This window comes from Rhinoderma darwinii, chromosome 8, assembly GCF_050947455.1.
Source record: "Rhinoderma darwinii isolate aRhiDar2 chromosome 8, aRhiDar2.hap1, whole genome shotgun sequence".
In the NCBI taxonomy this organism is placed as follows: domain Eukaryota; kingdom Metazoa; phylum Chordata; class Amphibia; order Anura; family Rhinodermatidae; genus Rhinoderma; species Rhinoderma darwinii.
In genome coordinates this window covers 42026258-42098346 of record NC_134694.1, presented here as the reverse complement: position 1 = coordinate 42098346, position 72089 = coordinate 42026258, and the positions used below count along the sequence as shown (strand labels likewise).

The window sequence follows — 72089 nt, the reverse complement described above, 5'->3', positions numbered from 1 at the left end:
CGTCTTTCTTTTTAACGAAGAAGAGGCCGGTCCCAGCCGGGGAGGAAGACTTTCGTATGAAACCCCTCTCCAAATTCTCCTTGATATAGGCTGACATGGATTGAGTTTCTGGCAAGGAGAAAGGATATACCCGTCCACGGGGAAGAGGAGCATTTGAAACCAGTTCAATGGGGCAGTCATAAGTCCCGTGTGGGGGCAGCGTCTCAGCCTCCCTCTTGCTGAAGACATCCGCAAACTGAGCGAAATGAGGGAATAATCCTGCCATTGACTGAGGCAGAGGAGGCTGGACAGGATGGATCTGCAACAGACAGCGATTGAGACATTTGGAGCCCCATTGGAGAACCTCTCAGGAATTCCAGTCCAGGGCTGGGGCATGTAGTCGAAGCCATGGCAGGCCCAACAGAACAGGATTGACAGCTTCGGGCAAAACTAGAAACAAAATTAGTTCCGTATGAAGGGCTCCAACTTGGAGCTTGAGTTGCTTGGTCTCAGATACAATCGGATCGGGCAGACGCAGTCCATTCACCGAGGTAACAGCTAAAGGTGTCTCCAGAGGAACTGGGGGCATCTGGAGATGATCCACTAGGTCTTGCTGGATGAAGTTTGCCGCGGACCCAGAGTCCAAATAGGCAGAAACCCGGTGCATCTTCTCGCCGGACACTATGGTAACAGGAATGGCCAGCTTGAAATTGAATCTTTTATTTAGTACCGTTCCGCCTAGGGTTGCCTCTCCAACCCATCCTAGGCACTGGGGTCTCTCTGGCCTCTGGGGACACAAACACACAACATGGCCTCCGAGGCCGCAATAAAGACAAAGTCCTGAAGCGCATCTGCGTTGTCTCTCCTGGGCTGACAATTTGGTGGGACGACTGAAGAGGACAGTAGGGATTGCTGGAAAATAGAAGCCAGCCTAGAAAATCCTCTCTCCCGGGGATCCTCTTGGGATCGCTCCCGGATCCTCATGTTAACCCGGGTGGCAAGTAGGATGAGATCGTCCAGGGTAGGTGGCAGATCGCAAGCAGCCAGCTCGTCTTTAATCCCAGAAGACAGTCCCTGCCAGAATGTGGCCACCAATGCCTCGTTGTTCCAGGTTAGTTCAGCAGCCTGAGTACGAACTGAATGGCATACTCGCCCACAAAGAGGTCTCCATGGTGTAGGGTCAGCAGGGATGCAGCAGCAGAAGAAACTCTCCCAGGTTCTTCAAATATCGAACGGAAAGTCCATAAAAAACACTACAAGTCACGAGTCTCAGGTCCTTGATGTTCCCAAAGAGGATTTGCCCATGCCAGGGCTTTGCCAGTAAGGAGAGAGATTATGAAGGCGATCCTAGCGTCATCAGAGGAGAAGGCCCAGGCATGTAGTCTGAAGTGGATCTGGCACTGATCTGATTCTGAAATCCCCTGCAGGACCTTGTGTCCCCATCATAACGGGGAGGTAGCGGCAGGAAGCATAGGGGTTCAGCAATGGCACTGACAGGAGGTGTAGCAGGAGGAACAGCAGGAATAGGTGCGGTGACAACTGTAGCTTGAGCAACCAGTCGATGTGCAATGGCATTCACCGAGAGAAGGAGTTGGTCTTGCCGTGACTGAAGGTCTTGCATCTCTGCCAGCATGGCTTGTGTTGTCAAGGTCTCGGGTTCACCAGCGAGGTCCATAGACAGAGCGTACTGTCACGATCTAGAGGTATGTGAACCCACGAGGCCGCTACGCTGTAGCAGAGAAGCAGCTGACCAAGTCACAGTCTATGCAAATGTCTATACGAGTTCGTAGCACCAGGGTACCTGAAATAGTCCAGATGATGGCAGGGGCTCTGTCACAGATGTTAGTAGGTGCAAGAGGTTGCGCCAGACGTGGCGGGTGACAACGGTTACAGTAGGTTGCGCCAGACGTGGCGAATGACCATGGGTGCAGTAGGTTGCGCCAGACGTGCCGGATGACAGAAGGCGCAGCAGGACACAACTCCAAACACTAACAGGCTCAGAAACAATGACACAGCACAGGATACAGGACACAGGTAGCAGGGCATGGGTAACAACGGGAACAGGTTAATACTAAGGGACCATTTGCAAGACTGACATGGGAATACTAACAACGCTCAGGTAATGAGCAAAGGGGCAGGGCCCTACTTAAAGTCCAGGGTGATCATGGGCTAATTGATGATGATGATTACCATGTGCGCACTCTGGCCCTTTAAGGCCGGGCACGAGCGTCCGAGCGCACCCTACGGGACACAGCGGACCGGAGCGGAGGTGAGCGCTGGCAGCTCCTGGGGAGGAGTTTCTGGCCAGAGCTCACAGATCTATGGCTGTGGCCACTGGGGGTGAGTAATCCCTGCGGTCCATGGCAATGGACGCTACACCATATATGGACAGTGTTCTCAGGGTCTTCCACAGAGCCGGAGTCCCGGAAAGAGCGCTAGTATAGTCTCTGCTCTGGGACTCTGTGCAATCCCCTAACCCCAACACCGGAGTCCTTGTCAGAGCATTACTAGCAACGAGCTACTGGCTCCTGACATCACATAATTTCTTCTGATAGTCTCCGTTCAGCTGCTAGGGGGACAAAATGACGCGCATGCGCTGTGATAGCGCAGGAGTGGGCATGCGTGGTAAACACTGCTAGTCTTGAAACCATGCATGCTCAGAGACTAGCAGTGTTTAGCACGCATGCTCAGAGACTAGCAGTGTTTCTCTCCCCTAGCAGCAGACCGAAAACTATCAGAAGAAAGAGAGTATCCGATCCACCACTTCCCTCAGTGCACAGTGACGTCAGGAATGACGTCCACTTACATTGAGCCAGCCGGAAAATTGAACTCAGGTCATGGACGGGCTAGCGCCGTAAGTATGGATTTTGCTACCGTAGACGCATCACGTGACCGGCGCTGGAATCGGGTGTTAGTAGATGAAATCAAAATGTAAGTATATTACAAAATACATTATTTTTATGTGTGCAGTGAAATAGAAATTAGTTAATTGGTTCCGGAAAACCCCTTTAATTTACCCATTAGGCGTCTATGAGGGACAGTGTTAAATGCCTTTACAAAGTCCAAAAACACTAATTCCACAGCGGCACCTCTGTCTAGGCTTCTATTCACCTCTTCATAAAAGCAGATCATGTTGGTTTGACAACTTCTGTCCTTAGTAAAACCGTGCTGGCTGTCACTTGTGATGCTATTTTTTGTCACATACTCCTGTATATAATCCCTCAATAGCCCCTCCAATTTTTTTCCCACGATTGATGTTCCGATTACTGGTCTATAATTACCCGGGGGACACCTAGAGCCCTATTTGAAAATAGGCACCACATTTGCCCTGCGCCAGTCCCTTGGCACTATACCAGTCACTAGAGAATCACTAAATATTATGAAGAGGGGGACAGAAATAACTGAACTAAGTTATTTAAGAACTCTAGGGTGTAACCCATCTGGTCCCAGATCCTGATGCACATTTATTTTATGTAACTTAGCTTGGACCATATCTACATTCAGCCAATTAACTATATTAATCAATGTATTAACAGCACTGGCACCGGCTACATCAGCTGCTCTTCCTTCTGTTGTATATACAGAACTAAAGTACCCATTTAGTAACTCTGCCTTCTATTGATCCCCTGTGACCAACTCCCCATTACCTCTATTTAGGGGTCCTACATGTTCAGACCTTGGTTTTTTTGCATTTATATACTTGGGATTTGTTTTACTATCCTTGGCCACCTGCCTTTCATTGTGTATTTTTGCTGATTTTATTACATTTTTGCTGATTTTATTAAGCTCTTTGTAATTTACAAAGGCTACAGCTGTACCCTCAGATTTGTATTTTTCAAATGCCCTTTTTTTTTTGTCGTGTATTGCCCTTTTTACAGAAGGTGTAAGCCATGTGGGGTTTAATTTTAGTCGTTTATACTTGTTACCTATAGGAATACATTTTGCACTATAATTATACAAAGTGGATTTTGAGATCTCCCATTTATAATTTGTACAATTATTTGACATTAGTTCTTCCCAGTCTATATCCTGAATTGCAGCCCTCATCCTGGGGAAATTGGCCTTCCTAAAATGAAGTGTTTTTGCCCACCCAGTCTGTGTTTGTTTTTTTACAGTATAGGTAAAATTTAACTATATTGTGATCACTGTTACCGAGGTTTTCACGAACATTGACATTCTCAACAAGCTCTGCATTATTAGAAATGACCAGATCCAACAGAGCTTCTAGTCAGGTCTTCTACAATATGGCCCATAAAATTTTCCTGCAACAGGTTGAGTAAATTTCTCCCCTTCGCAGTTGAAGCCGAACCATGACCCCAATTAATATCCCGGTGATTAAAATCTCCCATTATCACTACAGTACCCCCCTGTGCTGCCCACTCCATCTGTTTAAATAGCTGACTCTCCATCTCCTCAGTTATATTGGGGGGTCCATAGATTACATCAAAAGTATTATTTTTAGTGTTTACCTCCCTTTATAATTCTACCCACAAGGTTTCAACCCCCTCACAATCTTCACCCTCTAATGTCTCTTTCACACTCGCCTTCATATCACTTCTCACATATAGACATACTCTGTCTTTCCGAAACAGTGTAAAACCCTGTAGATTTACAGCCCAGTCATGTGAAGAGTATAGCCACATTTCAGCAACACCAACTATATCTATATTTTCCTCCAGTACCAAGGCCTCCAGCTCCCCCATTTTGCTTGCTAGACTTCTGGCATTTGTAAACATACACTTAACTTGCATTTCAAATTGTCACGTTCGGTATCAGAAATTTGATATTTGACATTATTTGGGCATTTTTATTTTCATTGTAGTTTTGTAACAAAAGGATCTCCTTATCCTGTTGTCTAGTCCTCTCCCCACAGCCTATTCCTCCCCCCACCAATATAGTCTGACCCCTCTCTAACCTGACTACCCCTTTATTTTCTACATTGACCTCCCTCCTCAGCCCTAGTTTAAATACTCCGCCACCCCAGCTAGAATTCTCTCCCCCAGCACAGCGGACCCCCTTCCATTTAGGTGCAAGTCATCTGCAGAATACAGTTTGTACCCCAATGAAAAGTCAGCTCAGTGCTCCAGGAACCCAAAGCCTTCTCCCCTACACCAAGACTTAAGCAATGCATTTAACTCCCTGAGCTCCCACTGCCTTTCATGTGATGCGCATGGCACAGGCAGTATTCCAGAGAATACAACCTTGGAGGTCCTTCCCTTAAGCTTGTAGCCTAGTTCTTTAAAATTATTCTTAAGTCTCTTCCACCTACCATGTATTTCTATCGTTGGTTCCCACATGGACCACGACAGCTGGATCATCACCAGCTCCTCCCAGTAATTTATCAACCTGTTCCACCACATGCTGAACCCTTGCACCAGGGAGACAGCAAACCATTCGGTCGAGGCGGTTTTGTTGACAAATTCTTCTGTCCGTCTTCCTGATTATAGAATCCCCTACAACTATCAATTGTCTTGTCTTACCTGCATTACCATCCCGCCGACTATTAGCTGGGCTGTTCTCCCGGCTGTTAGGGAGATCAGTATCCACTAGGGCTGCCATTTCTGAGACTGACACCCTCGCATCATCACCCAATTTGGCAATTTTGCTTGGATTATCAGAAACAGGATTGGCCTTCCTTTTCTTGGACCCCTTTCTACTGCCCCTAACTACATTAAGCCAGCTACTTGCCTGATCCTGCTGACCCATGTCTTCACCCTCCAGATCTACCCCACTAACTGCATGTTTCATCAGAAGCATGCTCTGCTCAAGATTGTCTATCATCTTCAGTGTTGCATTCTGCTCCTCCAGATCTCTAATGCGAGCTTGCAGGTGACCAACATGCTCACATCTGCCACAGAGGTATTCATCCTTGAACTCCGGCTCTGGTTGTGCATACATATGGCAAACTGTGCACTGAAGAAAACCTCCAATCTTGCTATACATTAACCCAGTTACAAAAAAACTGTGAACAATTTAAAACGTAAAAGAAGAGTACTTATAGGGTCTTTAACTCCTCCTTTTAACTCCAGTTTTATAATTCCACTTATATCACAAGCCACTTAATTCAGCTAGCTCAGACTGAGTTCTGCAGGCTAATTTACAGTGAAGGAAATAAGTATTTGATCCCTTGCTGATTTTGTAAGTTTGCCCACTGTCAAAGACATGAACAGTCTAGAATTTTTAGGCTAGGTTAATTTTACCAGTGAGAGATAGATTATCTAAAAAAAAAAAACAGAAAACCACATTGTCAAAATTATATATATTTATTTGCATTGTGCACAGAGAAATAAGTATTTGATCCCCTACCAACCATTAAGAGTTCAGCCTCCTCCAGACCAGTTACACGCTCCAAATCAACTTGGTGCCTGCATTAAAGACAGCCGTCTTAAATGGTCACCTGTATAAAAGACTCCTGTCCACAGACTCAATTAATCAGTCTGACTCTAACCTCTACAACATGGGCAAGACCAAAGAGCTTTCTAAGGATGTCAGGGACAAGATCATAGACCTGCACAAGGCTGGAATGGGCTACAAAACCATAAGTAAGACGCTGGGTGAGAAGGAGAGAACTGTTGGTGCAATAGTAAGAAAATGGAAGACATACAAAATGACTGTCAATCGACATCGATCTGGGGCTCCATGCAAAATCTCACCTCGTGGGGTATCCTTGATCCTGAGGAAGGTGAGAGCTCAGCCGAAAACTACACGGGGGGAACTTGTTAATGATCTCAAAGCAACTGGGGCCACAGTCACCAAGAAAACCATTGGTAACACATTATGCTGTAATGGATTAAAATCCTGCAGTGCCCGCAAGGTCCCCCTGCTCAAGAAGGCACATGTACAGGCCCGTCTGAAATTTGCAAATGAACATCTGGATGATTCTGAGAGTGATTGGGAGAAGGTGCTGTGGTCAGATGAGACTAAAACTTAGCTCTTTGGCATTAACTGAACTCGCCATGTTTGGAGGAAGAGAAATGCTGCCTATGACCAAAAGAACACCGTCCCCACTGTCAAGCATGGAGGTGGAAACATTATGTTTTGGGGGTGTTTCTCTGCTAAGGGCACAGGACTACTTCACTGCATCAATGGGAGAATGGCTGGAGCCATGTACCGTCAAATCCCGAGTGACAACCTCCTTCCCTCCACCAGGACATTAAAAATGGCTCGTGGCTGGGTCTTCCAGCACGACAATGACCCGAAACATACAGCCAAGGCAACAAAGAAGTGGCTCAAAAAGAAGCACATTAAGGTCATGGAGTGGCCTAGCCAGTCTCCAGACCTTAATCCCATCGAAAACTTATGGAGGGAGCTGAAGATCCGAGTTGCCAAGCGACAGCCTCGAAATCTTAATGATTTACAGAGGATCTGCAAAGAGGAGTGGCTCAAAATTCCATCTAACATGTGTGCAAACCTCATCATCAACTACAAAAAACGTCTGACTGCTGTGCTTGCCAACAAGGGTTTTGCCACCAAGTAGTAAGTCTTATTTGCCAAAGGGATCAAATACTTATTTCTCTGTGCACAATGCAAATAAATATATATAATTTTGACTATGTGATTTTCTGTTTTTTTCTTAATATTATCTATCTCTCACTGGTAAAATTAACCTAGCCTAAAAATTCTAGACTGTTCATGTCTTTGACAGTGGGCAAACTTACAAAATCAGCAAGGGATCAAATACTTATTTCCTTCACTGTATATCACCTGAGAGCAATTAACCCCACCCCTTGTCAGCTAGGGGGGCTCTATGGTGCTGTATAGCTGTATGGTGCTATATACAGGAGGTGCTCTATGGCATTATCTACGGGGGGATGTATGGCGCTATCTACAGGGGGCTGTATTGTGCTATATACAGGGGGGCTGTATGGTGTTATATATAGGGGGGCTGTATGGTGCTATATACAAGGGGGCTGTATGTTGCTATATACAGGGGGGCTGTGTGGCGCTATATACAGGGAGGCTGTATGGCACTATATACAGGGAGGGTGGCTGTATGGCGCTATCTACAGGGGGTCTGTATGGTGCTATATACTGGGGGGCTGTATAGCGCTATATACAGGGGGGCTGTATGGTGCTATATAAAGGGGGCTGTATGGCGCTATCTACAGGGGGCTGTATGGTGCTATATACAGGGGGCAGTATGGCGTTATCTATAGGGGGCTGTATGGTGCTATATACAGGGGAGCTGTATTGTACTATATACAGGGGGCCTGTATAATGCTATATACAGGGGGTTCTATGTAGCTATATGCAGGGGGCTGTATGGCACTATATGCAGGGAGAGGCTGTATGGTGCTATCTACAGGGTGATGTATGGTGCTATATACAGGGGGGCTGTATGGCGTTATCTATAGGGGGACTGCATGGTGCTATATACAGGGGGCTGTATGTCATTATTTACAGGGGGGCTGTATGTTGCTAAATACAGGGGAGCTGTATGTTGCTATATACAGGGGGCTGTATGGCGCTATATACAGGCGGCTGTATGGTGCTATATACAGGGAGGGTAGCTGTATGGTGCTATATACAGGGGGCCTATATGGTGCTATATACAGGGGGCTGTATGGTGCTATATACAGGGGGTCTGTATGGTGCTATATACAGGGGGGCTGTATGGTGCTATATACAGGGGGCGGTATGGTGCTATGTACAGGGGGCTGTATGGTGCTATGTACAGGGGGGCTGTATGGTGCTATATACATGGGGCTGTATGGTGCTATATACAGGGGGGCTGTATGGTGCTATATACAGGGGGCTGTCCGGTGCTATATACAGGGGGACTGTACGGCACTATATACAAGGAAGGGGCTGTATGGCACTATCCACAGTGGGGGGGGGCTGTACGGTGCTATATACAGGGGGCCGTAAGACGCTATCTACAGGTGGCTGTATAGCGCTATATACAGGGGGGCTGTATGACGCTATCTACAGGGGGGCTGTATGGCGCTATCTACAGGGGGGCTATATGGCACTTTATACAGGGAGGGGGCTGTATGGCTTTATCGACTGGAGGACTGTATGATGCTATCTACAGGGGGGCTGTATGGTGCTATCTACAGGGGGCGATGTGTGACGGAATCTACTGGTAGGCACTATTTACAACGGGGGGGGGGGGGGGGGGGGTTGTGTGGCACCCAGAGGAAGGGGGACCCAGTCAAAAGTTTGCTATGGGGCCCAGTCTTTCCTAATTACGCCCTGATTCTATGCTTTTTCAGAAAAAAAAAGTTGATTTTAATTTTCACTGCCTAATTCCACTAAATTCGGCAAGAAAACCTGTGTGGTCAAAATGCTAACTATACCCCTAGATAAATTCCTTGAGAGGTGTTGTTTCCAAAATGGGGTCACTTTTGAGGGGTTTCCCCTGTTTTGGTCTCTCCAGGGTGTTGCAAACGCGACATGGCACCGAAAACCAATCCAGCAAAATCCGTGCTCCAAAATCCAAATGGCACTCCTTCCCTTCTGAGCCCTGCTGTGGGTCCAAAGAGCAGTTTATTACCACATATGGGATATTGCTGTAATCAGGAGACTTTGCTTTACAAATGTTGGGGTGATTTTCTTCATTATTCCTCGTAAATATTACAAATTTCTATGTTTTTTCATTTTTACAGACTAATACCAATATATTTAGCGAAAAAACCTGTGCGATCAAAATGCTAACTATACACCTAGATAAATTCCTTGAGGGGTGTAGTTTCCAAAATGGGGTAACTTTTGGGGTGTTTCCACTGTTTTGGCACCACAAGACCTCTTCAAACCTGACAAGTTGCCTAAAATATATTCTAAAAAAAAGGAGGCCCAAAATTCACTGGGTGCTCCTTTGCTTATGAGGCCAGTGTTTCAGTCCATTAGCACACTAGGGCCACATTTCAGATATTTCTAAAAACTGCAGAATCTGGATAATAAAATATTGAGTTGCATTTCTCTGGTAAAACCTTCTGTGTTACAAAAAAAAAAATTATTAGTAATGAATTTTGCCAAAAAAAATAACATTTGTAAATTTCACCTCTACGTTGCTTTAATTCCTGTGAAACGCCTAAAGGGTTAAAACACTTTGTGAATGCTGATTCGAATACCTTGAGGGGTGCAATTTTCAAAATGGGGTGATTTATGGGGATTTTCTAATATATAAGGCCCTCAAAGCCACTTCAGAACTGAACTGGTCCCTGAAAAAATAGCCTTTTGAAATTTTCTTTCAAATATGAGAAATTGCTGCTAAAGTTCTAAGCCTTGTAACGTCCTAGAAAAATAAAAGGACGTTCAAAAAACGATGCAGACATAAAGTAGACATATGGGAAATGTTAGTTACTAACTATTTTGTGTGGTATTACTATCTGTTTTACAAGCAGATATGTTTACATTTTGAAAAATGGAAATTTTTGCAAATTTTCTCAAAATTTTGGTGTTTTTCAGAAATAAATTCCACATTTATCCACCAAATTTTTTTCACTAACATAAAGGACAACATGTCACGAGTAAACAATTTCAGAATCGCTTGAATAGGTAAAAGCATTGCGAAGTTATTACCACATAAAGTAACACAAGTCAAATTTGAAAAAATTTTGAAGGCCAAAACAGGCTGGGTCCTGAAGGAGTTAAGATTATGTGTCGCTTTTTTTCTTAATGTTTCTGTTTAATCGAAAACGGATGTAAAAAGAATATTAAAATTATCTTTTCTCTATCCTCCCAGTTCAGTACTATCCCTGTAATCAAATGCAAGTAGGCACTTATCCTAAAAATTCAGTTTACAAAATATCTTTATTAAAACAATAATGCATGAAAAAGTTGCATTTTGTGCACAAAATATATATTCAGTTTATTTAAGCTAGCAATATTAATTTGATTTAAAATGCTCATAGAATAACGTATTGCCCTAAAATTTCACATGTTGATCAATTTCCATAATTAATATAAAACAGTGTCTTTAGAATTGACTTTGTTTAATAAATGAAATATCTAGAGTAGTTCTGTAACACTCTTTTACATGTTATTTCTTACACCATAAAATAGCAAAGATTTCCAAAGCGACAATTACAGTAAATGTTTTACATATTTCATATCTATTAACCCATTTAGGCCTCATGCACACTACCGTTGGTCTTTTGCAGGTCGTAAACAACGGATCCGTGGTCGATTAGTTGCAGTCCGTGTGTTATTAGTGAGTCCGCCGCATCCATTCCGTACGTTCCAGAGATTTTCACGTTGCGGGCGAAAATGAGCTCCAAACACAAACAGCAATAGTACCTGCTCTAAATTTTGTGGCTCTGTCCCACGTCCCGCACACAGATCAATGGAAACCACGGTCGTGTGGATAGAGCCATTAGAAGTGAATGAGTCCGTGTGCTATCCGTTGAACTGTCGTGTGCATGGGTCCTTTTGGTGACTTCTGTCTGTTTATTGAGTGCCTGAGAACGGTTTATCCCCAATCCAGTAAATAAGTTTCCTTTCACATTACATTTATAAGGCTATGTCAAAACGTTGATTTATATATCAGCAAATGTATACTGTGATGTACCCATAGGTGTCAAAGGGCCAAATGTATAACAGAAGAGTGTGATTTATATACGCTGTATGCCATACAGTTGCACACGATTATAAAAATAATATGAATTTGCAGTATGGCCATAAACATGGTGTAAAAGGGTCCTTAAACGGGTTGTTTTTCAAAGTACATATAAAACATATCAATTAAAGTCAATTAAATTTCTCATAATAGGCTTGAGTGTGGAGCCAGCCCCTGCTTTATAAACATAATTGTAATGTTTTTAAAGAAAAAAAAATATAGTGTATGTGTGTGCAATATACAGGGTGGGCCATTTATATGGATACACCTAAATAAAATGGGAATGGTTGGTGATATTAACTTCCTGTTTGTGGCATATTAGTATATGGGAGGGGGGAAACTTTTCAAGCTGGGTGTTGACCATGGTGGCCATTTTGAAGTCGGCCATTTCGTATCCAACTTTAGTTTTTTCAATGGGAAGAGGGTCATGTGACACATCAAACTTATCGAGAATTTCACAAGAAAAACAATGGTGTGCTTGGCTTTAACGTTACTTTATTCTTTCATGAGTTATTTACAAGTTTCTGACCACTTATAAAATGTGTTCAAAGTGCTGCCCATTGTGTTGGATTGTCAATACAACCCTCTTCTCCCACTCTTCACACACTGATAGCAACACCGCAGAAGAAATGCTAGCACAGGCTTCCAGTATCCGTAGTTTCAGTTGCTGCACATCTCGTATCTTCACTGCATAGACAATTGCCTTCAGATGACCCCAAAGATAAGAGTCTAAGGGGGTCAGATCGGGAGACCTAGGGGGCCATTCAACTGGCCCACGATGACCAATCCACTTTCCAGGAATCTGTTCATCTAGGAATGCTCAGACCTGACACCCTGACAAATGCTGTGAAGATACGAGATGTGCAGCAACTGAAACTACGGATACTGGAAGCCTGTGCTAGCATTTCTTCTGCAGTGTTGCTATCAGTGTGTGAAGAGTGGGAGAAGAGGGTTGCATTGACAATCCCACACAATGGGCAGCACTTTGAACACATTTTATAAGTGGTCAGAAACTTGTAAATAACTCATGAAAGAATAAAGTAACGTTAAAACCAAGCACACCATTGTTTTTCTTGTGAAATTCTCGATAAGTTTGATGTGTCACATGACCCTCTTCCCATTGAAAAAACTAAAGTTAGATACAAAATGGCAGACTTCAAAATGGCCGCCATGGTCAACACCCAGCTTGAAAAGTTTCCCCCCTCCCATATACTAATGTGCCACAAACAGGAAGTTAATATCACCAACCATTCCCATTTTATTTAGGTGTATCCATATAAATGGCCCACCCTGTATATATATAATGTCTACAAAAGCATTGCAAACGTCATTATACTAGCGATGTGGTCTTGACTTTAATTGATCATTTCATTTTAGCCTCCTATCAATCATAAACAGGCATCATCCCCAAGATGTGTTCAGTAGAGCGCAATTCAATTCAATTTTACTTCTACATAGTAATGTTCTCTGATCATAAAAATACGTAGAATTGAATATCTTTAGCAATGCAATATTTGTGTAAGCACAGTTTATATATTTTTCCTGTTCTTTATTAATAGGATAAATTTGCTTGGTTGCTTAGCTAGTCCCCAAGAGATGAAGTACATGTAAAACAGCCATATGCTGAAACCATGAGGTAATTAGTAATGTGTTGGATGTTCATGTCCCTGTGGGCACAATTATCTATCTACTAGGGAATTTAAACTGCACCAAAACCTGTATATGTGGAACAACTCAGAGATTTGATTTTAAGAAATCCAAAAGTTTTGTTCTTTGAAAATGCAATACAAAAACAGCCCAATTGAGCTGTAATTTTTTGGTAAGCATAGTAAATTTTCAGAGTAGCTTGTAGAATAAATACATTTTTATGAAAGACTTTTGCTAAAAATCTTTCCTTAGGGATCACTCTTTCCTTACATGTCATCTGAGGAGATCTCACCACCTTGAAGGTCTTTTAATTTCCCCTCTAAGAGCGTAAGCCTTTGTTTGAGGTTCTGCTGTGCATCACTATATTCTCTAAGCAAACGGGCAAATCGAGTGTGCAGCAGATCCAAATTGGACTCTAGAAGCTCTAGTTTCTCTTCTGAAGATTTACCTTTCATTGCATGTTTCTCTTTTGTTTCATCAAGTAGACCCTCTTTTACAAGTATTTCTCTTCCTCTCTCCTCGAGAATCTTCTTAGCATCTGGATATTCTACCAAAGCCTCCATCAGATCATCCTTTGATAGGCAGAAAAGGTCAGAGTAACCAAGGCTACGAATGTTGGCTGTCCGACGGTTGCCCATCTTGCTCCCCTCAATATTTAGAATACTAATCTCACCAAAACAACTTCCTGACGTTAGAATAGCATATTGAGTAATTCCATCTTCCCCAACAACAGCAAGTTTTCCTTCCTTGATTATGTACATTTCCCGGCCAATGTCCCCTTTCCGACAGATGTAATCTCCTGGGCTGAAAACCTGGGGGCGCAGTTTGAGAACTAACTCCACTAGAAGACCAGCCTCACAATTTTGAAAGATACGTACCTAAAATATAATCATAATACCTGGATCAGAGATGAAAGAGAAATGACATAAATAACTTACAACAAACTAACGGGCACTATAATATGTTCATATGGGAAGAAATATACCATATAAAAGATAAGGAAAGAAATATACCAATTAACAATGTTGCAGTCTCATATAAAGCATTAAGTATTAAAAAACAACTATAAAGATGGAGATTTTAGCAGCAACTGACCTTCTTTAATGTCTCAAGGTGAACATTTATGGCGATTTCAGCCCTTAATTTGTCAGGCAGATTTCTCAGCACTTCTCTTTCATCTACTGTCTTTTTGTTCGTCCAAAGATAGTCAAACCACCGGATGACTTTGACTTCCAAAACTTTGCTTACCTTTCTAAATTGCATATAGTGTTTGATAGCATCTATTTTAGCCTGGAATTCAGCCCTGGTTGCATTCATGTTAGAGATCATAGAACCAACATTTCCAACAATAGTAGCAAAGATTAAAACACCAACCAGAAAATCAAAGATGACAAAAAGGTATTCTGTGTCTGTGACTGGGGGAGGGGTTTCTCCAATTGTAGTGAGTGTTAAAGTAGACCAGTACAAGCAGTAGACATATTCACGAGTAAGATAACCGTAAGTGGGATCAGTAACATTAGGGTAAACCCATGTGTCAACACCAAAACCTATTGCCTTTGATATAGCGTAATATATGCAAGCATTCCAATGAATAATGAGTAGAATGTAAAGTACTAGATTGAATATTCGGAATATATTTGGGTAACTAGTTCGAGTCTCAGTTTGGTCAAAACATTCAAACATGCGTGGGAAATGTAGTAGCCGATTAAAGCGTAGCTCTGGGCGGTGAATCCCCAGTGCAAGGTAACCCAAGTCCGTGGGAAGTATAGAGATGACATCTAATTTAAACTGCAAGGTTCGGATGTAACTGTCACTGAGCATCTTGGGATCCCGGACAAGTAGTCCTTGCTCCAAGAATCCTAGAAATAGGAGAAATAGAGTTCAGAGCTGTGATGTTTGTTAATTTTTTTTAATGTCCTTTTGAGTAGTTTTCATTCGGTCATTGGAAAAGTGCAAAAGCCAACATGGACAGATGTTGAATTGTTAATGTTAGCACAGTCCAGGTGTCAAACATTGTCAAGTGTACATTTAGAACACCTGTATAGAGCAACATGAGTACTATGGGCAAAGGAGTGCAGTAGACTCACAAGACCTTCCTACCTTTATTTCTCCCCCACCTCTTGCAGTTTTGTCGGTCATCTCCCTCTGCGTGTTTTTCCTTCCCGGTTTGCCCCAATCCTGTGACCTGATTTAGTTCTGATATGTTAATGTTTCAAATAGCTTTTCCCCATTATTTGGTTTATTAGTTAAACTCATTTGACTATAAACATCTTGAGCCATATTCCCAGTGGGAACTCACCTGTTCCATCTTTGTTTGACCCTGTACTCTGGTAATACCAAAGATAAAGAGGAAATATAGACCCTATTTTTTTTCTCTTATGAATGTTTTTGATTGTTAACAAATCTAGTTATTATAAAATCCAGTAAAAAAATATTGAAAACATAGCTTACCTGTACGAAATCGAATGATTATGTCAATGATGTATATGATGTCAGAGACATAATCTAATGTGAGCCACACTATAATATAGCTGATTTGAAGGTCATTGAAGCATGCCCTAAAATAAAGAACAGGGATTAATTCTTAGTGGATAATTCCACCTTAAAAAAAACAGAGACTCTGGTTAAAATGTGAAAATTTGTGACATTTTGTAATTTAGATAGTTTCAATAAAGTGAAATATTAGCAGTGAAATCATTGCATGTATATAGCTTGAGGTTAGTTTATTAACTTTCAAAATCCTGTTTGTTTTCTGGAGGTCTGACCAGGGACACATTACCCATAAGGTACAGAAAGTAGGCACATGCCTATAGATGGTACTGCTTGAAGGGGGCAGGCAGAGATTGTCAGAGAGCACACAGCGGCTGTCATTATGTGTGTTTATTCTGTCATTGTGTAAGTCCCCATAAACAATATCATAGTATCATAGTTTGTAAGGTTGAAAAAAAAACATGTGTCCATCCAGCTTAGCCTATTATTCTGAAATGTTGATCCCCTTCATGCCGCCAAAACAGCTCTGACCTGACGAGATATGGACTCCACAAGACCTCTGACGGTGCCCTCTGGTATCTGGCACCAAAATATTAGCAGCAGATCCTTTACGTCCTGTAAGTTGCGAGGTGGGACCTCCATATATTGGACTTGTTTTTCCAGAACTTTCCACAGATGCTTGATCGGCAACAGCGATTAGGGAATATCTTTGCCATGAAGAGGTGTACTTGGCCTGTAACATTGTTAAGGTAGGTGGTACATATCAAAGTAACATTCACATGAATGGCAGGACCCAAGGTTACCCAGCAGAACATTGTCCAAAGCATCACTGCCTCCACCAGGTTTCCGTCCTCCCATAGTGCATCCTGGTGCCATCTGTTTGACTGTCCCCGTAATGTAAAAGAAAACGTGATTCATCAGATCAGGTCACCTTCTTTCATTGCTCCATAGTACAGTCCTGATGCTCATGTGCCCATTGTAGGTGCTTTTGTTGGTGGACAGGGGTCAGCATGGGTACTCTGAACCTGTCCGCTGTGACCCATAGGCAGAAAGCTGTGAAGCACTGTGTATTCTGGCAACCTTCTATCATACCCAGCAGTAACTTTTTAAGGAATTTGTGCTACACTAGAACTTCTGTGGAATCCAACCGAATGGGCGAGCCTTCACTCCCCACATGTATCAATAAACCTTGGCTGCCCATGAAACTGAGGACTGAAGCTGCAGGAAAAATCTTGCAGCTACATTTTATGGGACATGGCTTTCATTTATATCTTAGAGCCAGAGAAAAGTCAGAAATGATTTCACATAGCTCTTATAATAACCACTACATACAAAATGATAATGACCCGATAATGCCAGATCCTGTCTTTCAGCCAGTGTTTTTTTTTCTTTTTTGGTACTGGCAATAAAGCCTTTTGTGTGAAAAAATACAACGGGCTCTAGAAAAGTCTGCCCCCTAATATGCCATCACTCTGCCACCTTTATGCCACCACTCTGTTCCCTGTATGCCATCACTGTCACCTGTATGCCACCAATCTGTCCCATGAGTATTCCATCACTGTCCCTGTATGCTATCACTGTCCCTTGGGTATGCCACCACTCTGTTGCCTGTATGGCATCACTGTCTCCTGTGTGTCACCACTCTACACTCTGTATGCCCATTGTGCAAAAAAATACAATGGGCTCTATAAATCTCCTGTTGGTCAGTTCTTTAATTTTTCATGAAACATTAAAATACAAAATGCTCCTTCCTATATACATTATACTGACTGTATCCACACACTGACCTTTAGACAGGGATAGACCCTCCTACTCAATACCCTTTTACTGGTGCAACATAACCCGCTCCACACCCACACTAGGAAAATCCACTACTCAATACGCCTCTTCCTGTAGCATAGGAGTAGATGAGGAAGAGGGCTATTGAGTAATGGACTCCCCCAGCGTGGTTAGAAAGCAAGTTGCCTTACACCTCCTTCTTTAAAAAACTGGGTCATTGGCAACATGGCTTGCCTTATATATATGAGTATGATGATTATTATTGTTTACAAATCAGCCATCAGTGGTGGAAGATTTCTTTGTATAAAATGTTCTTTTTAAAGATTTTTTTCAGAACTGAGAGGCAATTTTCCTTGCTCTGGTCCATGGATATTTGTATCTTTTACATCATAAAAGTGTTGCACTCTTGACTATGCAACATAGAGTTCTCCATGTTGATATATTGATCCATTTATACTAAAACAATAGGGCCCATAACCTGGCGTAGATGCCATCTGTGCTCCCATCGATGCAAATGCAAAACAACTATTAATTGACCATATATTATGAATAAAGTTTTCAAAATGTCCATGCTGATATTTCATAAGTTGTTCAATTATTGTAGAAATGCGAATGTGATCTAATTTTACTACTTCTTTGGAGCAAGAAGGTCCTGAAAAGTGTTTAGCATTACAAAATTCACAAATTTGGTTAAGAGTGCCACATGAATGTCTTGCAACAGCATTTTTATCATGTATGTTGTTTAAGGCCTTATAGCGTGTAGCATTTAGTCTAGCTCAGAGAGCCCTAACATTTCTAGTCTCTATTATTGCGGTTTTGACGCATTAGAATGCTTTCTTCCGGCTGTTCTTGATGTCTATTTCTGAGTTGTCTTTGTGCCTTTCAATTGCTGAGATATGCCCCTTTTTCGGGGGTCATGTTTTGTGCTTCTGCAATTTTAACATTACACATGCGCTGAGATTCAGCTTCAATTTGTTGTGGTCTTATTTCATTATGACGATCACCCAAAAGCTGAAGCTCAGCATTTCTATAATCTGTAGTTTGATGTTGCCACCCTTTTCTACCATAATTGGTTTTGCTGCGTTTAGCATTAGACATGGCATTGTTTATAAGTAGAGTAATGTTGTCGTCTGAAGTGCGTTCACCCCCCCGCCCACACACACACTATCTGACCTTTGGCATTCAGTTAACAGGGTTACATGACATCCATGGGCTAAATGAATAGGAATAGTGGTGAAATTATTGTTTATTATTGCAACAGCTCATGTACTTGTATTACAAACACTCTATGTGATGTTGTCATGCCCATAGCAACCAATCAGAGCTCAGCGTTCCTTTAATTAAACTGCTACAAACATACGCTAAACATGTCCATAGGACTCCATTAGCACAAAAAAGTCAAAAGAGTGTATTTTTGTCTTCCATCGGAATTCCTTTTATTTGGAGGATAGAATAACGTAGTAGACTACGCTATTCGCTCCTGAGGGATCCCGCAAAAAAAACATACACTGGGAAGTATACTTCTTTAACATGAGAGTCTATGTGTGACGGATGCTACTGTATGGCATTCGTCAAAGGTATACATTTAGTCCCTGGGCAGAGCATAACGTAGCACACAGCATGGGGATTCTGGCCCTGGGACAGTAATGTCAGGGGTTTTCAAATACGGAGTTCCCAGACAAAGCATCGGGCACAATCTGGATGGAGAATCCGTGACTGGAGATGCCCCTGACGCCTCTGTCTTTATATGGACAGTCATGTCAGGGGCTTTCAACTATGGAGTCCCCGCCCAGAGCACCAGAAGCGTTCTGGCGGGGACTCCAAGAATGGAGGAGCCCCTAACATTACTGTCCATATATGAACCGTGACATCAGGGGCTTCTCCAGGAGTGGAATCCCCAGCCAGAGCATTGCTGATGCTCTGTCCAGGTATTCCAGCATCTCATTGCACCTAATATCACTGTCAAAGCTCCTAACGTCAACAGGAATGGAATCTCCAGGCGGGGCGTTGCTGTTGCTCTGGTCATGGATTGCGGGATCTTAAAGCTTCTAACGTCACTGTCCATATATGGACAGTGACGTGAAGGACTTTACTAAGACAGGAGTCCCTGGCCAGAGTACTTGCGATGCTCTGGCCCAGGACTTCGTAGTTGAAAGCCCCCAATATCACCGTCCACATGGCCGCTATCAGGGCAGTACTAGGGGTACTAGTGTAAGGGGCCCAGCCAAACCTAATTGAAAGGGGGCCAGGCAACTGCCGCCACTTGCCTTTGGTAGAAAAAAACAGGCCCCTGTAATGGGGGCCCAGTGGTCAAACACCGCCCGATCGCGAGCACCCGTGAGCTACCGCACGCACCTGCGAACGCCTGCGCGCACCCGCGGATGGGCGCGTACCCGCGGATGGGTGCGCGCAACCACGGACGCCCGCGCGTTCCCACGAACGCATGCTCACATTGACGCACACACGACTCACCTGGGCCTCCTCCTCCACTCCTCCAGAGCGTAGCTTAGTAAGGAGAGGTGGAGGAGTCAAGTTGTAGCGCGGCGGCAGGCGTTCTCCGATCCCCGCCATTTTCTGGAGCCTGGAGGTGAAGGTCTGGACCTGGAAGACTGGACCTGGAAGACATCGCCTGACAACGAGGACTGGAGTGGGAGCCAGCAGCTCTTCTGACACAGTAAGTAAAGTGTCTGAAAGTGCTGATTAAGTATGGCCCTGTTCACAGGGAGTATTTTGCAGGCAGAAAAAATCTGCCTCAAACATTCATTAAAGAATTTTGAGGCAGATTTTGACCTGCCCACACTATCTTGCTGCGTCTTTTGCCAGCGGCGATTGAGGACAGAGTGAACACTGCGGATTTTATGCAACACATTTCATTGCAGAAAATCCGCAGCGTATAACAGTAGCAGCAGAGTGGATGAGATTTCAACAAATCCCTTCCACCCGTTGCAAAAGAAATTGACCTGCAGTGTGGTTTTTAAGCCGCAGCATGTCAATTTATTCTGCGGAATCGCTGCTCCTCTGTAGAGGAAATCCAGCGGTTCTGCCGCAAAAATCACAAATGAGAAAAAAAAGGTATTTTTTATTTTAAATTTATAAAAAAAGTTTATACTTACCCCGGCCGTAGTCTAGGCGACGCAATCCTCTATTTGTAGCGCAGCCCGGCCTCCTGTCATGACATTTCATCCCATGTGACTGCTGCAGTGGTCACATGGTCTACAGCGTCATCCCAGGAGGACGGGCTACGTTCAGAAGAGAGAGAAGCGTCGCCTACACTACGGCCGGGTTAAGTATAAACTTTATTTTTCCTTGCAGGATTTCCGCAGCGGACATGCCTCACGAAACCTGCACCCCTATTTAGTGCGGTTTTGCTGGCGTTATTCCCTGCGGCTACCGGGGCGGATAAGCTGTGTAGTTTTACTCAGTGTAGCCGCCTAGTGTGTTCCTACCCTTATGATATCTCTCCTGAAGCTGCTGCCTGTCCCTAAATAGGTCCAGTAAAATGAGTAATTATTTTTATTTTGTGAACCATCTTAAAAAAATACAAAACTTTTGTTTTAGGCCTTGTTCACAGCTGCGTTGGAGGCTCCATTGCAGATCTGACCAAAAATACCGGATAAAATAGTGCAGCATGCTGCCCTATTGTTTTAGTTAAAACCACGGACACCCCAACGGAAATCCGACAAAACCCATTAAAGTCAATGGGTTTAGTTGGCGGCACGTGTTGTCCGTTGTGCAAAGGAACAGGCGCTTCTTATTTTTCCGTTGTACTGCTCTGACGGAGAATAACGTAAAGCTGAACGCAGGTGTGAACCCAGCCTTACATTTTGGGCATTTTGCGTAAAATAAAACTTGCACTCCCATGCAGGCGGAGCTTGTACTGAGCGGCGGTCAAGCATGTACTCTGCTGTTTCCGTCATTCCCATACACTTTGAATGAAATGGAAGCGTGCAATGTCCCAATGTCCTCAATGTCCCCCTCACTGCGGGGGGTGCAGTGAGGAGGATCTGGGGGTTTGGGACCCTGGTTCTTTTGAGCACAAAAAAAAAGAATTAGGCTATGTTCACACGGAGTATTTTGGGGGAGGAATATCTGCCTCAAAATTCCGTTTGGAACTTTGAGGCAGATATTCCTCTCCCTGCACGCCGATTTTCGCGCCGATTTTCGCGCCGTTTTTCGCCCGCGGCCATTGAGCGCCGCGGGCATAAAACAGCGCGAAATACGCTTTCTCTGCATCCCATTGAAGTCAATAGGAGGTCAGAGGCGGAAGCGCCTGAAGATAGGGCATGTCGCTTCTTTTTCCCGCGAGGCAGTTTTACTGCTCGCGGGAAAAAGACGCCAACGCCTCCCATTGAAATCAATGGGAGGCGTTCTCGGGCCGTTTTTGCAGAGTTTTGTGACGCGGTTTCCGCGGCAAAAAACTCGGCAAAATACTCCGTGTGAACATAGCCTTAAACTGTAAGCTTATTGTTAACCCACCTGCTGGCCTCACTTTCTTGCTTCCCACTCCATTCTCTCGTTCTGGTCCCAGTTGTCCGGGATCCAAGATGGCTGCTACTGTCTCAGACTTGCATGTGGAGAGCATTGTCTGCAAGTCTGAGACATTCCCCCACCTCCTTCACTGCTCTCAGAAGGACAAGCACCGATGATGTCAGCGCTGTGTCCATCTCTTCTGACACTTTTCCTGCTGTGTTCTTGACAGGGGTTCCGGCTGCAGCAACATCCTCACTGACAGCGCGTCAGTGGAGGACGGAGGAAGACGGCGCCAGGGTTGGCATGAATCAACTTCTCTATGTAAGTTTTGTATCTCCCATTGTATGCTTGTAACAGCCTTATATGTTTTATTGTCTGTGTTTTTTTTTACAGGTTTCAGTATCTTGGACTACGTAAGATCGTTGTAGGATCAAATTTTTACCAATAAAATGGTCAAAGCGGGCTGTAGGGGGGCAGTTTATTTCAATGAAGTATTCTTTATACATTTTTCCACTATATAACAGAACTAGTAATCGAGGTGGCTGACTGACACCTCTCCATTACAATCGCTAGGGCTTGGCGTCAGTCAGAGGTGTGCTATGTCCACTTTTAGCTGACACCAACCCCTCCAATCTTTTACCCCAGTACCCAACGCACCAGGGGTACTGGGAAGAGCCGAGGACTATCAGGAGCGGCCCATCTAATGTGATGGGTGGCCCCTGGGACGGCCGCAGGCTGGTGTTTTTAGGATGGGAAGGAACCGATAGCCATGGACCTTCCCATCCTGAGAATTTCAGACGGTGGTGGTTGGTTTTTCTTGGCTGGATAGAGAAATAGGAGGACCCCACATGTTTTTTTGTTTAATCATTTACTTATTTTTTTTGTAAGAAAGGCATTACACTATGCCATAAATGCAAATATATATATTAAAAAAAAACATGAAGAAAATCAATAGCTGCAGTCTGATTATCCGAATGGGAAGGTCCATGGCTATTGGTCCCCTCCCATCCACAGACACCAGCCTACGGCTGCCCATTACGTTGGTTGGGCCACTCCTGATGGTTCTCGCCTCTACCCAGTACCACTGGTGCATTGAGTACTGAGGTAATTGGAGGGATTAGTGTCAGCCAAAGGTGGACATAGCACACCTCTGACTGACACCAAGCCCAAGCGATTGTAATGGAGAGGTGTCAGTCAGACACCTCGATTACTAGTTCTGTTATACAGTGGAAAAATTAATAGAAAATACTTCATTGAAATAAACTGCCCCCGCTACAGCCCGCTTTGACCATTTTATTGGTAAAAATTCAATCCCACGACAATCCAATGTAGTCCAAGACACGGAAACGCTTAAAAAAAATCCCACAGACAATAAAACATATAAGACCGTTACAAGCATACAATGTGATATACTTACAAACAGAAGCTGATTCATGACAACCCTGGTGCTGTCTTCCTTTGTCCTCCACTGACGCACTGTCAGTGAGGATGTTGCTGCAGCCGGAACCCCTGTCAAAGACCCAGCAGGAGAAGTGTCAGAAGAGATGGACACAGCGCTGACATCATCGGTGCTTGTCCTTCTGAGAGCAGTGAAGGAGGTGGGGGCATGTCTCAGACTTGCAGGTAATGTTTTCTATATGCAAGTCTGAGACAGCACCAGCCATCTTGGATTCTGGAAAACGGTGACCGGAATAAGGAAGCAGAGCCAGAAGCAAGTAACGGAGGCCAGCAGGTAGGTTAAAAATAATTTTGCAGTTTTTAATTTCTTTGTTTTTTTAGACTGAATGGTTGCTTTTTAACCAGTAAGCAGCAGCTCCAATGTGCGTCTAGCTGCGGTGTATTTAAGTTGCTCAGCAATCTCATGCTGCAATCTAGCACATCTTGATGTCACGCTCAACATCATAAGCGTTAACCCTAACGTTTAAAACTCTTTAGAACTAATGACGAAGCTCTTTACAATGTTTATATATATATATTTATTTTTTCTTTCACTTTTTATTTACTTTCAATTTTTATTATTGCTAAAGGTCCAAAGCGATGAAAAGCAATCCCAGTGACACCAACTGCTGTGTCTGGATAGGGCAGAGGGAGCGGCTCAGCTTCAGTGTGTGGTAAGCACTTGTGAGCCTGATACCCCCCTGCTGAAGAGAAGAGAAGACTGCAAAGGTAAGTGTAAAATGAATAAATGGGTTACATATAGAACTAGAATAATATTTACACACAGGGGTGTAACTACATTGTGCTGGGCCGCATGCCACATTTTTGAATAGCCGCGTCCACTTTAAACCCTTAATGACCAGCCTATTTTAAACTTTAATGACGTAAAGTTATTTTTTACGTTTTTCCATCGTCACATTCCAAGAGCTATAACTTTTTTATTTTTGCATCGACATAGCTGTATAAGGTCTTGTTTTTTTGCGGGAATAGTTGTATTTTTTAATAGCACCATTTTGGGGTACATATTATTTATTGAATAACTTTTATTAACCTTTTTTGGGGGGGAGGGGATAGAAAAAACCCTGAAATTTTGCCACTCTTTTTTGCGTCCTAAATCTACGCCGTTTACTGTGTGGTATAAATAACACAATAACTTTATTCAGCGGGTTGTTACGATTGCAACGATACCAAATTTGTATCGATTTTGTATGTTTTACAACTTTTACACAGTAAAAACACTTTTTTTTCAAAATTATTTGTTTTTGTGTCTTAATATTTGAAGAGCCATAACTTTTTTATTGTTCCGCCGATGCAGTTGAATGAAGGGGCTTTTGTTTTGTGGGACGACTTGTAGTTTTTATTGGTACCATTTAGGAGTAGATGTGACTTTTTGATCACTTTTTATCACATTTTTTTTAAGTCAGGATTCATAGAAAACAGCAATCTTTCCATTGTTCTTTTATTTTATTTTTTATGGCGTTCGCTTTGCGCGTAAAATAATGTAATAGCTTTATAGTTGGGGTCGTTACTGACGCAGCGATACCAAATATGTGTAACTTTTTTGCTTTATTTTGTTTTTTTAATAGTAGAGCTGTTTGTATGGGGGAAAAGTGGGTTTTTCATTTTTTTTTTCACATTTTTTTTATTAACTTTATTCAACTTTTTTTTACCTTTTTACAGGTCACACTAGGAGACTTTAATATGCGATCCTCCAATCGCTGCTATTATAATAAACTGCAATACTTTTGTATTGCAGTGTATTACTGCCTGTCCGTTTAAAACGGGCAGGCATCTGCTAGGACATGCCTCTGGCATAGCCTAGCAGGCATTCACTACATTCAGACCAGGGGCCTTTATTAGGCCCCCGGCTGCCATTGGAGACACAGACACTTGGCAAAACCACTCAGATGCGGCACTCGCTATTGAGCGCCGCACCTGAGGGGTTAAACGGGTGAGATCGATACTAATATCGATCTCACACGTTCGAGTAGTGATGCCCCCAGCCCTAAGCGACATCTGGTAGCTGAGAGAAGAGAGATTTAACGACTCCCTGCTTTGTTTATTTATTCTGATGCAGCGCCATAAAAAGGCTTATGCATCAGAATAAAGCCCATTAGTGGCCGCCGTGAAAAGGCGTATTGGCGGTCACTAACGGGTTAAGCATGGACCCCAGAACCGACACAAAAATGTAAACAAATGTACTCCCCACTACTCACTCCTCTTGCCTTCATGGCCTGGTACACAAGGCCCACTGCCACATCCGGCCGGGCATCATTAGTAAATTATACAAGACACAGCATACACCGTCCTAACGCTTCGTTAAATACGAGGATCCGGTTTTAAGTGGGGCACGCCCATTCCAGGTCGACCCCCCCCCTGTGACCGCAATTGTTGTGCCACTGTATTAACAACCTTTTTCTCCCTTTGCTCTTATGCATCTATTTTGGATCATAGATGGGGTTTTAAGATTATACCAAAACAAATCCTGTATCTTCTATTTTGTTTATGTGAACCTGTCGGCCTGTTAATGTTGCCCTAACTGCTGGCAGTATGATATAGTGACAGGTGCACTGATTAAACTAAACTATGTGTTACTCTAAAGTGCCGCGACATATAAGAGAAGTCATAGCTTTAGCACTGGCTTGTGTCCATTGTTAGGCCAGCATGAGTGTGCTAAAAGGTTCCTTTTAAAGGGGTTTTCCAGGCCCTAAAAATTGATGGCCTATCCTCAGGATAGGCCATCAATAGCTTTAGGGTCAGTCCGAGCGCTGCTTCCCCTTCATTTCTACTCGCTCACTGTGAATCATCGACACGGATGTAGCGGCGATTCACAGTATTGCAGCCCTCTCCCAATGAAGTGAATGTGAGAAGGCTGCAATACTCTGAATTGCACTACATCTGTGTCGACGATTCTCAGAGAGCAAGTAGAAATGAAGGGAAAGCAGTGCTCGTACAAGTCCTGCACTCTCTTCAAAACAGCTGAATGGTGGGGGTCCCGGTAGTTGGACCCCGACCTATCAGCTATTGATGGCCTATCCTGATATTTCTAAATGATATTCATTATTACGGCCTAATTCCAATAAATTTTGCAAAAGACCAGTGGGGTCTAAATGCTTACTATACCCCTAGATAGATTCCTAAAGGGGTGTAGTTTCCTAAAAGGGGTAATTTTTGGGGGTTTCCTACTATTTTGGTCCCGCAGGCACTTTACAAACATGACATGTCACCCGAAAAACCATTCCAGTTAAATTTGAGCACCAAATGGTGATCCTTCACTTTTGACCCCTGCCGTGTGTCCAAAAAGCAGTTTATGACCACTTATGGCATATTGCTGTAATCAGGAGAAATTGTTTTTCAAATGTTGGGGTGCTTTTTCTCCTTTATGCCTTGTAAAAATTGAAAATTTTATTAGAAAAAATGTTGATTTTCATTATCACGGCCTAATTCCACTAAAGTCAGCAAAAAACCTGTGGGGTCAGAATGCTGACTATACCCCTCGATAAATTTCTTGAAGGGTGTAGTTTCCCAAATGGGGTCACTTTTGGGGGGTTTCCACTGATTTGGTCCCTCAGGGGCTTTGCTAATACGACATGGCACCCGAAAATCATTGCAGCAAAACTTGAGCTCAAAAAGCCAAATGGTGCTCTTTCCTTTCTAAGCCCTGCCTTGTGTCCAAACAGCAGTTTATCACCACATATGGGGTATTGCTGTAATCGGAAGAAATTGCTTTTCAAATGCTGGGGAGTTTTTCTCCTTTATGTCTTGTACAAATTGAAAATTTCTACGTTTTTTTGGAAAAAATTTAGACTTTCATTTTCACGGCTTCATTCCACTAAATTCAGCAATAAAACTGTGGGGTCAAAATGCTCACTATACCACTTGATAAATTCCTTGAGGGGTGTAGTTTGCCAAATAGTGTATTTTTTGGGGTGTTTCCACTGTTTTGGTATCAACAGACCACTTCAACTGGACATGGTGCCTAAAATATATTAGAATAAAAAGAAGGCCCCAAAATCCTCTAGGTGCTCCTTTGCTTCGGAGGTCTGTGTTTCAGTGAATTAGGGCCATATGTGGAATATTTCTAAAAACTGCAGAATGGGGGCAATAAATATTGAGCTGCGTTTCCCTGGTAAAACCTTCTGTGTTACAGAAAAAAAAGGATTAAGAATGAATTTCTGCAAAAAAAAAAATTTAATTTGTAGATTTCATCCCTACTTTGCTGTAATTCTTGTGAAAAGCTTTCTAAATGCTGTTTTAAATACTTTGAGGGGTTCTGTTTTTTAAATGGAGCAATTTATGGGGATTTGCATTGTATGGGCGCCTTAACTGGTTCCCGACCGCTGGCTGTATTTTTACGGCCAGCGGTCAGGGTCCTTAAAACCCGAGCCATAGACTTTTTACGGCTCGGGTTTTAACTTGCTGCCCGCGCGATCGGACAGCTGAAAGTCGGGTCTCCGGCTGTCAGTGACTGCCGGGGACCCTGAGGGGACTGGTCACATGATCGCCGGGTGCCGTTACTGACAGACTGCTGCTGGGTCTTACTAGACCCAGCACAGCCCAGTTAGTGACAATCGTCACTATGAGAGGGCTGATTTCCCCTGTAACTGGGGCTGCTGTGCAGCCCCAGTTACAGTGGAAAAACATGGTGTAAAAGAATGAAAAAAAATATATAAAGTTCCCCAAAGGTCTTTTTTGACCTTTTGAGGGACAGACCATAGTAATAAAAAAATAGTAAAGTAAAGTGCAAAAAACAATTAAATAATAAATACACATAAAATACCCACCCCAAAAAAAAACGTTCCCCCCGCCAATCATTGTTGTAACGCTAGTGCTGACCCAATTACCCTAATATAGACATGTAATATATTACAATTTACGGTAAACAATGATGATTACAAATAAAAGGTCTATTTTAGGGTAAAACTATGTTATTACCCAAAAAAAATAGCTGAAACGTAAAAAAGCTTATTTTTCTACTATTATTTTCAAACCTTATGAATAAAAATTCTAAAATAGCAAAAAAGGTGTGTATAAAAACAATAAAAAAAGAAACCTGCATTGTCTACGGAAAAAAACGTCGCAAAAATCACGTAGTTAGCCCAACAAATAAACAAGTTATAGCCATTTAACTAACACGTGCTAAAAATGGCTAAACGGTGTCTGGTCCTGAAGGCTTAAAATAGCCCGGTCCTGAACTGGTTAAAACCACTTCACAACTGAACTCATCCCTGTAAATATAGCTTTTTGAAATTTTCTTGAAAATGTGATAAATTTCTGCTAAAGTTCTAAGCCTTGTAACGTCCTAGAAAAATAAAAGGATGTTCAAAAAATTATGCCAATCTAAAGTAGACATATGGGAAATGTTAATTAGCATTTATTTTGTGTGGTATTACCATCTGTCTTATAAGCAGATACATTTAAATTTAGAAAAATGCAAATATTTGCACTTTTTCGCAAAATTTTGGTGTTTTTCACAATAAAATACTAAATGTATCGAAAAAAATGTACTACTAACTTAACCCCTTCCCGACATTTGCCGTATAGGTACGTCATGGAAAGCATTGACTTCCCGCATCTTGACGTACCCATACGCCGAATGTTTGGGACCGGCTCAGAAGCTGCCTTCATCACCGGATCTCAGCTGTATCTTACAGCTGACATCCGGCTATAACGGCGGGGACCGAAATTAGCTTAGATCCCCGCCATTAACCCCTTAAGTGCAGCGCTCAAACGCGATCGCTGCACTTAAGGTGTTTGCAGCTCATCGGAACCCCAGCAATGAAATTGCCGGGGTTCCGGTGGCTGCAATGGCAACCGGAGGCCTAATACTGGCCTTCCGGTCTGCCTAGCACCGAAGCCGGTCAAGATCCGCCCGGCGGCGGAGCCTGATCGGCTTCCGTAGCTGCCGGAAAGATGGCGCCGGGTCAGGAGCTGATCCGGCGTCATCAGCGGTGGAAGTCAGCTGTATGTTACAGCTGACATCCACCTGTAACTAAAACAGGAAATAAAAAGAGACACGGCGCCACATGGTGCAAAGTAAAAGTAAGATAGGGCAGGGGAGCAAACTTTGTTAGGAATAAGCTCACCTAGCCCAAAGGACACCAATGAGTGTCAAAAGAGTAGTAGGGCTGCTGCTGCCAGGTCCAAATCACATCAAACGAAGTTTGTTGTCCAGAAGATAATTTTAAAACATAAAAAAATAGGACCATCGGCGCTGCACGAATGAAGAGAAACTGGCGACTGCTGTTATGGCAACAGGAGACACAATGGTCTCCTGCTCTGCCATTACGGAAGCCGATTTAGGCCTCGCCGGGAGGCGAAGCCTAATCGGCTTGCTGTCAGTGAATGACTGACAGATCTAATACATTGCACTACATAGGTAGTGCAATGTATTAGAAAAAAAATAATCTGACCGTTGGACCTTCAAGTCCCCTAGTGGGACTTGAGAAAAAGTGTAAAAAAAGTATAAAAAAGTGTAAAAAAATGTGCAAAAAATAAAAGTTTGAAAACAATAAAAGTTTCAAGTAATCAAATAAAACACAATCCCCCTTTTACTCTTATCAAGTCCTTTATTATTGAAAAATAATAATAAACCATATGTATTTGGTATCGCCACGACCGTAATGACCAGAGGTATCAAAATATTATATTATTTATTGCACGCGGTGAACAGCGTAAAAAGAAAACGTAAAAAACGTTACCAGAGTTTCTGTTTTTTGGTCACTTTGCCCTACAAATATTAGAATAAAAAGTGATCAAAAAGTCACACGTATCGAAAAATGGTGCCTATAAAAACTATAGCTCGTCCTGCAAAAAACAAGCCCTCATACAGCTCCGTCGACAAAAAAATTAAAAAGTTATGGTTCTCATAACTTGGCGACAGAAAAAATACATTCTTTTTACAAAAGTAATTTTATTGTGCAAAAAGTTGTAAAACATGAAAAAGTTCTATAAATTTGGTATCGCCAGAATCGTACTGACCAGCAGAATAAAGTTAACATGTAATTTATAACGCATGGTGAACGCTGTATAAAAAAACCGAAAAAAGCTGTGCCAGAATTGCGTTTTTTGTTTACCTGGCATCCCAAAAAATAGGATTTTGGTGATCAAAAAGTTGCATGTACCCCAAAATGGTACCAATAATAACTACAGCTCGTCCCGCAACAAACCAGCCCTCATACCACTACGTCTATGAAAAATAAAATTAGTTATGGCTCCAATAAGTCAGGAAATAAAAAAATATGCAGTTGTGCCCAAGGGGAACATTTCTTCTGTTTGAAGAGGCGATTTATCAAGGACCTAAAATTAGAGAACCAGGAAAGGGAGTGCCCAAACATATCCGCTGGAAGCGACGGTACCCGTATTATACCAGGACAACACTTCCCAGCAAAATTCCCCAAACTGCAAAGGTGCGGAGTGTGGACCAAAAGGGGGATAAGAAATGACACCATTTATCAGTGCGACACCGGCCTGTGGAGAAAGGATTGTGTCACAGCGTAACACACATCTATGGATCATTTTATTGTTTTTTTTTACCCCATTATTATACCACCTGACTATGCCCCTTATATACTCCGCCCGGCTTACATATGCCCTATATTATAAACGGAAACACCAGTAAGACTTCAAACAAAACTACTACCAAGCAAAATCCACGCTCCAAAAGCCAAATGGCATTTCCTCCCATCTGAACCCTACAGCGTCCCCAAACAGCAGTTTCCTTCCACATATATGGCACCGTCATACCCGGGAGAACCCTTTTAGCAATTTTTGGGGTGTGTGTCTCCAGTGGCATAAGCTGGGCACGACATATTTGCCACTGAATGGCATATCTAGGGAAAAATATAAATTTTGAATTTGCACCATCCACAGCGCATTCATTTATGGAAAAGACCTGTGGGGTGAAAATGCTCACTACACCCCTTAATAAATGCCTTGAGGGGTGCAGTTTCCAAATAGGGTCACTTCTCAGGAGTTTATTTTTATTATTTCACATCAGAGCCTCTGCAGTTGTGAACCAATACTTTGTAAATCGCCAAATTAGGCCTCAATTTTACATGGTACGCTTTCACTCCTGAGCCTGGTCGACTGTCCAGGCAAGAGATTAGGGCCTCATGTAGGGTGTTTCTAAAACCAGTAAACCCAGCATAATAATTAGAGAGCTGTCTTGTTATGGTGGCACAAGCCGGGCACCACATATTGGCATATCTACGGAAAAAAATCCCATTTTCACTCTGCAACATCGAGTGCACACCAATTTCTGCCAATCACCTGCAGGGTTAAAATGCTTACTACACCCCTAGGTAAATGCATTGAGGGGTGTAGTTTCCAAAATTGGGTCACTTCTGGGGGGTTTCCACTGTTTTGGGCCCACAGGCGCCCAGAAACCAATCCAGCAACATCTGCACTCCAAATGGCGGTCCTTCCCTTCTGAGCCCTGCCGTGTGCCCAAACAGCAGTTTATGACCACATATGGGGTATTGCCGTACTCGAGAGAAATTGCTTTACAAATGTTGGGTTCTTTTTTTTCCTTTATTTGTTGCGAAAATGAAAAAATTTGAGCTAAAGCTACGTCTTATTGAAGAAAAAGGATTGTTTTTATTTTCACTGCCCAATTCTAATAAATTCTATGAAACATCTGTTGGGTCAAAATGCTCACTACACCCCTAGATGAATTCCTCAAGAGGTGTAGTTTCCTAAATGGTGTCACTTTTTGGGCGTTTTCATTGTTTTGTCCCCTCAGGGGCTTTGCAAATGTAACATGGCCTCCACAAACCATTCCTGCTTAATGTGATCTCCAAAAGCCAAATAGCGCTCTTTCCCTTCTAAGCCACGCCGTGTCTCCAAACAGCCGTTTATTACCACATGTGGGGCATTGTTTTACTCGGGAGAATTAGCTTTACAAATTTTGTGGTGCTTTTTCTCCTTCAGTCCTTGTGGAAATGAGAAAAAATAAGCTAAACCTACATTTTCTTTGAAAAAATTTAGATTTTTATTTTCAGGGCCTACTTCCAATAATTTCTGCAAAAAAACTGTGTGGTCAAATCGCTCACTATACCCCTAGATAATTTCCTCAATGGGTGTAGTTTCCAAAATGGGGTCACTTGTGGGGGTTTCCACTGTTTTGTCTCCTCAGGGACTTCGTAAATGTGACATGGCCTCCGCAAACCATTCCTGCTATACTTGAGCTCCAAAAGCCAAATAGCGCTCTTTCCCTTCTCAGCCTCGCCGTGTCTCCAAACAGCCGTTTATTACCACATGTGGGGTATTGTTTTACTCGGGAGAAATTGCTTTACAAATTTTATGGTGCTTTTTCTCCTTCAGTCTTTGTGGAAATGAGAAAAAATTTGCTAAACCTACATTTTCTTTGAAAAAATTTAGATTGTAATTTTCAGGGCCTACTTCCAATAATTTTTGCAAAAAACCTGTGGGGTCAAAACACTCACTATACCCTTAGATAATTTCCTCAATGGGTGTAGTTTCCGAAATGGGGTTACTTGTGGGGGGTTTCCACTGTTTTGTCCCCTCAGGGGCTTTATAAATGTGACATGGCCTCAGCAAACCATTCCTGCTAAATTTGAGCTCCAAAAGCCAAATAGCGCTCTTTCCCTTCTAAGCCCTGCCGTGTCTCCAAACAACCGTTTATTACCACATGTGTGGTATTGTTTTACTCGGGAGAAATTGCTTTACAAATTTTATGGTGCTTTTTTTCCTTTAGTCCTTGTGGAAATGAGAAAAAAAATCATTAAACCTACATTTTCTTTGAAAAAATGTCAATTTTCATTTTCACGGCCTACTTCCAATAATTTCTGTAAAAAACCTGTGCGGTCAAAATGCTCACTATACCCCTAGATAATTTCCTTGAGGTGTGTAGTTTCCCAGATGGGGTCACTTTTGGGGGATTTTGACTGTTTTGGCACCGCAAGAGCCCTTCAAACCTGACATGATGCCTAAAATTTATTCGAACAAAAATAAGGCCCCAAAATCCACTAGGTGTTCCTTTGCTTCTGAGGCCGGTGCTTCAGTCCAGTAGCACGCTAGGGCCACATGTGGGATATTTCCTAAAACTGCAGAAACTGGGCAACAAATATTGATTTGGTTTTCTCTGGTAAAATCTTCTGTGTTATAAAAAAAATTGTATTAAAAATTTATTTCTGCAAAAAAAGATGAAATTTGTACATTTCACCTCTACTTTGCTTTAATTCCTGTGAAATGTATAAAGGGTTAAGACATTTTCTAAATGCTGTTTTGAATACTTTGAGGGATGAAGTTTTTAAAATGGGGTGACTTTTTGGGGGTTTCTAATATATAAGGCCCTCAAAGCCACTTCACAACTGAACTGGCCCCTGTAAAAATGGCCTTTTGAAATTTTCTTGAAAATGTGAGAAATTGCTGCTAAAGTTCTAAGCCTTGTGATGTCATAGAAAAATAAAAGGATGTTCAAAAAACGATACCAATCTAAAGTAGACATATGGGTGATGTTAATTAGCAACAATTTTGTGTGGTATAACTTACAACTTACAATCTTACAAGCAGATACATTTAATTTTTGCAATTTTTCGCTAAATTTTGGTGTTTTTCACAATTAAATACTGAACATATCGAGCAAATTTTGCCAGTAACTTAAAGTCCAATGTGTCACGAGAAAACAATCTCAGAATCGCTTGGATAGGTGAAAGCATACCGGAGTTATTACCACATAAAGTGAAACATGTCAGATTTGAAAAATGAGGCTCGGTCAGGAAGGTCAAAAGTGGCTAAAGAGGGAAGGGGTTAAAGTACAATGTGTCACGAGACAACCATCTCAGAATCGCTTGGATAGGTATAAGCATTTCAGAGTTATTACCACATAAAGTGACACATGTCAGATTTGAAAAATGGTGCTGCATCCTGAACGTGCCATCTAGTCCATGTCCTTAAGGGGTTAAAGGGCTAGTTTAACCAAGACAACCCCCTTTCATTAAGCAACTCTTTGTATGATACCTAATTGACAGTGGTCCAGCAGTTACACCAATGAATATCTGTTGTAACTGGGGAAACTGCATGTTTCTCAAAATGTAGTATTACAGATGTAGCACTCTTTATCTTGACTCTTAACGCATTAAATACACAGTGGCAAGAAACTTTAACTTGACTTTTTCAATGGCTTTTGTTGTGCGATATCACACTACAGCAAGGTATCAGAGTCAAGTTAAACTGTGCTACATCTGTACATATTTTGTGCTCATGAACATAGTTTACAAATAAATTGAGCCTTGATTTCCTTACATTTTTCTCTCATCAAAGTGTCCAATCTAAGCAGCAATCACTGCAGTGCAAACATGGGGCATTTTGTCGCTCTACCCGTCAAAAGTTTTAGCTCCGATTGCAGCCCACTTCTCTTAAAGCAATTCCCAAGACAGGAGGTATGTTTTGGACCTTAATCTTGTTGTAGTGTGAAATCACAACCAATAAGACGGATGCCTATAGGGATGGCATGGTGCACCAGTATGTTGTGGTAGAACTTGGAGTACAGGATTCCTTAGATTTTTAGTAAGTCACCAACTGGACCACCTCCGAAACATCCCCAGATCATAATGGAACTTCCTCCATTCTTGACTGTGAGCGGAATGCAAGCAGGAAGAATGCACTCCCCTGTCGCATGACAAACGAACTTTCGCCTTTTGCATCCAAACACCTCAAACTTTGATTAGTCTGTGAAAATAACCTTCTTCCACTGACTAGTGGTCCAACCCCTGTACTTTTTAGTCCAATATAGCCTCTTATTTATATCATGGACCTAAGCAATGGTTTTTATGCTGCTACACATCCAGTGGCATAGCTAAAGGCTCATGGGCCCCGATGAAAAAGTGCTTATTGGGCCCCACCCCCCACAAACTTCTCATGGCTGACAGCCCGCAGCTTTCAGTTGCATCGCTGGGTCTCCTAAGTGACCCAACAATGCAGCACTAGCAGCCAGGGACGTCACTGGGGTCTTAGGCTAGATTCACAAGAGCAAATTACGTCCGTAATGGACGGAATGTATTTCGGCCGCAAGTCCCGGACCGAACACAGTGCAGGGAGCCGGGCTCCTAGCATCATAGTTATGTAGGATGCTAGGAGTCCCTGCCTCTCCGTTGAACTACTGTCCCGTACTCAAAACATGATTACAGTACGGGACAGTTGTCCGGCAGCGAGGCAGGGACTCCTAGCATCGTACATAACTATGATGCTAGGAGCCCGGCTCCCTGCACTGTGTTCGGTCCGGGACTTGCGGCCGAAATGCGTTCCGTCCATTACGGACGTAATGTGCTCGTGTGAATCCAGCCTTAAAATGCCAGGGGAAATAGCCCCAATACATATGCCCCCCCCCAAGAAGATGTGTGTGTATATGTGTGTGTGAATACGTGTGCATAGGAGACAGCATATCTAAAGCACTACGACCCTATAAACTATGGATAGGATTAGATACAGTGGCTCAGTAGACAGTATCACACATAATAGGATTAGATACAGGGCCCAGCTCGCTGACATTGCGACTCCAGCGCAGTACCCAGGAAAGGTAAGAATAATAGTTGTTTTGCTTCTTTATGTGTTACTATTTATTTTTCTGTGTTTGTGTTATTTTACAGGTTTGGTCGTTGGACTACGTCGGATTCAAGGACTACTTCAATGACAGCGTTTTTTTATTCTCAATAAAATGGTTAATGAGGGTTGTGTTGTTTTTTTTATTTCAATAAAATATTTTTTCTATGTCCTTGTATTTTTTTCAACTTTATTATTACCACCTTAGTAATAGCTGCTGGCTGATTGACAGCGTCCATTACTAAGGCGGGGCTTAATGTTATGCCGTTGCAGAGGCTAACACTAGCCCTCATTATTACCCCGGTACCCACCGCCACCAGGGGTCCTGGGAAGAGCCGGGTACGAACCAGTACCCGACCATCTGTAGTGATGGTCGGGCACTGGGGTGGCCGCAGGCTGGTAGTATTGGGCTGGGGAAGGCCAAAAACAGTGGCCCTTCCCATCCTGGTAAAGCTAGCCTGCTGCTGCTGTGTTGTGTCTGGCTGGTTATGAAAATTGGGGGGCATCGTTCTTTCCAATTATTATTATTTAAAATGAAAAAAAAAGACATGGGTTTTTCATAGCCAGCCAGATACAATAAAACCGCAGCAGGCAAGCATTACCGGTGGGGGGGGGGGGGGGGGGCACTGTTTCTGGCCTTTCCCAGCCTAATAATACCAGCCCGTGGCCGCCAAAGTATCCGACCATCACTACAGGTGTTCAAGTACTGGATCGTACACGGCTTTTCCCGGCACCCCTGGTGGCTGTGGGTACCAGGTTAATAATGAGGGTTAGTGTTAGCCTCTGCACCGGCTAACACTAAGGGTATGTGCACACACACTAATTACGTCCGTAATTGACGGACGTATTTCGGCCGCAAGTACCGGACCGAACACACTGCAGGGAGCCGGGCTCCTAGCATCATACTTATGTACGATGCTAGGAGTCCCTGCTACTCCGTGGAACTGCTGTCCCGTACTGAAAACATGATTACAGTACGGGACAGTTGTCCTGCAGAGAGGCAGGGACTCCTAGCATCGTACATAAGTATGATGCTAGGAGCCCGGCTCCCTGCACTGTGTTCGGTCCGGGACTTGCGGCCGAAATACGTCCGTCAATTACGGACGTAATTAGTGTGTGTGCACATACCCTTAGCCTCGTCTTAGTAATGGACACTGTCAATCAGTCAGCGGCCATTACTAAGGCGGTAGTAATAAAGTTTAAAAAAACACAAAGACAGAAAAAATATTTTATTGAAATAAAAAAAACCCACACAACCCTCATTAACCATTTTATTGATAAAAAAAAGCCGTCATCGAAGTAGTCCTCGAATCCGACATAGTCCAGCATCCGAAACTGTAAAAAAACCACAAACAAATAAGATTACTGTCTGCTTGGGCCCTGTATCTAAGCATCTTACATAACCACATGGTAAGCTTAGATACAGGGCCCATGTTTGATACTGTCTGTTGAACCCTGTATCTAAGCCTACCACAAGGTAGGCTTAGATACAGGGTCCAGCAGACAGTAATCTTATACAGTATAAGATTACTGTTTGCTGGAGCCTTGGTAGGCTTAGATACAGGGTCCAACAGACAGTATCACATATGGACCCTTTATCTAAGCTTACCATGTGTTTATGTAAGATGCTTAGATACAGGGCCCCAGCAGACCGTAATCTTATACAGTATAAGATTACGGTCTGCTGGGGACCTGTATGTAAGCCTACCGTGTGGTAGGCTTATATACAGGGCCCATCAGACAGGATCACACCTGGCCCCTACCATGTGATTGGCTTAGATACAGGGGCCAGCAGACAGCATCATACAATCTGTGATCCTGTCTCATGGGTCCTCTAAGCCTGCTACATCGTAGGCTTAAAGGGGTTGTGCAGTCCCTAAATATTGATGTCCTATCCTCAGGATAGGCCATCAATAGCTGATGGGTCGGGGTCCGACTCCCAGGACCCCCGCCAATCAGCTGTTTTGAGGGGGTCGCAGCGCTCGTACGAGATCTCCTTCCCCTTCATTTCCCTCACTTGCTCACACTGTGAGTCGCCGACACGGATTCACAGTGTGAGCAAGTCACCGGAATGAAGGGGAAGCAGCTCTCGTATGAGCGCTGCGGCCCCCTCAAAACAGCTGATTGGCGGGGTCCCGGGAATCGGACCCCGATCTATCAGCTTTAGCAGACTCGGATATTAATCTTACCCTGTTCTTCAGCCGCGTCAGCGGAGGTCCTGACTCTATCCAGGGTTGGGATGTTGTGCGTGGCGCATAGCGTTTTGACGTCATGCACTGCGCACAGAGCTGTGACGTCAGGACCTCCACTGCGCTCCGGATCCAAGCGGGTAAGTACTGTCAATTACTATAGTAACAGGGGCCCGCAGCCCGAGTTACTAAAGTAAGCTTTTATTGATGTGAGGGGGGGGCCAGCGGGCCCCCTGGCTTCAGGGCCCGGTCGCAATTGCGACCACTGCGACCTCTATAGCTACGTCACTGTACACATCCCTTTAAGCCACTGGCTACAAAGCGACATTTGACATGCTTTTCTTCCTCGTTTACATTTAAAAAAAGCACGTGTATGATAAACTGTTTTGAATCTGTCCCTTTTGGAACACACTCTGATAAATTTGTCCTCATGTTTTGTGGTCACTCGAGGTCCAGGTCATGGTTGATCACTTACTCTCTTGTTTTCGGCGTATCTCATGAGGGTGCACTGCACGCCAACAAGAGAAACCTTCTCCAGGCGAACAATTTCCCGCAGACTATGCCCTGAATTTCTCAAATGGCAGGGCACGGCTATGGCAGATCGCTTTCGAATGATGACTCCTTCCTCGGCGCTATCAACGAGACCACTTTACTTGTTTTCGCAAGTTTATATAGTATTCCAATACAAGGCAAACACTGGAGTACTTTCACTGTATACGGTGGGGATTTATAAACCTGTGTAAACGGGAAACTGTCTTTGTTGCCCATAGTAACCAATCACAGCAACCAATGAAAGCCGTGCTGTGATTGGTTGGTATGGGCAACATAGACAGTTTCTTTTTAACACCAGTTTCATAGCTCAGTTTCTTCGGTTTTTAAGAATATTTATATAAATACAATGCATGCAAGTGCTGAAAGTGTTTAAAACCATAGATAGACTAATTTATGTGCAAAACACATGTATCAGGTTTATCCTTTACACAGAAATCAACGAATCTGGGAATGTAGTGACATTTTTGTGCAGTAGTGTTTATAACTTTATGGGTCATATGCGCAGTGCTTATTCTTATGGGACAACTTCTTTAAAGTCTATGTAAACCTTTGTAAGGCAAATTTTGGGAGGTTGTACCAACCATATTGGAGAATTAACCACAGATCTTCTCTGGATATAGGCTTCTGTCCCCTCATGTAATCCCAGACAGACTCAATGATGTTGAGATCAGGACTCTGTGGGTGCCAATAACATCACTTAGGGAGTGTTCACATCAGCATTGGCTTTCCGTTCTGGGGTTCCGTCGGAGGTTTCCGTCGTGTGAACCCCACAACGGAAAGTCAAACTGAAACCACAGCTTCCGTTTCCCTCACCATTGATATCAATGGTGATGGAAACATTGCTAATGGTTTCCGTTCGTCACCATTCGGGCAGGTTTCCGTTTTAATGACGGAATCAATAGCGCAGTCGGGAGCCAAGTGGACACCAAAATGTCGCGCCACAACCTCCATGGTATGCAACAAAATGGAATATATCCGAGATCGCGAGGGGCCGATAAACAAAAAATCGTCTAGATAATGCAGCACGGAAGACCAGCCAGCCTCCTGCTTCACCACCCATTCAAGAAACGTGCTGAATGCTTCAAAGTACGTACAGGATATTGAATACCCCATTGGCAAACAACAATCAAAAAAATACTGTATTTCCCAATAAATGCCTAACAATCGAAAACTGTCAGGATGAACCGGCAACAGCCAAAATTCTGCTTCAATATCTGTGTTAGCCAACAGGGCACATCGTCCAAATTTGCGCACCCATGTAACCGTGGAATCAAAAGACGTGTAAGGCCTTATTCGCAAGAGCATGTCCATTTTGCACACTTAAAAAACGCAATGTTTTGCGAGCGTTGCAGTTCCATGTGACATCCGTGTACGCCACGCGTCTGTGTCTTTTACGCGCGTATATCATCCGTATGTCAAACGTTTTTTACGTTAGCAAAAAAAAACTGAGGGAAGTGTTTTTCTTTTTCTCATAATTTCTTTAGCAACTGTTGCGTGAATCACGGATATGTGCGTCCGTGTGCTGTCCGTGATATTTTTGCACCCATGCACCCATTGACTTGATGCGCAAAAAACGTACAAGTATAGGACATGCAGTGAGTTTCACGCAGCGGACACACGCTGCGTGAAAAACACTGAATGTCTGAATGGCCCCATTAAATTGCATAGGTCTGTGTGACGTGCGTTTTTTTAACGCGCGTAACACGGATGTGAAATACGCTCGTGTGAATAAGGTGGTATAAAGGAAGACTTACCTGACAACTGGTAAAAACCAGTTATACAGCACAGGTAATGAAATTACAAGGAGCCAACGGTAGTACCATATCCCAGAAGGGTCGACAACAAGCCTCTCAGATATCTTTAACCTTGTGACAGAAAAGGAAATTATTTTTCATAAGCTTTGTTATACAATAGGGCAAATTGCATAACATTTTTTTTTTACAGATCTATTAATGTGACATAAGGGTAAATAAGCAATGTCTATCATTTTGTACCAGGGATATAAAGAATCTAACAGTAATGACAACAATGTAGTATGGATGAAGGCAACACTACTGTTCCCAGGTGTCTACTGCTGAGGAAAACATGTTGGTTTTTAACATGTCTGATCCTGGGTTTGTGTCTTAAATAGATGAGGTCAGGGCCTACATTTTCATGGGATTCCATCTAAAAAGAAAAAGATACACAGCGCCTCATTGTGCAGAACTTCCCATCTAAACATTAAAGACAGGTTTTGATGTACTAGCTTTTTACAGTTGTGCTGACACAGGCACAACACTGGTGTGGGCTTTGACAACATAGGAGTCAGCTACAGCTTATCTTGACCGATTGGCATTAAAACTCCACCGCTCAACATAGCAGAAAATTTGAGGAGAAACACAGAGCTGAAGACATCAAAGCTAGGCCTTAGGCCTCATTTACACGAGCGTGTGCGTTTTGTGAACGCAAAAAACGCAGCGTATTTGGGTTCATCCACTTGTGGCCCAACGAACCTCCAAAGGGCACTTTCATACACTATATGAGAACTTACGGCGTCACCCAGAGAAATTTTGTGCGTTTTGCCGCAGGTCTGTGTCCACCTTTGATCTGCTGCTTGCGCAGATTCGAACTGGAATCACCTACCAGAATAAAAACATGCGACGCTGCATTTCCCCTGAGGAACGACTGCTTGTGACCTTGAGGTATGTGTGCAGCTGCAATTAGTTCTTAGAGGACGCTGTATGTTTTATAAGTCCGCCATAACATGTGTTCTTTATTGTTTCTGTTTTATCTTGCATTTCGATTTCTGGCCACAGGCAATAGTTACCATTCGTTACATTTTGAATTTCTTTTGGGAGTGACCACCATTTCCTTCATTGTGACATCCACCTGTGTTGTGCTGTGGCAGCGATTAAAGACCACGGTCATGCCTCAGCCCACGACAGAAGAGTGGCTGCAAATTTCTGACGCATTTCTTCATGCAACTCAATTTCCGAATTGTATTGGTGCCCTAGACGGCAAGCACAGTCGTGTGAAGAAGCCCCCACGCAGTGGCTCCCGATACTATAAACACAAACAGTTTTTTTTCCATCGTGTTGTTGGCCTTGGCAGACAGTAATTATTGTTTCACGATTGTAGACATAGGCTCGTATGGAAGCTCTGCTGTGGCGGTGCCGGAACCTTCCATCCTCCCTGGCTCCAGCGGCCCACCAATCCCATATGTCATAGTTGCAGATGAGGGGTTTGCCCTGACAAGGCAAGTAATGCGGCCATTTGCAAGAAGGGGCTTGGATGAGCGTCGACGCATGTTCAATTACCGCTTATGCCGAGCTCGAAGATGTGTGGAATGTGCCTTTGGCATTATGTCTAACAGGTGGCGGGTGTTTCTGTCTACAATGCAAATGTCACCGCAGAATGTGACACATGTCATCCAAGCGTGTGTAGTTCTGCATAACTTCTGCCGCATTCATGATGCAACTTTTGATGCTGAATATATACTAACACATGCACCCACCAGCAACACTGTGCCGGCAATTCCACTCGGGAGATCTCTCAAATCTGGACTCCGAGTGCGGGAAAGTTTGGCTGCATATTTTGAGAGCCCATCAGGAGCCGCACCATGGGGGCTTTATGGCATTTAAAGGGTCGCATAGTTCTTAGTTTATTGTGTCCACAGGTCCGAAGTGGCCAGTGTTTGTTGTTTTAGGTTAGGGGCTTGTAGTGTTAGGGACTCGCAATACATGAAGACCCTTGACGTGTGTTGCTAGCTTACATCTGTTGGGGTTTGTACTTGCCATTTGACAGTCATAAAAGTGATTGCATGAGAATAAATTTTGTACGCCAAAATTACGTTCTCCTCCAATTCCGACTGTCCTTTCTGTGGCTATTGGCACATCACAGCACGCCAACATTCACATCTGTTTCAAACAATGGCAAACCCCTACAGATGAACTAATACCTCATTTAACGTGTGCAAATATTTTGGGGCAAGCTCAGCAGTGTGTGAGTGTACAGTAATATCCAGTTTAGGTAATCATTTTGTTGAGGAGGGGAAAAAAATGTCAACACGCAATTGCAACAGTAAACACCTTCGTTTTTATGTTGTATGCACACCAAAAACGGGCTGCAAAAGAACAAAACACAGACACGTAAACCTTGCACCAACATGGTGCAAAACATATCTGAGAAGACTATGCAGGCCTCCAAACATTAGCCTTGGTCACCTCATCCCACAGCCACTTTCACAAATGGTGGTATTGCTGGCCCGGGGAACTGTACGCGGGCATTTCAGCACCACTATGCTGGCCATGGAGCTGCTGAGGATGTTCGTCACCAGCATAGTGGTGCTGATGATGGGCCTGGTAGCTGGGTCCGGGGAAAGGGGGAGGGAAGGTTTCAGGACCTCTGCTATGTTGCGCAAAATGGCGCTCATGGCCAGGCTGAGGACCAGGGGACTTGATGAACAACTGTCCTAGGCGTAAGAATAAGCAGCCGGAAAACTTCCTAAGTGATCATCGGGGAGGTCACTGTGGCGCACAGGTATTTCCTGTAAATATGAAACCTAATAAAATCTTGCTTCCCTTTCAGGTCTCTTTTGGTGGTAGGTCTGCTACCAGCAGTGCCTTCGTGGATTCAGGGTCTTCTGCTAATATTATGTCTGTGGAATTTGCTATGTCTCTAGCGATGCCATTGATTGATTTGCCTAAACCTGTCCCGGTAGTGGGTATCGATTCCACTCCTCTTGCTAATGGTTATTTTACACAGCATACCCCTGTTTTTGAACTCCTTGTTGGCTCCATGCATTTGGAGCAGTGCTCTGTACTGGTGATGCAGGGATTATCGTCCGATTTGGTTTTAGGCCTTCCCTGGTTGCAGTTGCATAATCCCACGTTTAACTGGAATACTGGGGATATTACCAAATGGGGTAATGGGGTAATGAATGCATGACGTAATGTTTTTCTGTTAATTCTATTTCTCTCAGTGAGGAGGTGAACACTCTACCTGAATTTGTTCAGGACTTCGCTGATGTTTTCTCTAAAGAGGCCTCCGAAGTGTTACCTCCTCATAGAGAATACGATTGCGCAATCGATTTGGTACCAGGAGCTAAGCTCCCTAAGGGTAGGATATTTAATCTCTCTTGTCCCGAACGTGAAGCCATGAGAGAGTATATCCAGGAATGCCTGGCCAAGGGTTACATTCGCCCCTCTACTTCTCCGGTAGGTGCTTGCTTCTTCTTCGTAGGGAAGAAGGATGATGGTCTTAGGCCGTGCAGTGACTACTGGAACTTGAATAAGGTCACTGTAAGGAACCAGTACCCCCTTCCTTTGATTCCTGATCTCTTCAATCAGGTTCAGGGGGCCCAATGATTCTCTAAGTTTGATCTATGGGGGGCTTATAACCTTATCCTCATCAAAGAGGGGGATGAGTGGAAGACTGCGTTTAACACGCCCGAAGGTCATTTTGAATACCTCGTCATGCCCTTTGGGTTGTGTAATGCTCCTGCGGTCTTCCAGAATTTCATAAACGAGATTTTAAGAGACTACCTGGGGGTATTTCTTGTAGTGTACCTTGATGACATACTTGTGTTTTCCAAGGACTGGTCCTCCCACATTGAACATGTCAGGAAGGTGCTCCAAGCCCTTCGGGAAAACAAACTGTTTGCTAAGACCGAAAAATGTGTGTTTGGGGTGCAGGAGATACCATTTTTGGGTCAAATCCTCACTCCTCATGAATTCCTCATGGACCCCGCCAAGGTCCAGGCTGTGGCGGAATGGGTCCAACCTGCCTCCCTGAAGGCGTTACAGTGCTTCCTGGGGTTTGATAATTATTCCAGGAGATTTATTGCTATCTTCTCAGTCATCGCTAAGCCTCTTACGGATCTCACTCGCAAAGGTGCTGATCTCCTCCACTGGCCTCCTGAGGCTGTCCAGGCTTTTGAGGTCCTTAAGAAGTGCTTTATCTCGGCCCCAGTGCTGGTTCAGCCCAACCAAATGGAGCCATTCATCATGGAGGTTGACGCCTCCGAGGTGGGAGTGGGTGCTGTCTTGTCCCAGGGTACCAGGTCCCTCACCCATCTCCGTCCCTGTGCCTACTTCTCCAGGAAGTTTTCGCCCACTGAGAGTAACTATTGTATTGGCAACAGCGAACTCTTAGCCATTAAATGGGCATTTGAAGAGTGGCGCCACTTCCTGGAGGGGGCTAGGCACCAGGTAACGGTCCTTACCGACCACAAGAATCTGGTTTTCCTAGAATCTGCCCGGAGGCTAAACCCGAGACAAGCTCGATGGGCATTATTTTTTACCAGATTCAACTTTTTGGTCACCTATAGGGCTGGGTCTAAAAATATTAAGGCTGATGCACTGTCGCGTAGCTTCATGGCCAGCCCTCCTTCGGAGGAAGATCCTGCTTGTGTTTTGCCTCCAGGTATAATCATTTCCTGTATTGATTCTGATTTAGTCTCCGAAATTACGGCTGATCAAGGTTCAGCTCCCGGGAACCTTTTTGAGAACAAGCTGTTTGTTCCCCTGCAATTCCGGCTAAGGGTACTTAGGGAAAATCATGACTCTGCACTATCTGGCCATCCAGGCATCCTGGGTACCGAGCACGTCATTGCCAGAAACTACTGGTGGCCTGGGTTGCTTAAAGACGTTAAGGCCTACGTCGCTGCTTGTGAAGTTTGTGCTAGGTCCAAGACTCCCAGTGTTAGGGATCTGCCAGGTACTTCAACTAGGTATACTCCTGGGATTAATCAATCCACACCTGAGGCCAGACCTGTTCGACTGACACCATCTCCCACCAACCAGGGTGGCAGGCTCAGGAGTGGGAGAGCCTATTGCGGCCTGGTCTGTCGGAGTTAGCTCCGCCCCCTGTCCTTTATTACCTGCCCTGTTCTCTCCCTCAGTGCTTGTAATTCTTTTGGATTCCTGGCCCCACTGCTGCTTGCTCCAGCCTGCTTCTGCCGTGCTTCTGCCTTGCTGCAGTTCTGCTTGACCTGCTTTGCTTTGCCCCTGGCTTGCTTCTGTCTCCTTGCCCGCTTGGGTGTACTCACTTCGTCCTGGTCCTGACTGTCCGTTCGCCGCTCCGTTTCCTCGTGACGTTCCGTGGCTACTGCCCCTTCCCTTGCATGTTCCCTGTTTGTTTTCCTGTGCACTTAGACAGCGTAGGGACCGCCGCCCAGTTGTACCTCGTCGCCTAGGGCGGGTCGTTGCAAGTAGGCAGGGACAGGGCGGTGGGTAGATTAGGGCTCACTTTCCCTTCACCTCCTTCCTGCCATTACACCCAGGTCCCGACCAGTGGGCTTACTATGTTCTTTGCCCATTCCCCAGAGACCTTGGACCCATATCTCCATGGATTTTATCACCGATTTGCCTCCATCTCAAGGCAAGTCGGTGGTGTGGGTTGTAGTAGACCGCTTCAGTAAGATGTGCCACTTTGTGCCCCTCAAGAAACTACTCAATGCTAAGATGTTAGCTACCTTGTTTGTCAAACACATCCTGCGTCACCATGGGGTTCCTGTCAATATTGTTTCTGACAGAGTGGTACAATTTGTTTCATTGTTTTGGAGAGCCTTCTGTAAAAAGTTGGAGATTGATCTGTCCTTCTCCTCGGCCTTCCATCCTGAAACTAACGGCCAAACTGAGAGGACTAATCAGTCTCTAGAACAATATTTAAGGTGTTTTATCTCTGACTGTCAATATGATTGGGTCTCCTTCATTCCCCTCGCCGAATTTTCCCTTAATAACCGGGTCAGTAACTCGTCAGGGGTCTCCCCCTTTTTCTGTAATTTTGGGTTTAATCCACGGTTCTATTCCGTTTCACCTGGTAGTTCCAACAACCCCAAGGTAGAGGTCGTTCATAGAGAACTGTGCACAGTCTGGGCCCAGGTTCAGAAGAACCTAGAGGCATCCCAGAGCATACAAAAGACTCAGGCAGATAGAAGACATTCTGCTAACCCCTTGTTTATGGTCGGGGATCTGGTGTGGCTATCTTCACAAAATTTGCACCTTAAAGTCCCGTACAAGAAGTTTGCTCCCCGGTTTATAGGGCCGTACAAGGTCATTGAAGTCCTTAACCCCGTCTCCTTCCGACTGGAGTTGCCCCCGTCTTTTCGAGTACACAACGTGTTTCATGCCTCCCCCCTTAAACGCTGCTCCCCGTCCTTGGCTCCCTCGAGGAAACCTCCGGTCCCTGTTCTCACCCCTGAGAGGGTAGATTTCGAGGTAGCCAAGATTGTGGACAGCAGGATGGTCCAAGGCTCCCTCCAGTACCTGGTGCATTGGAGAGGATACGGGCCTGAGAAGAGGACTTGGGTACCCGTCCATGATGTTCACGCTGGGGTATTGCTCAGGAGGTTCCACCGTCATTTCCCAAATAAACCAGGTCCACCTAGAAAGGGTCCGGTGGCCCCTCATAAAAGGGGGGGTACTGTAAAGGATCTGCCAGACACAGCTTCTGTGTCGAAGCCCGTGGGTATTCAGTCTGCACCTGCTCCTATGTTTGTGAGACTGACTCCATCTTCCACCACTCAGGATAGCAGGCTTAGGAGTGGGAGAGCCTATCACAGCCTGGCCAGACGGAGCTAGCTCCCGCCCACTGTCTATTTATACCTGCCTTTCCTGTTCCTCCTTTGCCTGTGATTCTGCTCTGCTTGTTTCCTGGCTCTGCTGCTGCTGCTTGAACTACTATCCTCTGCTTGTTATTGACCTTGGCTTACTGACCACTCTCCTGCTCAGCGTTTTGTACCTCGTGCACTCCTGGTTTGACTCGGCTCGTTCACTACTCTCCTTGCTCACGGTGTCTCCATGGGCAGCTGCCCCATTTCCCTAGCTTCTGTGTACCCTTGTCTGTTTGTCTGTCTTGCACTTACTGAGCGTAGGGACCGTCGCCCAGTTGTACCCCGTCGCCTAGGACGGGTCGTTGCAAGTAGGCAGGGACTGAGTGGCGGGTAGATTAGGGCTCACCTGTCTGTCTCCCTACCGTCATTACATATGTACTCACCAATTCGCTGGCGGTCTCGGGTGCTTCTTTTCTCCCATTCACTGATGAAGAGCGCCTGGGCTATGTGGTCCCATGCGTCCTCCTTGGCTCGGGTGTCCCAGATTTCGTGCTTCTCCTGCACAAGGCAGATCAGCCTCTCCACGTCCATCCCACGCGGCATGCCTGCAGTTGTCTGTGTGGAGGTTGGACTGTGGCAAACACGCAGAGGAATCTCAAGCACTTCCTGGTGTGTGCTTGTTTGGACCAGTTTTATCAAGTCATTTGCATGGACATAACAAGTGATGCGTGTAAAGCGCGCATCCAACGCAGGTGCTTCCGTGTGGCATGCGTGATTTTCACGCACCCATTGACTTCAATGGTGATGCGCGAACAACGCACGAATATAGGACATGTCGTGAGTTTTAGGCAACGCACTCGCGCTGCGCAAAATTCACGCACTGTCTGCACTGCCACATAGACTTACATAGGTGCGTACGACACGCGTGAAAAGCACACTCGTCGCACGCACGTATATCGCGCTCGTGTAAATGAGGCCTTAATGTCAGCAGCGCTGGGATTCTTCCCAAATTTTCTACTTGAACGCTCTCCATTTTCATGAAGTCATTAGCTTATTGATGGTGGAGAGCATGACTTCAAGAGTACGGGTTTTCAGGCACTGGCTGCAATTACCCAATATCTTAAAAGTGTTTTTTTTTTTTGTAACTTACTGATGACTTTTCTTGTTTTGAGCTTTAGTGCCTGGATCTTGCTTCTCTTTTCCAGTGTTACCTTCTGTGTTTTGTAGATCAGGTCCTCGGAATCGGTCCAGAAAGGAGTCAGGTCTTTGTTCCTGATCATGCAAACTTCTGTGGGCCCATTCGCGTAGAACAACTACTAAACGCACTATCCTGAGAATAATTAACAGAATGTTCAACAGTAGTGGGCATTCCTCGACATGTAAACAAAATGTGCACTATTAATCAAAAACGTACTTAGGGTATGACACAAAGTTTCTTGTAGAGTTTTTTGACGCGGAAACCGCGCCACAAAACTTGTCAAGAACCGGCCGAAAATGCCTCCCATTGATTTGAATGGGAGACGGAGGCGTCTTTTTCCCGCGAGCGGTAAAACCGTCTCGCGGGAGAAAGAAGGGACATGCCCTATCTCTGGGCGTTTACGCCTCTGACCTCCCATTGACATCAATGGGAGGCAGAGAAAGCGTATTTTGCTGAGTTTTATGCCCGTAGCACTCAATGGCTGCGGGCGAAAAACGCAGCGAAAATCGGCGTGCAGGCAGAGGAAAATCTGCCTCAAACTTCCAAACTGAAATTTGAGGCAGAATTACCGCCTGCAAAAAACTCAGTGTGAACCCAGCCTTAGGGTATGTTCACACAGCCTATTTTCGGCCGTAAATGCCCGAAAAACGGCCGAAAAATCGGAAGCAGAACGGCTCCAAACATCTGCCCATTGATTTCAAAGGGGAAAATGGCGTTCTGTTCCGACGGAGGGTTTTTCGCTGCGTTTTTTTACGCGTAAAAAAAACGCCGTGAAAAAGAAGTACAGGACACTTCTTAGGACGTTTTTGGAGTCGTTTTCCATAGACTCTATTGAAAAAAGCTCCAAAAATTACCGTAACAAAAGCAGCGAAAAACGCAGCGAAAATCGCCAGTGGCTTAAAAAAACTTCTGAAAATCAGGAGCTGTTTTCCCTTGAAAACAGCTCCGTATTTTGAGACGTTTTTGAGTTTGCGTGTGAACATACCCTTATACTATGAGAAAGAACATTTATACTGCATTCAAAGCAAACACAAGAAATTATCTCATAATCACAATGCAGCCAAGGAAGGAGAATTGTTTGGTTGGTTTTGATTGGATGCTTAATACAGCAATTGACACTGCAACTTCATTATGGTTTGTCTATTTTATTTTAAGACATTTTATTCTTCTTTAACCCCTTAAAGGGGTTATCTGGGGACCAAAAATTGCTTTGGATTTATATTTTTATGTGAAAAAAAGTCACTTACTAATTTTAATTCTGCCGTTCAAACCCGGTGTATTGGTGCCGGAAGTCTTGTAGTTTTCCTAATATTGATGATGCGTCGACAAGACTCCATCTGACTTAGGCCTCATGCACATGAACGTATTTTTGTCCTCCCGTAAATACTGGCGTAAATACGGGTCCTTGGTCACACGTATTCGACCCGTATTGCACCAGTATTTACGGACCCATGCCCGTAAATACGGGTCCGGTGTTACCAGTATTCCACCCGTATTTACAGGCACGTTTTCGATGCAAAATTGCACTGCAGTAATCGGCAGCCCTTCTCTCTATCAGTGCAGGATAGAGAGAAGGTACAGCCCTTTCCGCAGGAAAAGTAAAAGAAATTCATACTTACCCGGCCGTTGTCTTGGTGACGTGTCCCTCTCTTGACATCCAGTCCGACCTCCCTGGATGACGCGGCAGTCCATGTGACCGCTTCAGCCTGTGATTGGCTGCAGCGGTCACATGGGCTGAAACGTCATCTCGGGAGGCCGGACTGGAGGAAGAAACAGGGAGTTCTGGGTAAGTATGAACTTCTAATTTTTTTACACGTTGATTTATATTGTGATCGGTAGTTACTGTCCCTGGTGCTGAAAGAGTTACAGCCGATCAGTTAACTCTTTCAGCACCCTGGACAGTGACTATCCACTGACGTCGTCTAGCAACGCTCCCGTAATTACGGGTGCACACACGTAGTCACCCGTAATTATGGGAGCCCCATAGACTTCTATGGGCCTGCCCGTGCCGTAATTACGGCCTAAAATAGGACATGTGCTATATTTTTCAACGGCCCGGGCACCATCCCGTAAGCATACGGGGAGGTACCCGTGGCCAATAGAAGTCTATGGGCCCGTAATTACGGCCTGTGATCACGGGCGTTTTTACGTTGGGGCCTAAGGGCTTGTTTCCTGTCATGTCGGCATGTTATTAAGCGCAAGACCGCAAGGGGCTTGTACATTGTCTATCACTGGAGAGACCGAGCAGAGCATCAGCTAGCGCTCTGCCGTGGGCTCCAGCACTGCTCCCGACGTCACTGTCCATATATGGATAGTGACATCAGGAGTTTCTTATCGCTGGAGTCACCGAGCAGATCATCAGCTGGTGCTCTGTCCAGGAACTCCAGCTCTGCTCCTGACGTCAGTGTCCATATATAGACAGTGACATCAGGTGTTCCCCATCGCTAGAGTCCCCAAGCAATGTTTGGTCCCCGGATAACCCGTGGATACGGCCAATCTTCGTTTTTCAATTTTCTCTCCGCCTTCCTAAAGCCATACGTTTTTTATTTATTCATCGACATAGCTGTATGATGGCTTCTTTTTTGCAGGACAAGCTGCAGTTTTTTTTTTTTTAGCATTTATTGTACCGCATAATGTACAGGGATACTGAACAAAATTTGTGGGGTGAAATGGGCAAAAAACACTAATTACGCCTTTTTTCAGGCGGCAAAATTACGCCTTTTTTCAGGCGGCTTTGTTTTAAGTTTGGAGTGAGCTCAGCACGTGAGCCCGCTCCATACTTCCCCTTAACGGCTGTCACGTACATGTACATGGCATGTCGTTAGGGGGTTAAGGATGCATCTAGCCACTGACACTAATACATTTACGTCCTGCCATTCTGTTGATGTATTGTTTATCCTACTTACCTGGACAATGCGCCTCTCCCTCTAAAAGATGCGCGTGACACAACCTCACCATTATCTTGGGAAATAACTCTTTGCAGCTCTGAGGAGGTATCATCACACACAGACAAAGCCCTATTTGACATTTGATACAAAAATTTATGGTTAGTCAAACTTGTTTTTTGGGATACATGCATATAATGTACATTAACGTGCTTTTTTACGCATGCGCTTTCCCATTGATGTAAAAGGGAAGCTTAATCAAACATTTTTTGATGCGTTTTTTGACACGTAAAATGCGCCAAAAAATGTGTCACATATATGCCGTGAAAATCTGTCAACTGATAAGTCATTCCCCACAGGGTCTTCCCCCTTGACTTTCATTCTCAGCCTTTTGGTGTGTCCTGTAGCGGCTGCCAGCTACCATTTGCAGAATCACTCCCAAAATGAGAGCTAGACACTGCTTGACACTTTGAAGATACCTCTTCCTGGCTTGTAGCCAAAAATAGGGAGGGGGGTAAGTCTGACTCCCACATTTACAGCAGCTGTGAGTGAGGTAGCTTTGCCTGATTCACCTTGCTGTAAATCTGGGAAGTGCTCCCTCTGGTGGCCAACATAGGAAAACATGTCAATTTAGTATTAAATCTTTTTATATTTCCTATGTTGTCCTATGTTGTCAAAGAAAAAAAAAAAACATACTAAATTATTATTTTTTCATTCACACATTCCCTTTAAAGCAAGGGGCATTGACCATGTTAATTTGGACAAGAGGGGAGGAGACCTTAGGATATGTTCACACGCTAGCTGTCATTTACGTGTGAAAAGACAGACTGTTTTCAAGAGAAAACAGCTGCCTCGTTTCACACGTAAATGCTCCTCCTCGCATTTTGCGAGGCGTCTGAGACGCTCGTAAATCTTGAGCTGTGCTTCATTGAGTTCAATGAAGAACAGCTCAAATTACGTGGCAAAGAAGTGCCCTGCACTTCTTTGCCGAGGCAGTCCATTTACGCGTTGTCGTTTGACAGCTGTCAAACGACGACGCGTAAATTACAGGTTGTCTGCACAGTACGTCGGCAAACCCATTCAAATGAATGGGCAGATGTTTGCCGACGTATTGCAGCCCTATTTTCAGACGTAAAACGAGGCATAATACGCCTCGTTTACGTCTGAAAATAGGTCGTGTGAACCCAGCCTAATGGAAGAAACGTCTTCAGAAGGAAAGTAGATGGATTTGGGAATTGAGAAAAGAAAATTAATTTTTTACATTGTGCTTAGGGAAAATTGGAAAAGGTGTTTTTTTTTAACTTTGAAAAAAATGTTGACAGTCCTGAAAACATATCTAACTTTTTTTCTTTTATACATTTAATAGTTCCCCTAGGGGACTTGAACCAGCGATCATTAGTACAATACACGGATGAGTTACAGGAACAGCGCAACTCGCTGAGTCATGCCGTTTACATAACTCCCATAGTAGTGAATGTCAGTTATGGAAGCAGCGTAGCATGCGAGCTACGCTGTTTCCATAATTACTATTCAGTTCTACGGAAGTTACGAAGACACCGTAGCTCAGTGGGTTACGCTGTTTCAGTAACTCGACATCAGGGGCGGATTGGGAGCTTAAAGTGTCCCTGGAAAATATCTAAGGGTATGTGCACACACACTAATTACGTCCGTATTTGACGGACGTATTTCGGCCGCAGGTACCGGACCGAACACAGTGCAGGGAGCCTGGCTCCGAGCATCATAGTTATGTACGACGCTAGGAGTCCCTGCCTCGCTGCGGGACAACTGTCCCGTACTGTAATCATGTTTTCAGTACGGGACAGTAGTTCCACAGAGAGGCAGGGACTCCTAGCATCGTACATAAGTATGATGCTAGGAGCCCGGCTCCCTGCACTGTGTTCGGTCCGGGACTTGCGGCCGAAATACGTCCGTCAATTACGGACGTAATTAGTGTGTGTGCACATACCCTCAATGTGGCCCCATGTTGTGGGTGGGGCCAGCACAAGTAGGCCGAGTCAGCAAACTGTTATCTGTAGCCACAGATGTAATAATGCAGCCTTATTATTATTGTCAGCATAGGGCTGTGTTCACATCTGCATTGGATGCTTATGCTGCTTTCACACCACAGCATTTCTATTAATATAATGTATGTGCTAATAAAGCTCGCAGGGGATCATTAAATGGTTTAAAAAACAGATGGCTCTGCTGATCGTCCTCCATAGACGCCCATGTTAAAAAAAAAACCACATACATATGCATGGAATAGTGCAGCCTTCAAAGCTATTCCTCGCAGCAAAAAAAAGTGTTGGGTGTATGGGGGTCTATGGATCCATTTATCATAAGCGTCAGGAGCTTTCCCACCACGTACAGTAAACTGACTGAAATACCACGGTGTGAAAGGCGCCTTAAAAGCTTCCACTGCAGGGAAAAAATAGTGACCAAAATAGTGCAGCATGCGGCGCTATTGTGTCCGGTAAAATGCTGGGGAGCAAATGGTAGGGGTACTATGGGGAACAGAAAGTGGCAGGGGGGGTCTCATAGGGTGCAGGGGACACTGAAGAGGATTTTGAACCTTTTATTTGTGATGGTGGCAGAGCATCTGTGGGAGGAGGGGGAGAGGGGCATAGGTAGGTGAAAGTTGGGCCATATTTAGTTGATGCTGCCCTAGGCACTTTAAGTGCTGATGTCCCCTATAACGCCTGAAGTTACGGAAACAGCGTAGATCGCTGACATTGCAGCTCCAGCGCTGGACCCAGGAAACGTAAGTGTAATAATTTCTTTGCTTTTTTATGTGTTACTAATTATTTAATTTTGTTGTTTTTTACAGGCTGGGTTGTTAAACTACTTCAGATTCGAGGACTACTTTGATTACGGGATTTTTATAAATTCTGAATAAAATTGTTAACAAGGATTCTGTCTGTTTTTTATTTCAATTAAATATTTTTTTTAATGTCTGTTTTTTTTTTCAAACGTTATCACTACTGCCTTATTAACCCCTACCCGCTCCTGGACGTACTATTAGGTTATGGTAGCTGTATCGTTCGCGCTCCATGACCTAATAGTACGTCACGGGAGTAACGGCCGTTTCGGCCGTCTTCCCGACACATACAGGAGCTGTGACAGCTGCTGTCTTGTTCAGGAGTTGCCGCAGCTCGTACAGCGGGGACCGATCGCTGTGTCCCCACTGATTAACCCCTTAAAAGCCGCGTTCAATAGGGATTGCGGCTTTTTAAGGGTTAAGCTACAATCGCCGGTCTGCTACACGATAGAGGCCGGCGATGGTGACTATGGCAACCGGACACCAAACAATGGCGTCCGGCTATGTCATAGCTAACCTACATGCATAGTGCAGTGAGTAGCTGACTGCTCTAATACACTGCACTATGCATGTAGTGCAGTGTATTAGAATAGCGATCAGGGCCTCCTGCCCTCAAGTACAAAGTAATAAAGTAAAAAAAAAAGTAAAAAAAAGATGTGTAAAAATAAGAAAATAAAAGTGATAAAAGTAAAAATTCCCTTTTTTCCCTTATCAGTCCTTTATTATTAATAAAAATATATAAACAAACAAATAAACGAATAAACTATACATAATTGGTATCGCCGCGTCCGTAATGGCCTGAACTACAAAATGATTTCATTATTTATCCCGCGCGGTGAACGCCGTAAAAGAAAATAATAATAAACTGTACCACAATCACAATTGTTTGGTCACTTCACCTCCCAAAAAATGGAATAAAAAGAGATCAAAAAGTCGCATGTACCTACAATTCAGTACTTCGCTTCTCCTAATGAGCAGCGCCCGCTCCGAGATGACCCCAGTTTTGACCGTTTGTATAAACGAAGACCCCTATTAGACCGTTTCAGTGCCAGGTTTTCCCAAGCATATACCCCCGAGAAGTGTATTTCTATTGATGAGTCATTGGTACATTTTAAAGGGAGTCTTCAATTCCGCCAGTACCTGCCGGGTAAGAGGGCAAGGTATGGTGTGAAGATGTATAAGCTGTGCGAGAGTGCATCAGGGTATATTTACAAATTTAGGATATATGAAGGGAAGGACACCAGTATTCAGCCCCCAGAATGCCCCCCCCCTTACTGGGAGTTAATGCAAAAATTGTTTGGGATTTGGTGCACCCACTGCTGGACAAGGGTTACCACCTCTACCTGGATAATTTTTTTACCAGCGTCCCACTCTTCAAGTGCCTCTCTTCCAGAAGTACTGCGGCATGCGGTACTGCTAGAAGAAATCTGAGAGGCCTCCCTAAGACTCTGCTTGGGCAAACACTCAGAAGGGGTGAGAAGAGGGCACATTCTAGCAGCAACATATTGTGGGTCAAGTACAAGGACAAGAGAGATGTCCTCTCCACAACAGTATAGATGGGGTCTAAATGGTCACATTACCCATAAATTAATTCCTTGAGGGGTGTAGTTTCCAAAATGGGGTCACTTCTGGTGGTTGCTTTGATACCTCTGGGGCTCTGCAAATGCGACATGGCACCCGAAAACCAATCCAGCAAAATCTGCACTCCAAAGAACACACAGCGCTCCTTCCCTTCTGAGGCCTCCCATGGGCCCAAACAGCAGTTTATTGCCACAATTGGGGTATTGCTGCACTTTTTATGAAAAATGACATCTTATTGGAAAAAATTTAATTTTTTTAATTTTACAGCCCAATTCAAAAACGTGTTGTGTAAAAACTGGGGGAGGGGGGGTGAAAAAAAAATGAGGCCTCAAAATGTAGTAGACTCTTCTTTGATTCTGGGGCTTGTGTTTTAGTCCACGAGCGCACTAGAGACAGATGTGGGACATTTCTAAAAACTGCAGAATCTGGACAATAACATATTTAGTAGTGTTTCTCTGGTAAAACCTTCTGTGTTACATGTGAAAAGGTAACTATTTTGGGTGGTATAACCATCTGTTTTACAAGCAGATGCGTTTAAATTCAGAAAAATGCAATTTTTTATCAATTTTTACATTTTTCACCAATAAACAATGAATATATTGTCCAAATTTTACCACTAACATAAAGCCCAATGTGTCATGAGAAAACAGTCTCAGAATCACTTGGATAGGTTTAAGCATTCCGACGTTATTATCACATAAAGTGAAATATGTCAGATTTGAAAAATGGACTCTGAGCCTTAAGGCCCAAACTAGGCTGCGTCCTTAAGGGGTTAATGGCCGCTGTCTGATCAACAGCGTCCATTAGTAAGGCTGGGGCTTATTGTTAGCCGGTAAAAAGGCTAGCACTAACCCCCATTATTACCACGGTACCCACTGGCATCAGTGGTACTGGGAAGAGCTGGGTACGATCCAGTCCCCAACCATCTGTAGTGATGGCCGGGCACTGGGGCGGCCGCAGGCTGGTATTATTAGGCTGGGAAAGCCCAAAAATCGTAACACTTCCCACCCTGGTAATGCTAGCCTGCTGCTGCTGTTGTATCTGGCTGGTTATGAAAATGGCATGCGAGCTCCGCTGTTTCCGTAACTACTATTCAGTTCTATGGGGCTTACAGAAACCGCGTAGCTCAGCGAGCACTCGGCTGTTTCCGTAACTCCCAACCACCTAACCAGGAACTGGCCGGGAGAAAGTGGAGTCAAGTAAGATAGATCTGGGTTTAGGGGGCCCTGTTCTAGAGATAGGTGCGGGTCCCAGAAGTGGGACCCGCTTCTATCTGACACTTATGACCTATCATGTGGCCTGCAGCGGCTTCCTTGCTGAACCTACGCCAAGGAGACATCCCTGTGGACGAGTACGCCATCCACTTCCGTACCCTGGCAGGAGAACTGTTGTGGAACAATGAGGCCCTGGTGGCTACATTCTGGCATGGACTGTCTCCTAAAATTAAGGACGAACTTGCCGCTCGAGACCTGCCATCTACTCTGGATGACCTCATTCTTCTGGCTGCCCGGATTGATCGAAGGCTCCACGAATGGGTCCAAGAGGTTCGTCGGGAGGGAGGACTTCCTAGTCCGGTCCCTACCTTGCAGCAACCCCTGCCATCCTCAGATGCCGATCCTCCTAAGGAGTCTGTGAGGATGGACCAATGTAAGCTATCTACCCAGGAGAGACAATGCAGATGCACTTCTGGACTCTGTCTTTATTGCGGCCTCGAAGGCCATCTTGTGCGTCTGTGTCCCCTAAAGCCCCAAAGCCTAGGGCTGGTAGAAGAGACAACCTTGGGCAAAGAGGGACTCCCGTCTAAATTGTCCATACCCGTGACCATAGTGTCCGGTGAGAAGACGCATCAGGTCTCTGCGTATCTGGACTCTGTATTCGCTGCTAATTTCATTTGTAGAGACCTGGTGGACCTTCTTCAATTACCCACTACCCCTCTGGAGAGACCGTTGATGGTTAAATCAGTAAATGGACTACCTCTGCCAGATCTAGTTATAGCTGTGACCAAGCCGCTGAGGCTCCAAGTAGGGGCTCTCCACTCTGAGCTTCTACCCTTCTATGTCCTGTCCAAGGCCGTTAACCCTGTGCTGCTGGGTCTGCCTTGGCTCCGACTACATGCTCCAGTCCTGGACTGGAATTCTGGAGAGGTTCTCCAGTGGGGCCCTGAGTGTCTAGTGCAGATTCGTTCAGCTCAGCCTCCTCTGCCTCGGTCATTGGCAGGATTGCCTGGTCATTACGCAGCATTTTCAGACATCTTCAGCAAAAGGGAGGCGAAGACACTGCCCCCACACCGGGCATAGTACTGTCCTATCGAGTTGATTCCTGGTGCATTCCTTCCCCGTGGTAGGATATATCCTCTCTCCTTGCCAGAGACTCTGTCCATGTCCACCTATATTAAAGAGAACTTGGAGAGGGGCTTCATACGGAAGTCCTCCTCCCCGGCAGGAGCCGGGTTCTTCTTCATCAAAAAGAAGGATGGCTCAACCAAATCACGGTGAAAAATAAGTATCCATTGCCACTGATCTCTGAACTGTTTGATCGTATACGTGGTGCCAAGATTTTTTCCAAACTAGACTTGCGTGGAGCTTACAACCTAATCCGGATTTGCCGGAGTGACGAATGGAAGACTGCATTTAATACCCGTGACGGACACTATGAATATCTAGTAATGCACTTTGGCCTGTGTAATGCTCCCGCGGTCTTCCAGGGGTTTGTTAATGACATTTTCCGGGACCGCCTCTATGTTTGTGTTGTGGTCTATCTTGATGACATCTTGATTTTTTTCTCCAGATCCTATGACGCATCAGAGACATGTCCGTCAAGTTTTGCTGCGCTTAAGGGAGAATCGTCTGTACGCCAAGTTGGAGAAGTGCGTGTTTGAAAAGGATGCTCTACCCTTCCTGGGCTACATTGTCTCGAATCGAGGTCTCAAGATGGATCCTGAAAAGGTAAAGTCTGTCCTGGAATGGCTACGTCCTCAAGGCTTGAGGGCCATACAGCACTTTCTGGGATTCGCCAATTTTTATAGACAGTTTATTCCAAACTTCTCCTCACTGACATCACCTATCTCTAACCTCACTAAGAAGGGCATGAACACCAAGGTGTAGACTCCTGAGGCAGAGTCCGCATTCAATAGCCTGAAGAGCACCTTCACGTCAGCCTCTATCCTCCATCATCCAGATGTTTGCCTACAGTTCTCGTTGGAGGTGGACGCATACTCTGTCGGTGCTGGTGCACTCCTGTTCCAGAGAGGCTCCAAGGGCAAGCCAATGGTATGTGGATATTTTTCTAAGCTCTTCTCTTCCACAGAACGCAACTACTTGATTATGGATCAGGAGTTACTGGCCATCAAATTGGCCCTGGAGGAGTGGAGATATCTACTAGAGGGTGCAGCTCATCCCATCCTGATTTTACGGACCACAAGAACCTCACCTATCTTCAGACGGCCCAACGGCTGAACTCTCGTCAGGCCAGGTGGTCACTGTTCTTTACCAGGTTCCAGTTTTAGCTCCATTATCGCCCGGCCGACAAGAATGTGAGGGCCGATGCCTTGTCCAGGTCTTTTGAGACAGAAAACACCATGGAGATTCCACAGAACATTATTGATCCGTCTTGCATTATCTCTGTCAATCCCCTGCAAGTTGGCTGACAGAGGGAGAATCCTCTGCTGGGGACACTCCTCTAGACTGGCATTGCCTGTGCCCGATGCTCCCTGGCAGCATATAGCTATGAACTTTATTACTGACCTGCCTCTCTCTGCTGGATGCAGTGCTGTCTGGGTGGTGGTGAATCGATTTTCAAAGATGGCCTACTTCGTTCCTCTGACCGGTCTTCCTTCTGCTCCTCAACTGGACAAGTTTTTCATCCAACACATCTTCCGCCTGCACGGCTTGCCGCTGCATATTGTGTCTGATCGGGGGTTCAGTTCACCTCGAAGTTCTGGAGAGCCCTCTGCGGACTCCTAGGTGTAAAGTTGGACTTTTCCTCGGAATACCATCCTCAGTCCAATGGTCAGGTCCAGAGGATCAATCAGATCTTGGTGAACTACTTACGCCACTTCATCTCTAAGCAGCATGATGACTGGGTACAGTTGCTCCCGTCGGCTGAATTCTCCTACAATAATAACACCAGCGAGTCCACACAGAAGACACCATTCTTTATTGTCTATGGCCAACACCCACAAATTCCTCTCCCGGTGCCTGATACGTCCAAGGTACCAGCTGTTGACACTGCTTTTAGGGACTTTCTGCAGATCTATCAGCAGACTCGATCCTCCATACTGCTGGCAGTCGACAGCATGAAACGGAAGGTAGACACAAGGAGAAGAGAACCTTCTCGGCTTCTTCCTGGCACGAAGGTCTGGCTGTCCTCCAGGAATATTTGTTTGAGGGTGCCATCATATCAATTTGCCCCCAGGTTCCTCGGACCCTTCGAGATCCTGCAGCAGATCAACCCTGTCGCCTACAAGCTTCGGCTGCCTCCTACCCTCAAGATACCCAACTCCTTCCATGTCTCTCTCCTGAAACCGGTGGTTCTAAACCACTTTACCAAGACTCCTAGCCCTGCGGTTGCCTCCAGCGGCCCTTCAGACACTTTCGAGGGTAAGGAGAACTTGGACACCAATAAAGTTAGAGGAAAGACTTTCTATTTGGTGGATTGGAGGGGGTTTGGTCCTGAAGAGAGGTCCTGGGAGCCAGAGGAGAACCTCAATGCTCCTACCCTTCTGAAGAAATTCCTCTCTCGCTCTGGCCCAAAGAAGAGGGGGCATAAGAGGGGGGATACTGTAGCGTCCATGGCCACAGGCCGTCCGGTTTACTTACCTCCCGAAGCCCGCAGCCATGGATCTGTGAGCGCCGGTCCCCATCTCCTTCCTAGGAGACGCCAGTGCTCACTTCCGCTCCGTTCTGCTGTGTCCCAAAAGGGGTGCGCGCACGCTCGTGCCCGCTCTTAAAGGGCCAGCACGCGCACATGAAAACAATCATCATAATCAACTCACATGATTTCCTGGACTATAAGAAGGCCTCTGCCCTTCTGATCCTTGCCTGAGCCTTGTTTGTCATATCCTAGTTTGTCTAAGCAAATGGTATCCTAGTGTTTTCCAGTTCCAGTGTTCCCTGAACCTGTATCCCGTATCCTGTATCCCGTGCTACCCTGTTCTAGTACCGTGCTGTGCTGTAGTTGTGCTGTGCATATACAGCACCAGAACCAAATTATGTACATATATACAACACCAGATCCAAGCTCAGTACAGAAATAATTTACAAAGTCAGGTTAACCCCTGCCATGCTGGGAGTTGTTGTTTCACAAAAAACAACAACAATGATACCACCCATCATCTCTGCAGATTATACAAGTGAAAAAAAATTATAGAAAACACGTATACTAGACTGCACCTCTATAGAATAGTTTTATAATGACATTACCAAATACAGAGAAAACAAACAAAAATTAAAAACATTTTATAAGATATAAACCACAGGTCACAAGTGTGGATTATATTGCCCCTCTCGGAGTTGGGACAGACAAATCTGATTAAAATGGTGCTAAAGTCCAAAAATTATGCTTAATACATAATACACCGGTATGGATCCATACATTTTTGTTCTGCAGGATTCACGCTCTAGTTAGAGACCTTGTTTGGAAAAAGGATATACCTTTAAATTAGAAAAGTTGCAATTGTCAAAGGGGGAAGGAGGTCTGGCCTTGCCTAATGCCTGGGTCTATTTCCTGGCGGCACAACTGCAACATATGAAGGGATGGCAAGGGGAGGAGAAAGGGGACTCCAATAAGCAGCTTCCTGGGACACGTGAATTTCACAAACTGGAAGGGTTTCAAACTTGGGAGGAAAAAAGGATACAATATATTTGTATATTTGGCAGCTATATCAGGATGGAGTCTTTAAATCCTTTGAAGAGATAAAGGAAGAGTTTAGGTTGCAGAATGTTCTATTTTAGCAATAATTCCAACTAAGGCATGCAACCCAGGCTCAAAAACGAACAGTCGACCTCAAGATTGGCACCTCGGTTACCCTGAATGGAGTACTCCTTGCTAGTGTTATTAAGGGGCTGATATCCCTAGTTTTTTTTAAGACATCTTATCAGGGTTATTGGGAGATCAGATGGAAGTAGTCAAGACAAAGTGGGAAATGGATGTTGGACCTCTAGATACAGAACAGTAGGGAGAGGCCCTGGCATCTTATCCTTAAGTTTCCAAGAGAAGGTGTATGGACAGCACAGTAGAACAAAAACCTCCAGGGCATAAGGATGCAAGCCTCCAGGGATCCGACTTGTAATTGAGCAGCTGAAACGTTGAACCTTTTTCACTGATGGGTGAATAAACTTTCTATTTTTTGTACCTTGAAGTGCTGCCTCTTTCTCCTTACATTTATCCTTAAGTGTGACGCAGAGAAAGTCCCAACTATTTTTGCTACACAGGGTCTACAGAACCCCAGAAATTTTATTGCGCATGGGCCTACGAGGGGATGCGAAATGTCCAAGGTGCTCATAAGAGGTGGCAGAGCTAAGACACATGTTCTGGACCTGTCATAAACTGGGGGAGTTATGGAGAGGTGATGGCTCTGATAGAGAAGGAATATGGAGTTACGGTTCCAGGATTGTCAAGAGTGGGGCTGTTGGGATGTGTGGGGGAGTTAAAAAGGACACAGATGGAGAAAATGGCAATAGCAAAAATCCTCTATCATACAAGAAAATGAATTGCTAAATATTGGCTACAAGAAACTCCTCCTTCCTTAACGGAATTAACACGCCTTATTAACACAACAATACTGCTGGAGAAAGCAATACTGCTGGAGAGAGGGGTATACTTTAAAATAAAGGCTCTAACTATATTTGAGAAGCAGTGAGGCAAAAGGATAGACCACCCAGGACTGGCTTCAATGGAATTGGTTAGAGGGAAAGCACTGGATAAATTTATGCTGGGAAAACGTGAGACAAGATAACTTGATATTATCATTTCGGGAACAAGAAATTATACCAGAAATGCGGATTGAAAAGACAGAAATATAGAGCAGACTTTTGCACTGGATAGGGGAGGAGGGGTTTGAATAGGTTGGGTGGAGGGAGAGGGAAGGGAAAGATCATATGTATTTCTACTGAATGTTATACGTGATGCTATCACATAGATGCATGTAATAATTATTTTTTTTTAAGTTTTGATTTAAAAAAATAAATAAACTAGAGGTCACATAGGATGTGAAAAAGTTCACTGCTATATCCCCATAACATATATATGTACAAACTCAAAGAAGTATAAATATCAATGCAATATCATACAGTGGAAAATATAACATGAGGACACATGTATCGCTGTGTTACCAGTTTTATCAGGGGTCCTCATGGAGCCACAGGCATAATCAATCCTAATTCCTCCCTTCTGACTGTTATTGTAAGGCCTTATATTTTCCTCTATACGCTGCTTTGATATTGCATTGATATTAATACTTCTCTGAAGTTGTTAGTTTATATGTTATGGAGATATTCCTGTGAACTTCTTCACATCCTTTGTGACCTGTGGTTTATAGCTTATAAAATCTTTTTTCCATGACTGACTTGAACTGTAGCCTGACAAGGGGCTAGGACTTGGGTCCGGCACATGTTTATGCATTTTTTAAATGTCTTTCATATTTGTCTGTTTTCTCTGTATTGGCTAGTATATATGTGTTCTTTTACTTTTTGTCACGGTTTGCATACACATTGACTGGCACTCTTTTTTTTATACTACACACTCATATGTGGTGCTCGCTAATTTTTCTTTTTGCAGAACATACAAGTGACTACAATACCAATACAATGCAGTCAGAGGGAGAATAAAAAAATGACATTCAGTGACTCACAGGTGACATTTTCTCTGACTTGAATAGTTCTCTTTCCTTTTATTTCTTCATTTGACCCAGACCTCCATGATGACTTCTTCCAGCTACACCTCAACTCTGAAGAGTTTGTCGCCCAGATGTCTTTGGCTCCTAATTTTTGCAGCACAGCCACAACCTCCATACTAACTCAAACTCCTCCTCCTGCCACACATTGCAGCCCTGAATACACTAGCACCATAAACTGTGGACAGAATACAATTGTGCCACAGATTATGACCCTTAAAAATAAGGCACCATACACACAGTGCCCCCAGTAGTCGTGCAATGTGCCATGCCCACTGAAAAAAGTGCCACACACACTGTTCCCCCTGTGGATAGTGCCACATACACTGTTCCCCCTACAGATAGTGTCATACACTGTGCCCCCTGCAGATAGAGTCACACACTGTGTTCCCTGTAGATATTGCCACACACTGTGCCCCCTGTATAAAGTGCCCCACACACTGTGCCCCTTGTAGAAATTTACACACACCGTACCCGCTGTAGAATGTGCCACACACACTATGCCCCCTGTAGAAAGTGCCTCACACACTGCACCCCCTGTAGAAAGTGTGACTGTAATGACTGGGTAGGGAAACAGACGTGTGAGCCCTAATATACCCACCACTCAGTCCCTGCCTACTTGCAGGAATGTCCTAGGCGATGGCGTATAACTGGGCGATGGTCCCTACGCTCAATATGTGCACGACAGACAAACAGACAAGGGTACACAGAAACGAAGGGAAATGGGGCAGTTGCCCACGGCAACAACGTCAGCAACAAGAGTAGTGAACGAGCCGAGTCAAACCAGGAGTGTACGAGGTACCAAACGCAGAGCAGGAGAATAGTCAGTAAAACCAGGGTCAATATGAAGCAGAGGTCAATAGTAATAGCTGGAACAGCAGAGCCAGGAAACAAGAGAGAATCATAGGCAAAGACAAGAAGCAAATGAAGGTATACATAGACCGAGGGCGGGAGCTAGAACCGTCTGGCCAGGCTGTGATAGGTTCTCCGACTCCTCAGCCTACCAGCCTGAGTGGTAGCAGATCGAGTCACTAGCAGATGCAGATTGATTAACCACGGGCGTCGACACAGAAGCTGTGTCTGACAGATCCTTTACAGTACCCCCCTTTTATAAGGGGCCACTGGACTCTTCCTAGGTGGACCTGGCTTATTGGGGAACCGCAGATGGAACCTCCTGAGCAATACCCCAGCGTGAACATCCCGGGCGGGTACCCAAGTCCTCTCCTCAGGCCCGTATCCTCTCCAATGGACCAGGTACTGGAGGGAGCATTGGACCACCCTGCTGTCCACAATCTTGGCCACGTCAAATTCTACCCCTTCAAGGGTGAGAACAGGGACCGGAGGTTTCCTCGAGGTAACCAAGGACAGGGAGCAGCGTTTCAGGAGGGAGGCATGAAACACGTCGTGTATTTGAAAAGACGGGGGTAACTCCAGCCGGAAGGAGACAGGGTTAAGGACCTCAATGACCTTGTACGGCCCTATAAACCGGGGAGCAAATTTTTTGGACGAGACCTTAAGGCGCAAATTTTTTTAAGACAGCCACACCAGATCCCCGACCACAAACAAGGGGTTAGCAGAACGTCTTCTCTCTGCCTGAGTCTTTTGTATGCTCTGGGATGCCTCTAGGTTCTTCTGAACCTGGGCCCAGACTGTGCACAGTTCCCGATGAACGACATCTACCTTGGGATTGTTGGAACCACCAGGTGAAACGGAGGAGAACCGTGGATTAAACCCAAAATTACAGAAAAAGGGGGAGACCCCTGACGAGTTACTGACCCGGTTATTAAAGGAAAATTCGGCGATGGGGAATGAAGGAGACCCAATCATATTGACAGTCAGAAATAAAACACCTTAAATATTGTTCTAGAGACTGATTAGTCCTCTCAGTTTGGCCATTAGTTTCAGTGTGGAAGGCCGAGGAGAAGGACAGATCAATCTCCAACTTTTTACAGAAGGCTCTCCAAAACAATGAAACAAATTCTACCCCTCAGGATGTGTTTGACAAACAAGGTAGCTAACGTCTTGGCATTGAGTAGTTTCTTGAGGGGCACAAAGTGGCACATCTTACTAAAGCGGTCTACTACAACCCACACCACCGACTTGCCTTGAGATGGAGGCAGATCGGTGATAAAATCCATGGAGATATGGGTCCAAGGTCTCTGGGGAATGGGCAAAGAACATAGTAAGCCCGCTGGTCGGGACCTGGGAGTCTTGGACATAGCATAAATTTCACAAGCGGCGACGTAGGTCTTAACGTCTTTAGACAACCCAGGCCACCAATAGTTTCTAGCAATGAGGTGCTTGGTACCCAGGATGCCTGGATGGCCAGATAGTGCAGAGTCATGATTTTCCCTGAGTACCCTTAGCCAGAATTGCAGGGGAACAAACAGCTTGTTCTCAGGAAGGTTCCCGGGAGCTGAACCTTGATCAGCCGCAATTTCGGAGACTAAGTCAGAATCAACAGAGGATATTATTATACCTGGGGGCAAAACACAAGCAGGATCTTCCTCCGAAGGAGGGCTGGCCATGAAGCTACGCGACATTACATCAGCTTTAATATTTTTAGACCCAGCCCTATAGGTAACCACAAAGTTGAATCTAGTAAAAAACAATGCCCATCGAGCTTGTCTCGGGTTTAGCCTCCGGGCAGTTTCTAGGAAGACCAGATTCTTGTGGTCGGTAAGGACGGTTACCTGGTACCTAGCCCCCTCAAAGAAGTGGCGCCACGCTTCAAATGCCCATTTAATGGCTAAGAGTTCGCGGTTGCCCACATCTTAGTTACTCTCACTGGGCGAGTACTTCCTGGAGAAGTAGGCACAGGGACGGAGATGGGTGAGGGACCTGGTACCCTGGGGACAAGACAGCACCCACTCCCACCTCAGAGGCGTCAACCTTCATGATGAATTGCTCAATTTGGTTGGGATGAATCAGCACTGGGGCAGAGATAAAGCACTTCTTAAGGATCTCAAAAGCCTGGACCGCCTCCGGAGGCCAGTGGAGGAGATCAGCACCTTTGCGAGTAAGATCCGTAAGAGGCTTAGCGATGACCGAGAAGTTAGCAATAAATCTCCTGTAATAATTAGCAAACCCCAAGAAGCACTGTAACGCCTTCAGGGAGGCAGGTTGGACCCATTCAGCCACAGCCTGAACCTTGGCAGGGTCCATGCGGAATTCATTAGGAGTGAGGATTTGACCCAAAAATGGTATCTCCTGCACCCCAAACACACATTTTTCGGATTTAGCAAAGAGTTTGTTTTCTCGAAGAGCCTGGAGCACCTTCCTGACATGCTCAATGTGGGAGGACCAGTCCTTGGAAAACACAAGTATGTCATCAAGGTGCACTACAAGAAATACCTCCAGGTAATCTCTTAAAATCTCATTTATGAAATTCTGGAAGACCGCGGGAGCATTACACAACCCAAAGGGCATGACGAGGTATTCGAAATGACCTTCGGGCGTGTTAAACGCAGTCTTCCACTCATCCCCTTCTCTGACTCAGATAAGGTTATAAGCCCCCGGAAGATCAAACTTAGAGAACCGTTGGGCCCCCTGAACCTGATTGAAGAGATCAGGAATTAAAGGAAGGGGATACTGGTTCCTTACAGTGACCTTATTCAAGTTTCGGTAATCGATGCACGGCCTAAGACCACCATCCTTCTTCCCTACGAAGAAGAAGCCAGCACCTACCGGAGAAGTAGAGGGGCGAATGTAACCCTAGGCTAGGCATTCCTGGATATATTCTCTCATGGCCTCACGTTCGGGACAAGAGACATTAAATATCCTACCCTTAGGGAGCTTAGCTCCTGGTACCAAATCAATAGCGCAATCGTATTCTCTATGAGGAGGTAACACTTCGGAGGCCTTTTTAGAAAAAACATCAGCGAAGTCCTGAATAAACTCAGGTAGATTGTTCACCTCCTCACTGAGAGAAATAAAATTAACAGAAAAACAGGACGTCATGCATTCATTACCCCATTTAGTAAGATCCCCAGTACTCCAGTTAAAAGTGGGATTATGCATCTGCAACCAGGGAAGACCTAAAAACAAATCGGACGATAATCCCTGCATCACCAGTACAGAACACAGCTCCAAATGAATGGAGCCAACAATGAGTTCAAAAACAGGGGTATGCTGTGTAAAATAACCATTAGCAAGTGGAGTGGAGTCGATACCCACTACCGGGACAGGTTTGGCAAATCAATCAATGGCATAGCTAGAGACATAGCAAATTCCACAGACATAATATTAGCAGAAGACCCTGAATCCACAAAGGCACTGCCGGTGGCAGACCTACCCTCAAAAGAGACCTGAAAGGGAAGCAAGATCTTATTAGGTTTCATATTTACGGGAAATACCTGTGCGCCCAAGCGACCTCCCCGATGGTCACTTAGGCGCGGAAGTTTTCTGGCTGCTTATTCTTATGCCTAGGACAGTCGTTCACTTGATGCTTGTCATCCCCACAGTAGAAGCAGAGACCATTCTTCCTGCGGAGCTCTCTATGTTGTTGGGGAGACACGGAGGCCCCGAGTTGCATTGGTTCATCTGAGTTTTCCGTGGAAGAACGAAGCAACGGAACCTCGGGAGCCATCATGGGGGAGCCAGAGGAGAAGGCACAAAAACGTTCAAGTCGTCGTTCCCTGATACGTCGGTCAAAACGTACCGCTAAAGCCATAACCTGATCTAGAGAGTCAGAAGAGGGATAGCTAATTAACAGGTCTTTCAGGGTCTCTTACCCTGACGTAAGGTCACCAGCTGACTCTCGGCAAAGGCAGTCTTGTCTGTCTCGTCATAGATGAGCCCGAGAGCGGAAAAAAAAAAGGTCAACAGAGGAAAGTTCAGGGGCGTCAGGAGCCAAGGAGAAGGCCCATTCTTGGGGGCCGTCCTGGAGCCGGGAGACAATTATTCCCACTCGCTGGCTCTCAGAACCTGAGGAGTGGAGCCTTAGACGGAAATAGAGTCTACAACTCTCCCGAAAGGAGAAAAAAGTCTTCCGGTCCCCTGAGCACCGGTCAGGCAACTTGAGATGGGGTTCAAGAGGTGAGGTGGAGGGCACTAGCTGGTTAGCATCACGCTGATCGCACCTCTGAGCCAGGGCTTGGACCTGTAGGGAGAGACCCTGCATTTGCTGAGCCAGGGTCTCAAGGGGGTCCATAGTAGTAGAAACCAGGGTAGAAGAGGTATATGGGCCTGTGATTATGTAATGACTGGGTAGGGAGACAGACAGGTGAGCCCTAATCTACCCGCCACTCAGTCCCTGCCTACTTGCACGACCCATCCTAGGCGACAGCGTACAACTGGGCGACGGTTCCTACGCTCAATATGTGCACGACAGACAAGCAGACAAGGGTACACAGAAACTAAGAGAAATGGGGCAGTTGCCCACGGCAACAATGTGAGCAACAAGAGTAGTGAACGAGCCGAGTCAAACCAGGAGTGTACGAGGTACCAAACACAGAGCAGGAGAATAGTCAGTAAAGCCAGGGTCAATATGAAGCAGAGGTCAATAGTAATAGCTGGAACAGCAGAGCCAGGAAACAAGAGAGAATCACAGGCAAAGACAAGAAGCCAATGAAGGTATACATAGACCGAGGGCGGGAGCTAGAACCGTCTGGCCAGGCTGTGATAGGTTCTCCCACTCCTCAGCCTACCAGCCTGAGTGGTAGCTTATCGAGTCACTCTATCAGACCTAGGAGCAGATGCAGACTGATTAACCATGGGCGTTGACACAGAAGCTGTGTCTGGCAGATCCTTTACAGTGCCCTCTTGAAAAAAGTGCAACACACACTGTGCACCCAGTAGAAAGTGCCACACACACTGTGTGCCCTGTAGAATATGCCACCTGGAAATAAATGCAGTACGGATACCCTATTTAAATGCTGCTACTGAGAGCATCTACATAGAAATATGGATGGGAATAAGGAGTAACCTGTTAATATTGATTTTTATATAAGCAGATTAATTATTACACCTGCTGGCAAGAATGTGGCTTTACAAATTGGAGCACTCCATGTTTCCACACTGAAAATGTCATACGTTTACATCTCTTTTGACAGTATACTTTTTTTTAAAACTCATACCTATATTATAGTGCCTAAAACACAAAGCTTAAAGGGAACCTGTCACCAGCATTTTAGCTATAAAGCTAGCAATACCTGGTGAAAGTGGGTGAAAAATCATTGTCATCTAAGCTATAAATATGTTCTAAGTAAGCTCTGTAGCTTTAGTATTCCGTTATTCAGTGGTCCCACACCATATGCAAATGAGCAGAAAAGAGTCAAATCTTCATCTGAAAAGAGTCAGATTTTCATTCCTCCAGCATCTCAGAGTGGACTCCACCTCCTTATTTTTGATTGACAGCTCCTTAGCCAGTCAGGGCCGGACAGGTGGTGGCAGTGGGCGTGGTTAAGAAGCTGCATCTCAGAGGGAAAAATAATTACCATAAAAGGCGGGAAAAGTTTAAACGACTATATTTACTGACAGAGGAGGACTTCAGGAAAGAAGAGAACAGGAATGAACTCTGGACAGCTGCGGCCATTGAGGGGTCAGGCTAGTTTAACAGGTAAGATGTTGATGACAGGATCCCTTTAAGGTGTGTGACACATTGTTAATTAAAGTGATGCATCAAATCTTTATTACAGGTTATTTACTCACCTACTTCCACAATTGTCTGCAGATTCCAATTCATTTTCACTTGGTGTCTTAATGGCTAATTGTGGGTTTAAATTGGGAGAGGAAGTATTCTTTTGCACATTTGTCTGACCAGTCATCCTCCATGAGAGCACTCAGAAACAAAGCTTTCAGGACTGGGGATAGCCAACTGTTTGAATTAGCAGATATCTGTAGAGTATAAGATAGATACATTAGGAATTACCAATTATTTTAACTACTCGATTATCAGGATGGTGTTTTCCTTTTTTAGAATATATTCATAAATTATTTAAGATGATTTATTTGGATTATCTTTTCCTTATTAGACACATTTCTGAAAGCCCCTTTTTGATCACAAATTAAGTTTAATGTAAGTAAATGCAAGGTTATGCACTTGGTAAAGAAGATATTGTTTACCTTTAGCAACCAGTGCAAAGCAGCTACAGCAAAGGCAAATAAAATCATAGAATCCATTAAACGAAGCATAGGTGCGCATGAACATAGTTTCCCCAAATCACTAGTCAGTCCTCCATTACAAATTAATGCTCGCTACTTATAACTCAGACCTTCAACTTCCCAAACTCGCGTATTTTACCTCTCACATCTCCACACTATCTAATAATCTAAAACGACTCTTTGATACTTTTCACTCCCTTCTAGTACTAACTCCTATCATAGATCTTACATAGTTACATAGATACATAGTTAGTACGGTTGAAAAAAAGACACATGTCCATCAAGTTGAACCAAGGGATGGGAAAAGGGAAAATAAAAATTTCTACACAGACAGGCATCTGCTAGGTCATGCCTGCGGCATGATCTAGCAGGCATTCACTCCAGGCAGCCTGGGGGCCTTTATTAGACCCCCGGCTGCCATTAGAGACACAGACACTCGGCGATCGTATCGCCGGGTGTCGGTGGGGGAGAGAGGGAGCTCCCTCCCTCTCTCCAAAACCACTCAGATGCGGTGCTCGCTATTGAGCACCGCATCGGAGGGGTTAAACGGGTGAGATCGATACTAATATCGATCTCACACGGCAGAGCAGGGACGCTCCCAGCCCTCAGCTGCCTCTAGCAGCTGAGAGCAGGGAGATCTGACAGTTCCCTGCTCTGTTTACTTATTCCGATGCCGCGACTTAAAAAGTCTATGGCATCGGAATAAGGCCCGTTAGTGACCGACGTAGAAACACGATGGGTCGGTCACTAACGGGTTAACTTTGTTATTTTAACTATTTACTAATAAAGAATTTATTATTTTCAAAATTAATTGATCACACTACTTTCCCCTTTTCCTTTCCTTTTACTATACATACTATATCATAATTTTGTGGTGTACACCTAGTGTGAATCTTATTGCTCCAACATTATATATAAAATTGTAAAAGGGTAATACCTATCAATACATATTAGAATACAAATACAAATTTAAATGTATTACTCTCACCCACAAAGCTCTGCTGCATCTCCTAACATCTCCTCCCTCATCTATAACTATGACTCTAAATTCTGCTAACAATCTAAGACTAACATCCTCCATAATCCTGCTGCACCAGTCCTCTGGAATGTGCTACCCCGGACAATCAGATTAATTTCCAACATTCACAGATTTAAACATGTCCTGAAAACATATCTTTTTAGACAGGCCTATCACATTCCCTACATTTAACAGTATTTCCCACACTCCTTGTACCCTAATGCCAGCGGCGTAACTACCGCGGTAGCAGCCGCAGCGGCTGTTACGGGGCCCGCTGCTTAGCCAATACGCCTCCCCATAGGTCCGCTGGCGCCGTTATGGCTGCTACAGCTGTAGCGATGCTACTACGGGGCCCGCGCCGCCGAGCCTCTAACAGTTATGGGCCAACGGAGGG

At 44.6% G+C, this 72089-nt stretch overlaps 1 protein-coding gene across 1 annotated transcript; it reads right to left on the bottom strand.

Annotated features, from left to right (window-relative positions):
• Window positions 1–13452: 13452 nt before the first annotated feature.
• On the bottom strand, window positions 13453–70340 carry CNGA2 (cyclic nucleotide gated channel subunit alpha 2). Its single transcript, XM_075834263.1, has 7 exons — window positions 70225–70340; window positions 51305–51415; window positions 48351–48530; window positions 40422–40532; window positions 15638–15744; window positions 14282–15045; window positions 13453–14064 (listed from the first exon to the last, which is right to left on the bottom strand). The coding sequence occupies exons 1-7, from the start codon at window positions 70338–70340 to the stop codon at window positions 13453–13455; spliced, it is 2001 nt and encodes a 666-aa protein (XP_075690378.1).
• Between the last annotated feature and the right edge of the window lie 1749 nt (window positions 70341–72089).

What these genes read in the sequence shown, in the direction of transcription:
- CNGA2 (XM_075834263.1), bottom strand. Translation starts at nt 70,340, where the DNA reads ATGACTGGTCAGACAAATGTGCAAAAGAATACTTCCTCTCCCAATTTA. An exon ending in TGGTTTTTACCAGTTGTCAG is followed by an intron (nt 15,745 to 40,421) that starts GTAAGTCTTCCT and finishes TCTTTATTTTAG; the next exon opens with GGCATGCTTCAATGACCTTC. An exon ending in ACCTTGAGACATTAAAGAAG is followed by an intron (nt 14,065 to 14,281) that starts GTCAGTTGCTGC and finishes ATTATATTTTAG; the next exon opens with GTACGTATCTTTCAAAATTG.